General features: G+C 44.1%; 2 protein-coding genes across 10 annotated transcripts in view; one reads left to right on the top strand and one right to left on the bottom strand.

Moving 5' to 3' along the window:
- The first annotated feature begins 1,835 nt into the window (after positions 1 to 1,835).
- On the top strand, positions 1,836 to 51,728 carry PIK3CD (phosphatidylinositol-4,5-bisphosphate 3-kinase catalytic subunit delta). Of its 8 annotated transcripts, none has more exons than XM_074609423.1 (24): positions 1,880 to 1,954; positions 31,472 to 31,545; positions 31,908 to 32,071; positions 33,552 to 33,780; positions 34,212 to 34,441; positions 35,297 to 35,476; positions 36,133 to 36,282; positions 36,589 to 36,678; positions 37,935 to 38,156; positions 41,267 to 41,363; positions 41,760 to 41,890; positions 42,807 to 42,866; positions 43,050 to 43,217; positions 44,010 to 44,131; positions 44,296 to 44,439; positions 45,161 to 45,260; positions 46,056 to 46,234; positions 46,430 to 46,539; positions 47,167 to 47,245; positions 47,485 to 47,652; positions 48,411 to 48,534; positions 50,150 to 50,295; positions 50,543 to 50,675; positions 51,262 to 51,728. In XM_074609423.1, exons 3-24 carry the CDS (start codon positions 31,931 to 31,933, stop codon positions 51,397 to 51,399), a joined length of 3,141 nt encoding a protein of 1,046 aa, XP_074465524.1. In that variant the 5' UTR covers positions 1,880 to 1,954; positions 31,472 to 31,545; positions 31,908 to 31,930; the 3' UTR covers positions 51,400 to 51,728. The 8 variants fall into 8 exon arrangements, 7 of the variants coding, with proteins under 7 accessions (XP_074465526.1, XP_074465524.1, XP_074465527.1 ...); XR_012590128.1 differs by lacking the exon at positions 1,880 to 1,954 and adding an exon at positions 23,423 to 23,503 and having other exon boundaries at positions 47,514 to 47,652; positions 51,262 to 51,727; XM_074609421.1 differs by lacking the exon at positions 1,880 to 1,954 and adding an exon at positions 23,424 to 23,503.
- A 4,489-nt stretch (positions 51,729 to 56,217) lies between these two features.
- CLSTN1 (calsyntenin 1) overlaps positions 56,218 to 70,562 on the bottom strand; it is a 40,388-nt gene continuing 26,043 nt past the window's right edge. For both annotated transcript variants that reach the window (XM_074609428.1, XM_074609429.1), the window contains 10 exons: positions 69,127 to 69,289; positions 66,912 to 66,962; positions 64,978 to 65,135; positions 64,170 to 64,318; positions 63,458 to 63,684; positions 62,875 to 63,045; positions 62,146 to 62,291; positions 60,512 to 60,647; positions 59,593 to 59,777; positions 56,218 to 58,895 (listed from right to left, as the gene is read on the bottom strand). In XM_074609428.1, the coding sequence (XP_074465529.1) occupies positions 58,701 to 58,895; positions 59,593 to 59,777; positions 60,512 to 60,647; positions 62,146 to 62,291; positions 62,875 to 63,045; positions 63,458 to 63,684; positions 64,170 to 64,318; positions 64,978 to 65,135; positions 66,912 to 66,962; positions 69,127 to 69,289 (1,581 nt within the window). In that variant the 3' untranslated portion in view covers positions 56,218 to 58,700. The remainder of the gene's footprint in view (positions 58,896 to 59,592; positions 59,778 to 60,511; positions 60,648 to 62,145; positions 62,292 to 62,874; positions 63,046 to 63,457; positions 63,685 to 64,169; positions 64,319 to 64,977; positions 65,136 to 66,911; positions 66,963 to 69,126; positions 69,290 to 70,562) is intronic.

The following is a 70,562-nucleotide window of genomic DNA, read 5'->3' on the forward strand; positions in this document are numbered from 1 at the left end:
GGCGAAGTTCTTAAGTCCCTGCTGTGGTTTAGAGCATTTGTGAACAATACATGGATATGAAACTACAGCGGCTGAATTTTGGGTATTAAGTTTGACCTCTGCACTCCCATTAATTCCACTGTGCCCAGAATTATGAAAATAGGAAGAGTTTCTGAAAGTCTGACTTTGTGTGTGCTTCTCACAGGTCGTTTTATCAGCTCAGCACCATACACAGTTTTTTGAATCTGATGATGTTTCGGCTGGTATTTGTCTTTTCCATAAAACAGACCTTCCTCTTTGGAGTTTGAAAGAGTAATAACTGTTTTCTTCTAAAGGGCTCCCGTTTTATTCTAAAATAATGGAGGTGTGCATACGAAGAACAAATATATCTGTTTTCTTGGATAATCATTTTGGTTCAAATAGAATTGCTTCAGGGCATGGTATAGCTGGTGTTAATATGAGGAGACCTAATATTTCTTCTTTTGATGTTTCTTTTTCCTATTCCATTGTAGGAAATGTGTAAAGAGTGAAAAGGTCCACAGTCACACATGACATTTATTGTGCACTCATGCATTAACTAATTGTTTGCCCAGGTATTAAATAATTGTTTCCTTATGCATAAACTAACTTTGCCTTCATGCATGAACCAGTTGTGTTCTTGCGCCTGAATTTTTAGCTCGTGCACGGACTCATTATGCCATCAGGCATAAACTAATTGCTTGTGTGTAAGCTAATTGTGCCATCCTGCTTTCAGAGTATGGTGTAGCCAGTGTTGGTGAGATGGACCTGGACTCTGATAATATCCTCTTTCTACTCTGTTGCGTATATAACTTGTGAAGAGTGAAAGTGTCTGCTTTTGTGTGTGTTTGTGTTTTCATATATGGATCTCCAGAGCTAGAAGCAGAAGGGAATCAAGTCTTGGGAGACTTGCTCGGGGTTTTCTCTGTGGCCTTAGCTGTGGTGCCACGGGGACAGGCACCCTCGCTCATGGGCTCCATCACACCCCATCCCCACGATTTTCTCATTTGCTGTTCCCCAGGTAAAGCTCCAGTGCGTGGGGTCTCCTTAGAAACCCTGTGGTGGCCTGTGGCCCTGCGTGCCAGGTGGCCCCAGTGCCAGCAAAACAGTCTTGACTCAGGGAATTTTTCCTTAATTTAATTTATTGCTGGTTAGTACAACTCTGGTCACGAATTTAGGTACTGGGGAAAAAAACCGACACATAAACCATACACTTAAGGAAATGCCTTTCCTCCCCTTTCCCCAGGCTCAGTTTAAGCAAACACCTATACTTTTTCCTAGGCCCATCTTCCCTTGTTTTGGCCAGGATTTGTGCTCAATCCATCCCAGTTCCTCTGGGGAGGTGACAAGTGGCACCAGAGGTTGGTTATGTGCACAAGGGTTTCTGTATGCTGCTCTTGGGGCTTCTGGCTGGTTTTCTGCCACCTGTGGGCTCTCACCAGGGTGTCTGTGTCCCAGTCTGGGTCATCTTAATTGTGCTAATTATGCCCTCCTGTGTGAATGCAGTAAAGGCCGCAATTTATGCCCAGTGCAGGCTGCAAAGCCAGGCCCCATGATGGGCCTTTTTGAGAAGGCTTCTCTGGGGTTCTTTATGTGGAAAACCCTTTCTTGGAGAGGGGCAGCAGCCGCTCCAGTTTCTGAAGGGCCAATTAATAATTTTCCTGAGGTAACCTGACGTTGTTACCCAAAGGTGTGGGGCCGGCTTGGGGGGGGTGCAGCCCCCTCCCCTCAGCCTGCCCGGGAGTACCTGCAGCTGCAGCTCATCTCTGCTAACGAGGGCCAGAAGCTTCTCTGCAGGCGCTGCCGGCCTTGGGGAGCCACTGGGGGCCTGAGGGGCTCTCCCTGCCCTGGGGTGTCCATGGCTGCCCACCAGCTCGTGGCTTCTGCAGGGTGCGTACCTTTTGTGTGGAAACCAAACCTTTTTGGAGCAAAGCTGCCTGGCAGGGGATGGGCTGAGGTAAGTGACAGGAATTCCTTGCTTCTATAATGGCCTATTTTATGACCAGGCTCCCTCACACAGGGCTGCGTGAGGGGAGCTCTCTGCCTTCTCTGTTTTGTGTGCGATTCCCACCAAATCCATGGGTAAAGTTGCTTTTACGTGCTCTTGAGTAAAGATCGCTCCTGCCCCCTGTTATTCCCTTTGAAAATAAGAGATTATAAAGAGTGTATAAAGTGAGTTTTATAGGCCAAATAAAAAAATAGTCCGGGTGGTTTTCTGTGGAGCTGTGTGCCTGTGGCTCATAAGGCACGTGGTAGCATTGGCTTTGCATGGTTTGGAGTGAGGTATTTGTTACTAATTTCTGCTTAGTGTGTGTCGTGGTAGCAGCTACAGGCTTCAGCCCTGGGCCAGGACTGAGCTGAGATGGGCAGAACGAAAAGATGGTTTATATTTACAACCTTTTACAGCAACTTACAACTAAGCAACACCTCACTGCAGGCATTGTCCAGCTCAGGTAATCCTGCATGTAGTAAGACATAGACATGGCATACTCAGACGTGGACTTTATTGTTGGTATTTGTGGGTTTTTTTGGTTGTTGTTGTTATTTCCTGTTTTAATTTTCAGATGACTGTGTGACTCTATTGTCTGAGGCGTCCATTCTCACACGAGACATGAGGGAGGAGCACAGTGGAAATTATTAGCTACATCAAAACTAACTAGTGAATTTGTGATACTCTCAAGATTTTTGAGTATCAAGCATTGAAGAGTGTTTCAGTTTGGACTTCTACAGTTGTACTTAAATTTGGGAACAACTACTTTATTTTTAATCCCCTGTCTTTGCTGACTTAGTAGCCGGAAGTTCTTTTGTGTGTCTGAAATCCTTCAAAGACTGTTTTATCGTTCATCTTTGCGTGTGTTTCTCTGAGTAAATAAATGATCTTCACAATTAACTTTGGCTTTTAAAGGTATTGGAGGAGGGAGGTGTTCTCTGGGTTCGGGGGTGAGGTATTTTTGGTTTGGTTGGTTGGTTTGGTTTTTTTGTTAGTCTTCAGGATTTCCTGAAGCAGTTCTAGATTTTAACTTTTCTGGATATATTTCAATTATAATTGTAGTTTACCAACAGACTTCTGTGTAACGATCTTCACAGCTACAGCATTCAGGCCCCTGGCACTTCTGACCAAAGAATGTTTGCTGTCTAGAAAAGGAAACTGTGGTTGGTACATGAGCGTATGTTTTATTCAACAACTGCAGTAGAGACATTAGAAATGACATTTCAAGCTTTATATAATTACATAGACATAGTAAGAGCTCTGGTTGTATGTTAGTTTTCTGAAGAGCAGGAAATAGATATAGATGTCGCTAAATCCTGAAAGATAATAATGTGTATGAGAAACTGGACTTCCAAGTCCTAAGATAAACTTTCTTCCCTGATCTTTGAGCACCACTTCCTGTTGAAAAGACTGATTTCTTCGAATTCAGTGGCAAAGGTCTGAAGGGATAGTGGCAGTGCAGGGGTAGAGCTACTCGAAGATTGATTGTATCTGCGAGGCTCTGGTTCCCCAGTAGCTCTGCTGTGGGACCATGAGACAGGCAAAACTGAATTCTGTGGTGTGCTGGTGCCTTTGTGCAATGGATGAAACATTGTATGTGAGGCGTGAAATGCTGAATGTCTTGTAGGCAGTAGAGGCTGTGAAACAGAATACAGTCTATCAGGCAAAGCCTAAGAAAGTTGTCTCAAGTTTCTAGTTAAATCTTATTTTAAGGTGAAGGTTGTGAACAAATGGGCTCAGGAGTTCTGTGCATCAGGAAATAGCAATAATGTTGTCAAATTATACAAGGTAATTATAGATGCAGGAATTTTATGTCAGCTCTTGATTTTCATCTTGCTTAAAAAATAAGCAGGTGTATCAAGCTTTTTAGGACACATGGAAGAGTAAAGAGTTTTGTCTTCTCTCTCCAGTGGGTTCATGTGTCGTGATGGCCCTTTATTACTTTTAGCAGCCTCTTAAAATTGGTTAAGTGATTTATTTTCCAGCACTGTATTGGTTTCACAGCTTTTCCATTTGCGATTGCCACTAGGTGGTGCGTTTGTGCCGGCATACCAACGTCAGGGATCGTTATTAATGAGGCTGAAATGGGTCTTTAGTAAAAGATCTCTGCATCTCCGTCCCCTCTGGAAAATGAAACAATAAATACACATTAGAGCAATGTCAAAGGGAGATTCTAAAAGTCTGCAATTGGGGATGGGAATATGAGTCATTTTCACCGCCATTTTCACCTGCAGTGGTTTCTCCTGCTCACCCCCTCCCAGCAGCATCCCCCATCACGCTGGGCTCGATTAATTTTTCTAAGGATGATGGAGCCTCTGGGAAGGTCCAATCGCATGTAGGTGGAATTTATTGTATTCCTTGTAAGAATGGTAGGAAGGCACATGGCTGAGCTGTCTGTGGTCCAAGTATTTGGATTGCAGACCACATTGTAAGGGACCTTGTTCTTCCTCTCATGCTCCTTATCGCACCCGCTTTGTCCTTTTTTTGAGCAGGTTTGGATAACGACCCACAGTCCCAATAGCAAATAGTTAGGTCTCTTACACGGGTATGTTGATGTGAATGGCACAGAAGAGTTATTAATCTGTTCTATCTGTCTGCCTTCTCCAGAGGCTCCTTCAATTGTCAGCAGAGATAGTCTCTTCCAAAGAATGATTCAGAGCATTTAGATGAGGGCCCTGCTCAGAATCACTGCTTGTAGGAGCATCCCTCTTCATCAGCTATTTAAAAAGACAAAACAGAAAACCTAAGAGCCTGGGAAGGCTATCTGGCCAGCTCTGCCAGCCAGGGAAGTGCTGGGAATCCCCCTCCATCTCATTCAGGAGCTCTCACACCCCCCTGCTCCCCGCCTTACTTCTGTGGCTGGAACAGAAAACGGCAGTGTTGGCTGCATTTAAACCAGGGGGATTGTTCGTGGTTTGCATGGCTTTTTTAGCAGCTCAGAAGTACTGGGGCCTCTCCTGTGTTTTACATCCCTCTAAGAGCAGAGGGTCTTATTGGTAAGCCTCTTTCTCATGGGTTTGTGACTGTGTTTAGAAAACTTGACCGATGCTTATTTTTCTTCAAGTTACAGCCTTCGGTCAACATTCTTATAGGTTTTATAAATAAACCACAGCACAGCATATCCCTCTGCAAGCAGTACAGAGGCTTTGAAAATGACTGAGGAAATGCTGCATTCCCCTTTCCCACCAGTAGATATCAGACTGTTTAATTCTTTTCCATTGTGTTGCCTCACATCTGTCCTCATTCCTTCCCCTTTTGGTTTTAGTAATTAAAAAATTTGGTTTGTTTGTTATTAACAGTAGAAAAGAAGGACAGTTCACCTGTGCACAGTGGTGAATTAGTACAGAAATAAAAGACTTTTGATTGACAAAATCCAAGCTAAGTACACTGTGGGGAAATGCCATGCTGATGTATTAACATGTCTTGAGCTGATACTGGGATGTGCTAGGTCATTTTGTGGCTTCATATTGTGAACTGTTGTCCACCACGCCTCAGGTCGTGCATGCTTATCCCACCTGCATTCACTTTAAATGTTGAGCCCTGGTCTCCAGAAGCAGTAGCCAAGCTACGTTTTGTGTTTGGCTTTTTCCCTTGCTTTCAACATCACCAGGATTCCTGTGACATTGCTTCTTTTCCTTCTGTTTTATCCGGTTAGTTGGCTGATGTAAAAATAGATATGGTTACATGCAGAGATGAAGTTGGAAATACTTTATATGAAATGGAAGCCAGAGTGCATGCTTGCTTGGTGTTTCTGTCCCCTACTAGTGTTTTTGCCCCTAACTGTTGTTTCCTCATCTCCACCCTTTTAATCTCTCAGGCTTATGTAGAAGACTGAAAAGATAAGAGTGTGAGCAATGAAATCTCCTGCAAAATAGAAACCTTTCTATCAGAAGCTGCCAATAGAGGGTGAGTTGGGAGAGCTGCAAATGCTGAGAGCTGTAGACAAGCTGATCCAGTGTCCCTCTTCAATAGATAGACGTGATTCAAAATCCTTATTCCTTGAAGAAGTTATATACGGGTGTAAAAATGGTGCTAAGAGCTGTTTGTATGCAGCAGGTCATAGATAAAGCTCAAATAGTCTGTAGAATGGTCCTCAGTAGATATTTGAAGCTGCAAATCTGAACTCTTGGGGATGAGGCGATTACATACTTTTCCTTGAAGTTTAGAGTGTAAAATGAATGCAGAGCTGCCTCTGGAGTGGCGTCTGTTTTGACCTGTTCCTTTTACAACTTCAGAGTAGGATTTAGTCTTCTGTTAATTCCCAAAGCTAGTCTGGCTTTAGGACTTTTCCTATGCGCAAGGGACCAAGAATACCCTATCCAAGCTACAAAGACAGCAATGCTTTAAAGAGCAAGCTAATAGCTGTGAGTGGCCTAGTGCAGAGGCTGCAAAAGGTGTCCCTTTTGGCAAGGGGCAACAACTCAGTCTTGCATCTCCCTTCAAAAATCCCTCCTTGGCCTTCAAGAATTGCAGCAAAATTTGTTGAACTTCTTGAACCTAGTGTGCTCAAAGTAGTGGCTGACAGTGGTGGTGGAAAGGCCAGCTGCCTTAGCACAGGATAAGTAACGTGGGAGAAGAGAAGGGGAAGCAAGGAGCAATCCCAATTCCCAGTGAGAGTGAGAAGAAGGGAGGTCTGAGAGGGAGATGTATGGGAAATGATGCTTCATGCGTTGTCAGAGGGAGGTAAGGCAGAGCTCCCATTCCCCCAGATGCTCTGGGTGTGTTGCACCCTCTCCCATCTGTTCTCCCCTCCCCAGAGTCCCTTGGTCATTATTCTCTGTATTGGAGGGCAGTTAGTTGCTGGTTGCAGTCCATTTGGCATCTCTCCGAGCGTGGCCAGGAGGCTGCAGATCCCACGTAGATCTGGAAGAGGTCCTCAGCCTGCCTTTCCTCTGCAGCATTTCCAGAGCCTGGCTGGAAGACACAGGGCTGTTGCAAGGTCAGAGGTCGCACACAGCCATCCCTGTCAGCACAGCCTCCTAAAGATGAGAGCTCTTTGCCCTCAGTTCTGCCTTTTCTGCCACACAGGAGTGGGTAGCATGTGCTAGGACTCATGCTGATAGTGAAGCGTAGCAGGCACTCCAGGAATCTCTGACACCTGTGGGTTTAATCTGGCTCTCTTAATATCAGCTGCACTCCTACCTCTCCCTCCAAGACCAGCAGAGTCTAGTGAGACGTGTTTCCCTTCATGCTGCTGGATTTCCCCTCCCTCAGTGTCTCTCTGGCCATGCAACTCCGTAACCAGTTTCCCGTCAAGAGCAAGTACAGTGTTTCTCACCCAGAATGTGGCCTGTGGTAAGGGGGTGGGAAGGGAAGAGGGGGGTGGGGTGCGTTTTGGGGGAGCTGTTGCTGCTGCAGTTTCGTGCCTCAATCTGTATTCTCTCTCTTCTCTGCATGGCTTCCTGTTTTTTCACACCACTGCTCTTTGAAACAACAAGCTGCAAGCAGCAAGGAGGACAGGGGGTGGAGGTTGGTAGGATGGAAGAAGCCTCTGGTGATGCTTGCAGAAGGTCTGGGTGCAGGCTCTGGAAAAGGCACTACGTGCCTAGGTGTTCCCCTGGGTGTGATCCTGCCATTGTGCACCACAGAAGAAGTGGCTCTCTGAGGAGGTGGTGCTGGTGTACGCGTGCATTTTGCAGAAATGCGTTGCTTGATGCTGCGCGATTGCAGAAGAGCCATCCAGTTGTCTTCCTCAGCTGCTCTTGAATGGACAAAACTAGAATTTGCCCTATACTTTGGCATTTTGTGATAATCAGCATCAGAATAATGCTGAAAGGCGAACCACCACTGCTGATTCCTGCAGAATTTGGGATTTTATGCTTTAAAAAAACCACCATGCAGTCCAGGTTTGCTTAGTGTGTGAAAGGAGCGAGCATCTAGTTTGGAGTGCCATGGTTATGAGTTGCCCTGCCTTTCCCTGACCTTGGGCAGCTGGCGGCATAAACAGAGCCTGGGCAATGGTGAACGGCTCAGAGCAGTGATTCCCAAACTGTGAGCCAGACAGCAATTGCTAACCGTTTGCAAAGAAATGAAAATTCTTGAGAACTTTGACTTCTGTTTTTCAGATGCCTGACAGCATTCGCAGAAAACAAAGAAGTTGCATTAGGAATTCTGCTGTCAGCGTAATCCCTGTATTTACTGCTATGTTTTTCCTTTCTGTTTTGAGAGGAGGAAATGTTCTGTTTGATCATCAGTAGAAGGCAAAATGTGAAGAAAGCTGTTTCTAGGATATCATCAGGATGAAGGAGCTGCACCATGAGGTGTCCTGCTTGAGTTAAACCTGTAGCGGAGTCCTCTCCCAAACAGGACCTGTTAACAATGTTATTTGAAAACCTTTTTTTTCCAGTCTCCCACAGATTTAACACGAGTGAGTCTCTAATTAAATCCATAATTCATCTTCAGTAGATTGATAATGTGTAGGGTTGAGGGAGCTGCTCTACCATATGGGACCTGTATTATGTTCACTTCAGCATCTGATCTGTGCTCTTGTTCAATACCAGGTGCTTTGGAAAGAGGCACGAGGAGTCCTGTACTCTAGTCAGTGTGATTGTTGCAGAATGGGAGATCATCTTTAATTTGATATAACTGTGTTGCTGCTTTGCTTCTCTAGAAGCAAAAATTTTTGAGGAATGAAGCTAGATGGCTACAGATAACTTTGGTTCAAGTCATGAGACAAATGGGTGTTTCTGAGATGTTATTTTTAGGGGTGACATCAGAGCCTTGGTTTGCTAACATGTTGCTAAGTGACTTCAAAAGCTGCTCCTCTGGATGATAGTTGCTGGGTCCAGAGAAAGGTAAATAGAGGATTAGGTTGCAAAGTCTTGTTCTGGCAATGGTTCCTCTCCGCAGGAGGCGGATGGGCAGCCAACTGAGCACAGCTGCTTGTGGAGTTTCTTGCTTGCCAGACGAGGCTGTAGGAAGGAGATGAAAAATGGGAAAGATTGCATTAATTATTGAGCCTTGTAAAAATAATTAGCAAGACAACAGCAGGCAAATGGGCAGGGAGGAGGAGAAAAACAGCTGCCAAAGCATGGAAAGATAGGACTTCACTGGAGATAGAAAAGGAAGGGGAACTGGGTAAGGCGCCCCTTTAATCAGTGGCTGGGAGAGATGAAAAATTAATGTAGGAGCTTTGCATGCATAAATAGAGCAAGGCAAGGAGGGAGGGGACATCCCCTCGTTTCAGTTGCCCACTCTTGGCTTCCACCAAAGGCTCCGGCAGATTAAATGGCCTTTTCATGGTGCTTCAACAGATGTTATCAGTGGGTACCAGGTATGACCAGTGATATAAGGAGAGGTAAAAACACCTTGTGCAAATGTTTGTTGAGAAGGATTGTCTGGCTTTTCCATCTATGAATTGGTACCAGGACTGTAAAGGAACTGGCCAGAATGCTGGTTAGTCCAGGTTCCCAAATGACAGGAACAGGCTTCCATCAGGATTCAGTTTTCTCCTTCATTTTACTGTTCCCTCCAGAACCACCAGCAAGCGTATGAATGATTTTTGCACTGTAATGCTGTGGTCTCTGATTTGTGGGCAGAGCTGTCTACTGTGACACAAGGATGTAGTTAGTAAGATTTAACAGAGTCTCTATTGTGTGCTGAATGGAACTTTGTCAGTGGTGATTTCATGGTGATGCCCATTCATGTCTTTCAGATCAATTCATAGAGTCATTATCCTCCTGGATTTGTTTCCCATGACAAGTCTTCCAGGCACCTTGGTCTAGAATTTAGCAGATGCTCTCTCCTCCTGGAGAGCTGCATCTGACTGGTCTCTCACCTGGCTCTCCACAATTTCTTGCAGAGAGCTTTTTCTATATTACCCAAGCAGATTTTTTTTTTTTGTAAACTTGCGTGATGCGTGCAGATAGCATAAAAGCTGCAAATATCTTGTACATTAAAGGAAACAGCCTGTCAGTTGGCAGTTCCCAGTCCTCCCAAAACGTTGATCTTCACTTAAGGCAACCAGCTGAAAAGGGGAGGAGAGCACTGCGGGGAGAAGCCCCATTGCAGCCAGGGGACTTCTGAGCACTTGCAATCTGTAGAGCTGCTGATGTGCTCCCTTCCTTCACGGAGAGTCAACTACACATATGTAGTAGAGGGTGATTCACTCACCCCTGATAAGATCTAACAGATATCTTAACTGAAGTAAATAAACAAGTACCAGCATAAACTTAATGACTGTCTAATGACTGTCTTTACTAGAGCTCAGTTGCCTGTCTGTAATGGAAAGTTTCAGGGAAACTTTGGGGAAATTTGCACACGTGCAATCAGAGCTGCTGACTCCTCATTCACAGCAGAGAAAAACATTGTTTTCAGAATCAGTTATGCTGCTTGCTTTTTTTTTTTTTTTCTAATGGCCTCTTCCTCTATTTTTTGCAACAGAAGTATTGTGTCTGGTTTCAATTTTTTGCTATAAGACTGATCCCAGGGGAGTAAGGGGGAGTGCTGCTGTACAATTCACACTCAGTGATCTTCTGGTGCTGCCAGCATGGAGGAAGACCACTTTCCCCTGAACCCCGATGATGGGATCACCGTTTACTGGGCTTATTCAGTCTTTGCTAATTCACATGTGGGCAGAACTGCCAGGACATGTGTTTACCCATGCCAGCTTGTAGCTACAAGGTTTCCAAAGTACAGCCAAGGTAGCAGGCCCAATGATGAGCTGGAAATGCTGATCATCAAGAAGGTGATAAAAAAAATTAATCAAGGTTTGATCATCCCACAGCTGGTCATTTTGTTATCTAAAGTGCCTGAAGGGGAAAAATTTGCTCTGTGAGCTCTTTTTCCTGTGCAAGTTTGTCAGGTGTCCTCATCTTTTTTTTTTTTGCAACGTAGCAGGATTTCATACGCTATTTATAGCAGGATTTCACATGCTATTTTTTGTCATTTGTAAATGGAGTAGACATTCATCTGCCTTCCCTCTGGTCAGATGGACCTCACAAAAGAGGCTCAGAAAGAGGAGGAGGAAAAAATGCTGTGATGCTCTGTTTTGAGCAATTCCCAGTGACAAGTAATCTGTTGCCAACAAACACGCTGTGGTGTCCCTTATTGGAGATAAGGGAAGACAAAGGTTCAGTAAAGACAGGAACCATGGGGGACAAGAGCTCAGCCATTCTGGTAAATGAGATCAGATTCACATACTTGCGCATCTTTCCTCTTGACAAAATACATTTCAGTTCTTTCTGGGCTTTTGCTGGTTCTGATTCAGCAGTGAAAAAAAGATCAGGTGTGGGTTTTGAGGAGTTGATTGGCTTGGGTTTTGTCATTTGCTAATCTGAGGGAGCTACTCCAATCGTCGAGTTTGCTGTGCGGGTGTTTGTGTGACCACAGGGAAAAGACTGTCTGTTGTTTCAAGAACAGAAAGCAGTGCTAGCCTCTGTTCCCCCGCTGCTGCACATGACCTCCCAACACAAGCAGAGTGCCCCCGAGTAAGCAGCAGCAATCAATAAAGCATTGAAGGAAGAGAAGAACGCTAAATAAATAATGTGCATGGAGGAATAGTCAGGGCATGACCTGTTAGGGCTGAATGGTGTGTAAGTGGGTGCTGTGTGGCTCGGGGTGTAATGGCACGACATTAAAAGCCCATATGGCATCATCAGGAGCTCTGTGTTTTCAGAGGGCATTTGTCTGGCTCCAGGGTGGGAGCTAGTAAAAGAGACAAGTGTGACAGTCTGGGAAATGGCACAGAAAGAGAAATGCTTCTGTAAAAGGAGAAGTCTGAGGAGGAGGAAGGATGTATTTTTACTGTCAGAGGGCTTGTGAATTTCGTTTCGTTTTGCCACCAAAGGAATCACATGTGTAGTAGCTAGGTATATTTTTGTTGGGGGCTTTTAGGGGTGTGGAGGAAATGTCTTTAAAGGCCCCTTTTCTTTGTGAACTTTTCTTTAGAGAGTTGAGCAAGCCTCTTTGGCTCCCCAGAGTGTGTCCCAAAGGAACCTGACGGGTGAGCAGGTGGGTGGTGTGTGGTCACCAGAGAAGCAGATGGGAAACGCTGCCATTAGGGGTTCACTAGCCATGTGTCTGCAGGCGGCTGGTTAACCTGTTGGACATGTGACTGGCGAGCCACACATTTGGCAAGCAGATAATCACAGGCATTGTCAGTCATGTTTGCCCAAGACATTTGCTGATACAGTTTGCAATTTTGCAGGCTATGTGCATCCACACTGTGGTGATGATGGTGGGATGGCCCGCTTGCAAAGTATGGCAGGCTTCATGCTACAGGCAGTTCAGTCCCTGTAAGCTCTTTGGAGGGTATTGAAGCCAGTGCTTCCCTGCAAAACATCTACCTCAAGACCTGGCATCTCTGACCTCTCGAAGCAAAGCAAGTTTCCCGCTGTTCCCCATCGCGAGAGAGCTGCTCTTTGGCTGAGAAAATAAGTTTGAAATGGGATGGTAAAGAGACACTATTTGCTGACACTAACGTAAATTGAATAGTTCCCGTTTCTGGTTTCTTGTTGCTAATTCTTTCAAAACTTTTCTTTCTAGAAGTAAGGTTTTATGGTCAGGTCATTGGAAACAAACTAGATCCCCTCTTGTGGTATTCTAGCAAATGGCTGTGTTTGGTCTATGTTTTCAAGTGGTTTCTACGTTTCTTTGTATCTCCAATGGGAACTCCAGACCATTTCATTCTCAAAGTCACGCAAATCAGCGTGGCTTGGCAGTGTGCTTTGGCAATATTACTGTCCTGTACGTAATAGCACGTACCTATGAAGCTGGTGCTTATTTATGTATTGAAAGAGGTTGCACAGATTTCACTAAATTTTTACGTTAAATTTCCAAGCCTAATTCTGAAAGCATTGCTTTGCCAAAGTTGTGCGTGAATTCAGTGGCACAATCCATCTCCTTTTTGACCATGGTGTGCCCCTGGTTTCTTCCTGTAGGCGTCTGAGCATCATGCCTCTTGCTGCCCGGGAGCTCTGCTGACTGTGTGTGTCTGTTACTGGCCTCTCCTTCCCCCCGTCATTTTCTCATTTTATCCAGGAGACTTTGCTCTCTGTCTTTCTACCCGCGGCCTTTAGAAAAAGAGTAAATTGAAAATCTGGCTCCTGGCTGTAGCTAATTTACACCAGTCACTCAAAACACTAAACAGAAACTGAGCAGGAGGAAGGAAATGAGAGGTTGAGGTTTTTTCTGTTGCAGGTAACAAGGAAATAAAATAGGAAATTCAACGCAAAGTTGTCATCTTGATGAACCCCTACCAGCACCAAAGGCTGCAGGTGTTTATGGCTGCTTTTGTTTGTTTAATTATTCCTCTTAGTGTCAGGGTAAGGCTGGACTTAAGGTCTTCATGATGGTGCAGAACAGGCTTACAGCAGAGACAATTTAGAAAAGGGAGTCTGGATAAGACTGAAATTTTTTGTGTTTAAAAGAGATGGGGGATGAGTTACTGCGTGCTTGTCATGCTAATACAGAAGCTGGCTATTGAGGACCTAGTGGAAATAAAGTTGTGTCACATTCAGTCTCAGATCTTTACAATTTTCCAGCCAAGTGACTGAGCAGTTGTACACGCAAGGGTGTGTAAGCTGGGGTAATTTGTGTTAATTGCTGTCCTTCTGTTAAAATGGAAAGATCGCTTAGGTGAAGCCTCAGCTACAGCATTACTCAGGTCTTTAAAACATAGAAATATGAAAATAGACTGCAAACTCTTCTATAAGCAATTAAGACTGCACATGGAAACTGCCATAATTCAATAATAATTAATGTTTACCAATACGGACAGTTTTACTATCTGTTTAGGAGCAGATGACTTATTTAATGTGCTAGACTCGGCTAAAGCACCAGTTAAATGAGTGGAACTTTATGGAAAGCTTATACTATGAAAATAATAGGAAAAAGATATTCCATTTTTTTTCTCTGTTGGGCTATCCCAAAATGTTGCTTCTACGAATAAGGATGAAGGAGATTTTTAAACCCCTTTTTAGGGTCCAAGAGCCCCAGGGCTCTGGAATGTCCATTGTGAGGACAGTCAGCACGGTGGTTTGTATGCTGGCTTTGCGCGGGGCAGATCTGGGAGCAGATTTGCTGCTCTGGTCCAGACCCCGTGTACCCCTGTGTTGGAGAGTTGCTTGGTCTTCCTGGGCTTTAATTTGCCAATCAAGGAGGAAAAAACCAGCACTGAACTATGAGGAAAAAATGTAGAAGAGTGTAAAATTCCATTGAACGAGCTACCCAGGTCTCTTAGAGAAAGAAAATGTTACTGCGACTCTGTTTTTCACCAACCCAAGTTAATAATACTGGTCTCAGCATCATTGGGTAGCAGATCTGTGAGTATCATACAAATCAGTTTGGTACAGTGTCAGTTGTTGTAATTTGCAAATCACATTGCAAATGCTGATCTCTGAAGTGATCCAATACTAAATGTTGCTGTTCCTGCTGTCCCGAAAGGGAAATTGAGGCAGCGAGTTTGTAGCATGGCCAGTGCCGTGGCAGGGTAAGACCTGCACAAATCCTTTGAGGCAGCAAATTTAACTGCTTGAGGTGTGAGGGGAGACCCAACCTTACTCAAATCCTGGCTGCTGCCACATTTTACATGAAGATATAGTAATAGTAAACAATGAAGCTTTTTATTTTGTTTTGAGGCACACTCACCCTTGTAGCACATAGTGTAAGTGCTTAACATAGTTAATACTTGCTCAGTCCAGTTTCCCAGTCCTAGTTCTGTTTAGGCTGGCTGGAATGTTTGCTTCTGTGGAATACATCTTCTTTTCTTTGTAAGTATTTTTAAAGACTTAATGAAAACAAACATTATCTATTTCTGGACCAAAATTTGAGGACAAAAATTTTGCACTTTCCTGCTACCGAAAAGAGTTTGTTTTTCCTTCAACACTGTTCCCAGGGTAAAAGTTGTAGTTTTACCTCCAGCTATGTAAATGATTCTTCATCGGTATGTGTCAAGTGGAAAGTCCCCTGTTCACAAATGGAAATTTTACTCTGGTAACAGTAAAAGTAATAATTTTCTTTCAGCCAAACCATCTCTCATTTTAGAAAAAAAGAAAAAAAAAAAAAATCCCTTCACATTCCTTTTCTCCTTGTTGTCATTGATGACTCATGCAGTGGCGTTCGCTACTTATTTCTGACCCTTAAATGATTTTTCAGGTGGCTGCTAAAAAATTCTTAAAGCATTTGTCACTGGCATCTGCCTCATTTTGTAACATGATAACATATATTGTTTTTTATACAGAGAGTGTATTTATTTGGGTTCCGAATGTTGCTTAGTTTGGAATACACACTTTAAACATCAAATGAAATGAAACAAACAAAAACCACCCAAATATAACAAACTCATGAGTTTGTGCAAAATATTTAGTGCAGGCAGGCACCTGCATCTGTCTGTCTTCAGTGTGCAGACAGCCACCCACACAAAAGTTTGCAAGATCCGGTCTTACTGGAAACAATTAATACAGACCCCCAAAATTCCCAACCTGGATGAAGGACTTTTTTTTTTTTTTAGTGCTGAGATCTAGTTTTATATTTTTTGAGAACCCAATGCTCATGTGAACTTAAAGTGTACTTCTGAGGGTGGGAAAACTGGGTGCTGCTTTTCTTCTGGTAGCAAAGAAAAGGATCCAGAATCCCCTAACAGTAATTTCAAGATTAAATAACGTGGTTTAGTTAAATAGGCGGTTACAACTCATAATGGAAACCTATGGTTTTATAGATCATTCACTTTCTGCAAAAAGAAGTACTCCCAAGAAATGGTATCGCAAAAAAATGAGAGGAAATTGTTTGTCCCTCCTGAAGAACCAATAGTCAGAAAAGGGATGTAGCTTCTGTCCATTTGTATTTGTCATTCTTTGTTTTTGTATCAAAAAACCACCTTCAACAGAAGTGGGTTTTTGAGAGGCAGTGGGGAAGTGCTGTGTGTATGTATGCAATTGTATTTTGAAGTGATGAAGAAGTAAACAATATTCTGTGTTGAAACACTGATGCTTTGAACTTCTGTGGCACCACCAGTTAAAGCCCTCAAATGACTTGTACAAACAGCAAAGCCTCATAAAATGCCCTGTGAAACACGGAAGTAATATTCTCTGTATTCCGCACACAGAGAAACAGGTGAAACGACTTATTAAAGGCCACGGCATCAGATCCAGTATGAGGAGTAAAACCTGAGTACCTTACTCCAGGTCCTGTCCTTGAAAGCATGAAGTTTTGGGTTTTCAGAGCAGCGTGTGTAATTTTGGTGGGGGATTTTGTTGGCATTGGTTTAGTTTTGTGTTTTTTCCCCAAACCGTTTTGTCTTACGTTTTTGCAATCAGCAACTCAAACTGTATCCCTGACATAGCAGTAGCTTCACGTATCTTGCAGAACTGGGTCAGTAGCATCTCCTCCCATCTACCATTTGACTAATACCTTCCACTCTGTTCTCTGGGATGGTGTGCTGCTTGCAACACTAACAATTAAGAGAACTTGCTTTTTCCTTAACGCAATACTTTGGCAAGGGCAGGGGTTGTAACTTTGAAATTCTGATGAAGAAATAACTGAGGAGGTATCAAACGAAGGCTCCTGGTTCATTTTGATAACCTCCTAAGGAGAACTGCCTCCAGGGATTTTTCTGCTTTAGAAGTCCTGTGATGTTGCTGATGATCAAGATAGGAATCTCAGCTGCTTGCTGCAGCTAACTCAGGTCAGTTCTTGTTGCTTATTTTTCCTCTGCAGACATTTATGGGGAAATCATGAAGGAATGCATTGTTCTCAAGTCTACGATATCCTTCATTTAAATGTGTAGTCACACAAATAAAACAGCATTTTTTTATCTGGGCAAGGACACCAAAGTACACGGTTCTGGCCTTCAGCAAGAGAGCTGAGTATCTTTGCCATCATTCTCCCTTCTCTCTGTCGTCCAGGGTCCCAGGCTTGACGCTATTTCAGAGGCTCCTTGAACCAACAGGCTGCTCAGGTCCTTGAATCCCTCCCCCTAATAATTCACCATCAGCTCCTATACAGTTCATAGAAAGATTTCACTTAATGAGTTTTTTGTTTGAATGCATGTCCACCAAACGAAGAGAAAAATGTGCTGAGGCTTTGTCACGGTTTTCTTCTCTGAAATATCTCTTGTGACAATATCAACAAGCAAACTGTGGCCTTGTTCTTGAAAGAAAAACAATTTGTGTTGTAACCACTGTGCACTCAGCTGTCCCAGAGTCCAGGCTACGAAATAACTGCTGCATTTTTCTTCAGAGAAATATCCTCCTTCTGGGAAGGTTGCTTGAGCATAGATGAAGAATAGGAGAAAAAACAATGCTGAAACAGATGCTGGTTAAGGATGTGTGCTTCGGGATGTGACAAGTTGGCAGGGCGAGGCTGTGGTCAGCCCAGGGCAGCAGAGAGCTGGATGCTTGGTGTCCCTGTACCTGTGGTCCTCCCAGGGTAATGCAGCCCATACTGGGTAAAGCTGGTAAATATGCCTTTGACCCTTTGGGTTTTCTTCCCCTAAATATTCTTGCCTGGTGTTTGTCCCCTGCCTTGCCCTTTGCAGGGGACATGCCATTTTTGTGGGACTTGAGCTGGGAGAAAGTGGAACCTGAGGTGTGTGATAGTGACCTCTTGAGAGAGGTGGTAGTTTTAGTCTTCATTTTAAGAAGGTGTTGTGGTGAATTTCTCCTCTCAGTCTTATTCAACACAGCCTCTTACTACTTTCTGTTCTCTCCTGAGACCCGTGTCAGGGGCTACTGCTCTGCAATCCTTGCACCACTGGCTGCAGCAAATCCGTATTTCCTGACTGCCCTTCTCTGCCTGGGGAGATTCTGTTTGTGCCCTCGCAGCCTTCTTCCTTGCCCTTCCTCAGCCCTGTCAGGAGCCCGCCTTATCATAGGAACTGTGGGATCACCTTCCTTGCAGATCTTTCCTGGATGGTCATTGTCCATCATCTCTTTACATTTCCACCAGTCACGGGCCCCAATGCACTTGCTGTCCTTTGCCCAGTCACCTCCCAACCTGCTGGAATTATTCTGGACCTAACTGGATTTTCGAGTCACCATTTCAATGGAAGTCACCATTTCAATGGAAGTCACCATTTCCCCAACGGAATTCTGGGCTGCATAGGGAAGAGCGTGTCCAGCAGGTCAAGGGAGGTCATTCTCCCCCTCTACTCTGCACTGGTGAGGCCACAACTGGAATACCATGTCCAGTTCTGGGCTCCCCAGTTCAAGAGAGACAGGGAACTACTGGAGAGAGTCCAGCATAGAGCAACAAAGATGATTGAGGGATCTACCTTATGAGGAAAGGCTGAGAGAGCTGGGACTCTTTAGCCTGGAGAAGAGAAGGCTGAGGGGAGACCTTATTAATGTCTGCAAGTATCTAAAGGGTGGGTTTAAGGAGGATGGAGCCATATTCTTTTCAGTGGTTCCCAGTAACAGGACGAGGGGTAACGGGCACAAGCTGGAACATAGGAAGTTTCGATCAAATATGAGAAAAAATGTCTTTACGGTGAGGGTGACAGAGCACTGGAACAGGCTGCCCAGGGAGGGTGTGGAGTCCCCTTCTCTGGAGACTTTCAAGATCCGCCTGGATGCAGTCCTGAGTAATGTGCTCTGGGCAATCCTGCTTTAGCAGGGGAGTTGGGCTAGACGATCTCTAGATGTTCCTTGCAGCTCTGAAAAAATTCCATTATTTCCTCCACATTTCTTCTTCTTCTTCTCGTCACTGAATATATAGATGTTCTAAGTTTACATTACACTAAAAAACAATTCCTTTTTTGAGGACTCCAGAGATGTAACCTGATTTTTCTACCAGCCCCCTATGTAACTTCTGGCCAATTCATTTCTGTGCCTTGGTTTTCTTGTGTGTCAAGGAGGAAAAGCTTGGGTATGCAGATTTTACAGTACATACTATTTAAGTTTTTTAAGCAGTACAAATGAAAGTGTATATGTTCTGAATATATTAACATTTATTATTTATTAGTAGTAGTGCTATATTCCTATCAAACAGGAATTTATGTCAAGTTAGGTTGGTGCTGTTGCACTCCCAGTGCTAGATCAGGGCTTGGTTTCCCTGGCATGAGTGTTTGCTTTGATAATACTTCTGGCTAGTTGAGCAGTTTGTGCATGTTATCTCCAATGCCCTACCATACCGCTGACTGCTGTATGAATAATCATGTGGGGCTTGACATTAAAATTGTGAATTCATATCTGAATTTCCCTGACAAAGTTTAGGAGGTTTTGGATCTGCAGTTGGTTTAGATTAGTCAACGCTTTCCTCGGAGCACTAGCACTGATTTTCAAAGTGATGAAGGTCTAGTCTTCCCTTTTACGTTGTGTTCTACTTGAATAAGCATTCGTAAAATACAGCAGTATTAAGGTCGTTGTAATTGATAAGGCTGTGGCAGCTCTGGCTATTTGAAGATGGAGAGGTGGAAAGTTCAAAATATGAAAATGAATGTGTACAGCAGTTGGAGGCTGTAAGGTGCAGTTAAAATCCTTTGTATAGTTTATCCTAATATCCTGACTTCGCTTCAGTGTGCACATTGCTTGCTTGCAAGAGAGCCTAGATGCCCCAAATATATATATGTGTTTAAAAACATCCCAATAAAGAATGAAAATCCTGTAGCTGTGCAGCATTATGCTGTAGCATGGAGATCCTTCGTTTAAGATGCAAAAAAGAAACAGTGATCTTCAAATCTTGAAGTACTGTTGGGTTTGGGCATGGCCATTTCTCAGGGAAGGGTGTACCCTGGGGCTGTACTTGCAGAGATGAGCTCTGCTGCTCACCTCCGCAATAGATGCTGTGGATCAGTGCTGTACGCTTCATGCGGCTGGGATCCTATTTCAGATCTTGTTGCCAAAAAACCCTCTTTTGACTTTTAAATAAGAGCGAGTTACCAGCCGTATTTGCAGACCAACTGCATAGCTGAAGCAAAAACGCGGTTTCCCGCCTGTTGGGTAGTGTTAACCACATGGAGCAAATAGTTTCAGCTCTCCTAAAACTGCTCTGGCTTCCTGTTTGCTTTGTGGTGCAATTAGATGCGGTGAGTTTGGGGGTGGTTTTTTGTTTGTTTGTTTTTGTTTACCCCATACCCCAGTAAGTGGAGGATGAGAGAGGGCAGCTTCTAGCCTTGTCTGTAGAAGTGGCGAATACAGCTTCACAAATGTTACTATTTACTAAAATTGCCAACATCTATTTGGCTTGGGACCTAGGAGGGCAGGCATGATGTTTTTCTCTCCAGGTGCCCCACTGGCAGTTGAAAGTGTTCTTGCCAGGCAGTCCTGTAAATACCAAGGCACTGTGGTTACATTACTTGCTTGTTGTCATCCTCTTCCTCTTTCTCCCCTGTTCCTTTTTCCTCCAAAAGCTGACTAGCCATCTTATCTAGGCTATGAACATTGGCCAAATTTCTCATGCAGCAAACTGGTGTAGAGAAGGGAAGGGAGTTGGCTGGCTGCTGTACGGCCAGTGTTTCCAACCACATCCATTGTGTAAAGGGATGCCAAGGCGTTAAGGAGATGTGCAACAATGGTGCACCGGGAGCAGCGAAGAGAGGAAACTACCTGAAAAAAAATGTGAGGATAAATGCCAAGAGGTGGAGCTATGAAAGACTGATAAGTAAGACTACAGGTTCAAAATAATCTTTGTTGAAGAAAAGGGGCATAAAAGGAAGGTATTCGTGTGAGTAGTCATTGTAACTGAGGTATAGCGTAAAGATGAAAAGAAAATCGCATTTTAGATTTGGCTTTGGTAAATATATAATAGACAGCAGCCCTTTACGCTAGCCAAGCACTGCAGGATGTTTATCCCCATCTGCAGGGAGTTTCTCCTCTCTCCTGTGAGCTCTGGGCACTCCTCGTCCTGCAAAAACTTGTACCCTTAGCCAGCACTGTGTGACGCAGAATGCCTGAAAAGTCGTCATCCCCTTTCTCCTGTCTATTTGTCTTTCTGCTGTCTACAGTTGACTTTCAGTTGCTTTTTCCCTTCCCTACAGTTTCTGTTGTCCAATTTCTCACAGGCCATGTGGGCAAATGTCCTATAAGTGTTTGGTACAGTCCTATATGTGAAATTTGGAGATGATGAATAGAAAAGCTGTTGAAAAGGAAAAAAAAAAAAAGCAGAACAGAAACCAGAATTCCTGTAAACAGTCTGTTAAAAATATCTTCAACACATGTCAGGGCCGATGATTTAAAATAGACAGTTCTGAGCTTTAAAAGGTCACATTAAGACGTGATAGTAGATTCAAATAGAGTTGAAGAACGAATGTTTCAGCAGTCACATTTTGTACTGATGGTAAGATATCCATGTTGCCAACTAATAATGTTCAGGGAAAAAAATGAGTCAGATTGCAAGAATAATGAGCTTTTCTTGGATTATAACATGGAAGAAAAGGAATTTATACCTTAATCACATGCCTCCAGCAGTAGAAGCTTTAGGAAAAATGGTGATTCTGGGAGTCATAAAATTGCAGGAGCAGTCGGGGCAACGCACTAACCATGTCCTATACCAAGATTGTTTGTTTCCATGTGTGGGAGTGAAATAATGAAAAGCACAAATCCAGGTTCATAGTCTCTTATTATTCGTGACCCAAAGTGTAGTGGGCACTTCTCAAGTGCAAGAGGAGATAGGTGAAAAGAGAGATTTTTTCAAATGAGCAAATGGTCTTTGGATATCTAATTGCTGCTGAAAATTTAATGAGACTGAGGAGAGTGATTGTCTTTGAACACTGGGAACATTTCTTATCCCCATCTGCTGCTTCTTTGGAACCACTAATTTCCTGTGACGAGTCAGAGCGATGCTCTGTGCAAAAGAGTGGTAGGAGCCTCACAGAGTGTCTGAGAAGTGGCTGGCCCTTGGGATACCTTGGGGCGCTGGTGGGATGATGGGCCCTGGCACAACGGTTTGGTGCCTGGGTGGGTTTCCCTCTGCAACAGGTTGGGGGAGGAAAAAAAAACCAGGCAGATAGCCTGTGTGTCCCAGGTACCCACTATGTAAAGGTGTCTTTGTTCCTCTCTCCCCATCGTGAGCAGGTGTGAGTGAAACACCAGGCGTGTTACAACCCATTGCTACCCCAGTCCTACTGCGGGCATCTCGCCTGCCTTGGAGGCATTTCTTCTTGTCCCCAGAGTCACTTGACTCTCCTTTGGGATCTGGGGTCCTCCCCATCCTTAAGGCACAAGAGTTTTCCAGATGGAGAAAGGACAATTGTGTGACTGAGGTTGTCGAAGGAGCCCTTGCCAGGAAAGGAGCGAATCCCAAACGATTTTAAATCTCCTATGTGAGTAGTTTTGCACATACACGTGGATTTAGGGCCTACCTTCAGCATTGTCTCCTATAGTTTGTCCTTCAACTCTGGCAGTAATGGGGCTGTCATCTGGTGTTACCAACGGTGTGTCCCTGCTGCACACACCATGTCAGCTGCCTGAGGACGGTGGCAGCTGTGTAACGCTTCGGACGTTTTCTGTGCTTGGCTGCCAGGACTGATTTCTCCTGGGGGCGTTGCATGCCCTGTTGTGTGTCTTCTTGTGCACGAGGCTGCACCAACCAGTGCTCCACGGATTACTGGTGTGCAACACACAGCTGGGGTGACCTGTGTGTGACAGAGGGGGACTGCTGGGCAGTGATGGATTACCTGGGGCACAGTGACATCCCTGCTGCAGCGTTACTGGTGCATGACGCACAACCGCAGCTGTAGTTACTGGGGCCCAGTGCAGAAGGACTGGTGCAGGACCAGTGGTGCGCGATGCACAGCTGGTGCCCAGTGCGGGATAAGTGGTGTGCAGAGTGGTATGGTTTGAAGAATCCACAACAACTTATTGTCATTTAGACAATTATTCTATCACTGGAATGACCCACACACACCTGGGAAGTGGAATCAGGAAAAAACAAGGAAATCCAAGGGTTGAAATATAAACAGATTTAATAGAATAAGACAAAATAAATAACATTAATAATACTAAAGAACCAATATTGGTCAGATACCAATATAAAATACACGAGGGTCATACTCGGCCCATTCCCCCAGCAGAAGCTGTGCACTCCCAGCAGGGACAGCCCGTGTGCGACACTGCGAGAGCTGTGGCTTTGGGAGGAAGCGAAGGGCGAAGGGCTCTGGCACCGGAGCAAGGAGTTCTCGGGATCACAGCCATCATATAAAGAGAGAGAACTTCTCAGCAAACTTTCTAAATTATACTGAATGTGAAGTTCAGGGTATGAAATAACCCTGTTGGCAGCTTGGGTCAAGTGCTCCTCCTTGTCCCTGCACCTGGAGAGCTCAAAAACACTGAGACCTTGAAACCCGCACACCAGAGCTGGCTATACAATAAATATTTTCACCAATTCAGACACTAGAGCCTCCTAAAAGTGCTGTTTTCCCAAGCAGTAGGAGAGACTCTCGGTAAAATCACTGAGATGAATTACCCCCGAGCCAGGACGCCGGGTTACCGGTGGGCCGCGCGCTGGGCGGGGCGTGCGGCACTTTGCAGACGGTGCCCGACGCCCGGGCCGCGGGCGGCCCCTTTGCAGACGGTGCCTGGGCGGGGCCGGGCCGGCAGCGCGGGAGCCCAGTGCGGCCGCCGCCGCGGGCCGGCACCGCAGGTGAGACACCGGGAACGGCGCCGGGACCGGGGGAACGGCGCTGGGGGAGCATCAGCGGGGCCCCGCCGGAGGGGCGAGCGCCTGCCCCTCCCGCTGCCGAGGGGTGGGGGTTCGCGCTGCGTCTGGTCTCCGCGCCGTTTGCGGCAAATCCGAATCGCTCCTCGGGCTCCTCTAACAAACTGTATTTATGAAAATGGGGTGTTTTAGGAGTCGGTAATCGGCGGGCAGGAGGTGGGTTTTTGTGGGGTCAGGCCTGGACGCCGTGCCCCCCCGCAGGAGATGTGCTGTGCTCCTCCCGGTCTGCGAGGCGGGCGGATGGCAGCCGTCCTTGTTTGGCCAGGAATTGGGTGGCACCCACTCGTGTCACCTGCGGACCGACTCCGCGGGGTGCTGGGGGGTTCTTGTCCTGCTGCAGTATCTCCCTGGTCCTTACCCGCAAGGTTTGGTACCTTGTCGCTGCGATTAAGAGTCACCCAGAGGTTGGCAAACACTTGGCAACATCTGGCCATCCTTTGGTGTCCGAGCTGTGCTGCTGAGGTTAGTCACCAACAGTGGTGTGTGTCTACTAGGGGTTGGCGTCTGATTGTGTGTTTTGGCAGGGCATGAGGAAGTCTTCCAAGAGCTTTTAACACCTAAGCACAGCGTGTTGTACGTGCTCGAGGTGGGAACCTGAAAGTAAAGAAAGTTGAATGTAGTGGTGGAGGGTCATTAGAAATGTATGGCTTATTTTTTTGTTTTCATCAGCAAGATGTGTTTGAATTTCTGGTATTGCCCACTCGTGGGAGCAGTTGAAAAAGACTAATTTCAGCAACCTTTTAGTTTATCACAACTTCCTCCAACTCCTAGGTTGTGCCCGTATTAGCAGTAACAACCGGAGCAGAAAGATCCCAAACCACCTTGCCAGCATTTAAGAATTGCGACATCCTCTGTGTGTGATATACTTGTGTATGAGAAAACTGAAACACAGAGGAGTTAGCTGTTTGAAGTCATGCATCAAACAATTGTGAGAGTTAGGAATGGAACTTTGCAAGTTGTCAGTTTTCAAGCTCTTGCTTTGACCACTAAATACAGTTTCCCACTAGATGTTTCCTCAGACAGCACTAAGGAACTTGCCTAAAAGGCTGCTTGAAAGTTTCCACCAGAGCAAGGTTCTCAGGTCCTCCCATCAGATGCTTTTCTTACTCCCTGATGTTTCCTCTGCCTCTCTCTAATGATACTGTTTTACTTCCAGAATGAGGTATGGCGTTACATTTCCATTTCTCTTTAATTGCTTTACCTGAGTGTCGCTTTTCCTCCCTCTGGCTATTACTTGTGGTTGGATGTAAGGTCCTGCTGAGCTTGAATGATGGTATATCACTCTGATGCTCTTTCTCTAGCTGCTCTGGAGCTGGGAGCCCCACAGAACTGCAGCCTGGTTTTATCGCCACGTTTACGTTCTGCTTTCCTATCTGTTTCCTTGCTGACAACCCCTTTCATCATCAGCCCTGCACACAAACAAGGTTAGCTCCAGTTCAGATTGCATTAGTGTAGTTCTGCTTCCCATTACTTTTCTCTGTTTTACGGGGGTGTGCATGTGTAAGGCGGGGCTTTGAGCAATGTAAATGCTCAAAGTGAAGGAGCCTTTATTTCATCAAGGGAAGGGCACAAGCCAAGGGATGCTTTGGATCCAGTGGTTGTTCAAAGCTTGATCCTTGTAGTCTCCACATAGCTACAACGCTTCCTTGAAAGGTGGAAAAATCCATTGTTCTCTGCTAACATTTTGATGTGTGGAAGGTGCTGATTTTGGTACATAAATGCTGGTTTATATCAGCCCCTCTGGTCAAGAAGGGGATGCTCTGTAGTGTTTTAGAGGCCTGAAAAGTTAGGAGTGTGCATTTTCATCCCTTGCCCAGTCATTCTGGGCAGATTCCATTGTATGTCTACCTTGAACTAATGGTTTGTGTAAGCAGTAAAGTAAAGCAAGTAAAGGTGATTAATTAGGTGCTTAGAAATCTCTAATAAAAGGCGTTATCGAACCAATGTAACTATGTGTCCACTATGTAAGGTTGGATGAACAAACTACTGTTGAAAAAATGAATGAATGGGTGCAGGGAATTGTGTGGCAGGATATATGAGATCAATGTACAAAACAGAATCTGATAAGACGCAAAAACCTTTATTTGATTTTTACATTTGGTAGATGTAGAAGTCTTATTACGGTAAACTAAATGAAGGAGATTAGAATATTCTAAACTAGGGTTTGAAATGAACCCTGAAGATACAAAAGCGTTGATTTTAGGGGTTGTTCAGTACTTGAATGCCTCTCCACACCTTTTCATGGGTCCTGGTTTTTTCCTACGTAGTTTGTGGTCCAAATCTTACACTGGTGTATATGTGTGGAAGGAGGAACGAGAGAGAATTAGAGCTGTGGTGCAACTCAGGTCTATACTGAAGGTGCAACACTGTCAGGAACTGAAAGAGAGCAGTGATGACCTAACAGCACAGTTGGGACACCGACCTGTGTTTTACAGGAAGCTTAATGGAAGTTGTAAAGGAAACACTTTTGTTGACACAAGAGCAAAATCTATCCTATTAATTCCACATGCAAAATGAATGGTATTAGCAACCATCAAGAAGGTAGTAAAGCCATTCTGCTGGCACAAAAGGCTGCTGCTAGGTGGATGTCCAGGCTTGGAGTCACTCTTGGTGTCAGTCTGCAGGGGGTGGCTGTGAGTTCTCGGTCCAGCTTGCTGTGGATCCTGTAGGTTGGCTTGAGCATCGAGTTTGATCTGATGCATTGGAAGTCCATGCTCAGCTGGGACGGATGGGGCACAGCAGACACTTGCACGTCTGCGGGGTCCGTGCTCAGCTGGGACGGATGGGGCACAGCAGACACTCGCACCTCTGCGGGCCGGCAGTCCCTGAGGCTGTTTGTAGCACCTCTCACCAGCATGTGTTCATTTTTAGATGAATAAAGAGCCAGGTTGTCAGTACTTGTCAGCAGGCAGAGCTGCAGAGGCCATTCTTACTATGAGCTTCTGTTGGCTGCCTCCACATCACGGGACTGGAGCCTGAATCAGGATTTTTTACGTTACGCCGCAAGGGAAGCAGATACAGCATATTTTTCTGTGTGATTAAGTTAAGGGGCTGGCACCTGGTTGTGAGTATCCAGCTAGCCCTGCAAGGGGGGAGTAGCCCTACAAAACTCCCACGTACAGTCACAGTTTGATTTGCTTCCGTGTCTCTGGAGGCAGGCTTACCTGCTGCGGGAGTTTTCCCAGTCTGTTCCTGGAGGGGAATTTGTGGGTTAATTTCACAGTCTGTCAATGCTCAAATGACTCGTGTACAGTGGACCTGTTTTATTTACTCCGTGACCCCCACCAAAAAAGCAAGCCCAAGGTTAAAACACCTCCAGAACACTCACTGAAGTGGGTCTGCGCCTGTGAAAGCTTGGGGTTGGTTCAAACCTGCCAAGTGTATTGATTGTGTGGTAAAGACATGTCAAACGTGTGTACATAAAAATTCCCGTGGTGTCCTCCCCCAGCTAGGCTGATGCCTGCAACGAAAGTGACTTCCTGCTGTCTCCCACGCAGCACGCATCACCTGTGAGCTCTGCGCCACTCGTTTCTTATGAACTTGAAAGGTATTTTTGTAGTCCTGGGGTTTAGTAATTTTGTAATCTGTTTGTGGGCGTTAGAGCTTCCGTGTCTGTCTAACGCTGCAGCCTCACAGAGGTTTGTGGAACACTACTCCATGTGTGATCTTGCTAGCTTGCTGCTTTTTTTTTTCTCTTTCCCCCTCTCAATAGCAGTTGTATGTTGTAAACACCAGAGCTGCGGTTGATAAACTGCATCAGAGGAGATTTGTGTTAGTGTGTTTTGTGTTGACTGCTGGGCTTGTTAAATACTGAGTGGGTAATTTCCAATGTGTCTGTTACACTCTGCATAAATTTGCCTTTATGTGCAACTATGTATTCCTCAGGGTGTGTGAACTCAAAACATATGCTCCCTCCTATTACCGATGTTGTGCCTACATTCATTATATGGCGTCCAGTAACACTGGGGTTTTATGTTCTGTCCTGGCAGGCTGGTGCATGGACTAGTCCCATGTGCATATCAGCTTTGCCTTGGTCATCTCTGCTCTTTGGGGAGAAATATGTGTTTATTGCCCTCACACTAATTAATGTAAGGGGAAACCTTACAGAAGTCAAAGCAGTCTGCAGCTTTCCTGCAGAATAATGAAAGGAGGCAAAGAGGGGAGAGGAAGTTGAGGATTTGCCTTCATCTGAAACCTGGGATTTTATCTCATGGTTATTTTTCTCCACCTCTCTTTCTGCCCAGTGATTAAGAGGGCATTGTAAAATGGGTTCGATGCCCATATGAGTCTCAGCAAGGAAGGGGTTAGTACCAATGGATGCGTCTTTCCTGACTGCTCCCCTAGGAAATGACTCCATGTCTCAAAATTACCGAGGGATTATGTTGTCCGCTACAGGGAGGTTTTGCAGCTGACTGGGCTGGTCTGAACCAGAGGCAGGGGTCAGTGTGGAGTGGGTCCCTGTTTATTTCATTCCTGGTTTCCTGAGAAAGTCTATCTTGCACAGATTTTTACTTTCCCTTTACAAAAATATTCTACAGAGAAGAAACACATGTGAAAAGGGGAGTACACTTGAATTCTCTGGGAATTGTGGGGAATAGCTTTGTGTTTGGACCCATGGAAATCTATTGTTGGGCTTGTGCTTGATGCTTTGGGACCTGCCTTGTGTGACAGCATGCTTTTCTCTTCCTCTTACGTGCTCTGAGAAGACCAAAGTGATGCTGAGCTCTGCAGTTCAAGAGCTTGTTTATCCGCAGGCTGATGAAGCAGCTGTGATGGCCCCATGCAGATGGTAGTCACAGCCCATGCCATATGCCAGACAGTCCACACGCTGCTTATCCCACTGCTGGGGTCTCCCGTTGGGTTGGGGCTGGTGGCTCCTCACATCTTCTTAGCAAGATCTGAGGTTCCCATCAAGCGTGCTTGCTGGTTCTGGGAAAAGACCTTCCATTACTGCCTCTCTGTGGTTCTTTCTTTGGGGCAGCTGGGGCCCTGCCCATCTTAGGAAACAACAGAATAATGTTTAGCCCGTGCAATACTCTTTCCTGGAGTCAGTACGCCTTCATGGCTTGTAGTCAGCCTTTACAGCACATGAGCTTGAGTGTCCTGCCCAAGCAAGTCCATATCATGGGGCAGTTTTTAGGCCAGGCTTGTGTACGAGCAGGGCCAGAGGAAAACTGCTGCCTGGGATGAATGACGTATTGGAGGCCCTGTGGTTTCCTCAAATATTCTATGCATACCTCTAGCTCGGGCTACATGAAGTTTGCAGAGCAATATACTTGACCTGCATGAGGGTCAGGTCTTTAGCTTGGGTGTACATGTCATTATGGCTTGTTTGCCTGGCTGGCCAGCCCTGAGGTCTGTCTCCCTTGGATGGTGTGTACGTACGTGCCAGCTGTAGACCAAGGGCTTTGTGTTCTGGCTCTCTGTTCTGCTCCTTAGCCCCTGGGGCGCCAGGCACCGCAGGCATCCCGTCCTGCTAAACTGTCTGGCAGAAGGCAGCAATGTGCCTGCCTTGCACTTGAAACAAGTGTTTGAGGGTTGTGGGAGATGTGGCTGGTGGGGGAGGAAGAAGTATTATAGGAAGATGTAGGTGGGGGAATGCGGAGGTACTCTAGCAAGATGTTTTGGGGTATATTGCAGTAGGAAGAGTGAGGACTGGAGGCGTCTTATGGTAGAGAGTAGGTAGCTACAGCACAGTGTTGATAAGCAGGAATCTTTGATAGCCTGTGTACCTGCTGGAGGTTGGTTCTGTGGGTTTGCATCCCACTAAAACACAAACTTACCTCTCACCCTTGCTTGCCCTAGCTTTGAGATATGCAAGTTGTACAGTAAACTAATTTCTGTCAAGTGTGGGTTGATTAACTTGAACCTCAGGCTACCAGACCTACAGGTCAGACCCTACTATAACATGGAATTTCTAACAATAATCTGTCTATCTACCAGGATGAAAGTCTGAGATGATGTTGGGGTTTTTGAAAATTGACAGCTGCAATGGGGAATTTTTAAAGACTGATGGAGTGAAAGATAACGAGTGTATCTCAAACAACCCCAGTAGCGTAAACCCTGACAAAAAGGAATGATGCTGCATTTGGCTGTTCACAAATAGCAAAATGACCCAGAGAAAAGGGAATTGTAATTACTCCCACTCATGAGGTTAAGATAGTGCAAGCAAGGTTACAGCCTGGAGAACTCTGTTCCGATTTCCCAAGGCAAAAGGGAAGATGAAAGTGGGGTGGTGCAGGAGTGTTAATCTGTGCAGAGCTTGCTTCATGTAAAAACTGTCACACTGGATCAGATTTAAGGTCCAACTAGTAGAGCATTCTGAATTTAGCAATGGGAAGGGGAGAGATGTCATAAATGAAGAGTTAGAGATCGTGCAAGTCCAGAGTTATTCTTCCTTTGGCGTATCCGCTCCAGGTTCTGTTGGAAAAATCCCTCCACATGGGGAGATAATCCATGAGTTTGGAAAGACAAGGTATTGAGCAACTTGAACTTGGCATTGTAGTGCTAATAACTTGGATAAGGTCATATCTGATGGGCTGTAGCATCAGGTAGAAATCCTCAGCAGAAGGAAGCAGTTCAGCCATTGTTATGTCTTCTGTCTCTGCTGGTCAGTAGAGTCCTGGTAGTTTGCTGCTTTTGTTGCCATTGGGAAAGGCTGAGGTAGCAGATATTCCAGAAACTTGCTGGCCTTAATGAGCAGAAGACGAGGCAAGCTTGTTTTCCTTTATTCAAACTTGTAAACCTTGCCTCCTCCCCTTTTTACTTCCCTCCCTCTTAAGGCACATGGGTGGTTTTGTGGTCTCTGTATCCGGTCTCTGTGTGATACAGCATGTACACTGAGGAAGCAGGACAGATAAAACATAGCTCATATTTCTGGGAATCCTTACCTCACTGCTGATGGGGAAGTGTTGTGCTCCCAGGCACTGCCAGATAAGATGCTGGGCTGCTTGTCACACTGAAGCATAGGCCTGGCTCACGAGAAGCTGCCAGCAGGACTTCAAGATTTGGGAGACCCCAATCTCCAGTAGCACGTTACTCAGTTTCTTTCTAAGTTTGTACTCTGTCTGACAGCTGCAAAGCCATATTTTAAGCTGTGAATGAGTAAATTTTACACTGGTTTCATGGGCTGAGGATAAGTGATACGGTTAGAATTGCTCAGGGCACGTGTAGGGCTGAATTTAGAATCAGCAAAGTGTTAGACTGGCAGGAGGCTGAAGCCTTGGTTTCCACAGCAGCTACGAGCCACGGCTGCGTGAGCACCCTCCGGGCTACACTACTGGCATGTTTCTCTGCTGTCCTGGTGGAAAAACTCTCTGGTAAGTGAGAGGGAATTTAGGTGAGCTGGTTTCTCTGCTGCGGTGGTTGAAGGGAGTTATCCATTTACCTGTCTCTTGCTAGGAGCTCCTGCTAACAGCTACAAGCTCCTCCTGCAGGTGGGGATGCCACACTCTGCTGCCTGTCGTCCGTGGAGGAAACTGGAGTTCTGTACTGCTGCAGTGTTTTGCTTCTGGCCAAATGGATGGAGCGGGGGAGTTTCTCTGACTTTGATGTTACATGTCTTTAAGAAAGAAACCCTACAATGGCCTTCTCCTGAATGCCTTTTGTTTTAGCTGTTCATGTGGGCACTTATGCTGTGTTTGAAAACAACACTTTGTACCTGATAGCGTTGAGATTCTTTTTCTCTTATTTGCCTTCTTTGGATGTACTGAGAATAAACTGAAAGTGAAAGGATGCAGATGGAATTAACAAACCCATTTTGATTGCCTCAGCCTTAAATTTCATTTTTCCTATACTTGTAGAGGGGGGATATACAGTAGAGTATTATTTGTTTGTGTGTAAAAGAATGCATGCATACTCAAAACTAGCAACACCTCTCTCTCCCTCCTGCAGACCGGAACTGAGCTCTGGAGAAACAAAGTGGAGGTTGGAGCATGTGGCCTGAGGATTGCCATGCAAAGCCAAGGGTAGGGACTCATTGTTGCCAGCTTCGTTGTAGATGAGCTACTGGGACAAGTGCCTGTGTTCTCAAGTGAAGATAATTCTTTAATTTCTTTGCCAAATACAGATGTAGATGTTAATCCCAGTCTAGAAGAGATTAAGAAAGGGTTGCATTGAAATAGAAGCAAACTCTAAATCAAGAATGCCTTTGTGTCTTAAAGGCACTGGACTGGAAATTTGACTAAGGTGTCTATTTTCCTGAGCTATAAGGATATGCTAACCTTCCTTTCTTTGGGTTCTTTTGCACGTTAATTTCTACAGAGCCCAGCACAGATCTGAGGAGATATTATATAGTCAACAGCAACAGACGTTTTTCCTTTTCTTGCAGGTGGTAGCCAAGAAGTGAGCAGGATGCCCCCAGGCATTTACTGCCCTATGGAATTCTGGTCCAAGGGGGAAAACCAAAACATCCAGGTGGACTTCCTGCTGCCCACAGGCATATACTTAAACCTCTCTGTGTCCTGCAATGCCAGCTTGGGCACCATCAAGCAGGTAACAGCCTCGTTCCACAGTCTTATCTGCAGTCTCCTGGAATGAGGAGTCTGTTCTTGGGGAGCACCTGGGGAAATGTGTTGGGTCTTAACTCAGTGCACGTTGGGTTTCTTCTGTGTTACTCTGAGACAGTTCCTTGTGACTCACTGTGAGAGCCCTTCCTTTGTGACAGCCTCTACAATCCACTAAACTCCACTGAGATTGCCAGCAACTGGGTGCTGGTGATGGTGCTTGGGCTCAGTTCTCTGGGTACTTGTCCATCCTTGGGGTAAGAATTAGAGTAATGATGGAGTGAGGGCAGATCTGCGTTGGCCACGCAGGGCTTGTGGGCTGTGTGGTCAATTACTGCTCGCCTGACTCAACTAGTCCCCACGCTGGGTTTTTCATTATGAAAGCTCTTGCGTATGCATAGGCAAGTAAGAAAACTCACCCCCAAATAGTCAAATACAAATGCTGGCTGATTCAAAGTATTCAGGATGCCAGCCCAGCCTTCTCTTGCCTCACAGAAACTGAATACTGAAAAATGGGACTGGTAATGATAGAGAAGACTTTTTTTTAGTGTTTCATTTGAGGAGTAAAATACTACAGTGAAACCACGTGTAAACAAAATGTAGTTGCTTCCTTGTTTCCCTGTGTGGGAAGCAGGACTAAGGGAGAGTGAAGGAAAACAGGGGAAAAGGTTTTCTCTGCGGCAGCAACCTGGCCTAGATGAGTCACAGATCACAAGGGACAGGAACACAGTGCCAGATAATTCTACATTTTCTCATGCTGCAATTTTCAGGTAAAAATACCCAAACCCAACCAAAAAGCCTGTAAGTAGAGCTGGTTGGTTCCTGCTGTGAAATTGCAGGTCTGTGTTTCACAGCCAGTAGGCAGGCTGGGTCAGAGCAGAGGCCCATCTGCTCCTGAGTTTTGTCTCCTATAGCAAGCGCTTAGGATGAGAGTGAAGAAATGCAATATGAACAGTCATGTGGAAGTGCCATCCACTGGGAGCCAAGGATCTCTGGGAACTGGGTAGTGTTGAGAAGACTTCAGAAAGTTCTTGGTTCCTGTCACAGATTTCATGTTACTGGGGGCAAGTTACTTAACCCAATTTGATTCCAGTGGCAGTAATACCTCTCTTTCACAAGGCAAGCAGTCGGCAGGTACTTAATGTGAGGAATTCAGGTAAGGGTTATTTAAATACTCAGGTTGAGGGATTTACTTTGCCTGAAACAAATGGTAAGCATGAAAAAGGGAAGTCAGTTAAAGACACTTGCAAATAAATCTACCCAGCAGTTCAGCATGAGTTGGAGCCACCAGAAGTGGCTGAAAAGCAGCCTGTGATTGCAGGCCTAGGAGTGCTGGGGGGAGGTTTGGCTGTGCATTCCCTTCGCTAAGGTGTGCATCTCGGGAGAGCGAGGTTGTGGGGCAGCGGTAAGAGGAAGACTAAGTTCTGGCAGCTCAGTGGTAGTTTCACCCTGCTGTTGGTCTGGCCTAGGTGGTGTGGAAGCATGCTCAGTATGAGCCGCTGTACCATATGCTCAGCGATCCCGAAGCCTATGTCTTCACGTGCATCAACCAGACAGCGGAACAGCAAGAGTTGGAGGATGAGCAACGGCGGCTTTGTGACATCCAGCCCTTCCTACCTGTACTGCGGCTCGTGGCTCGAGAAGGCGACAGAGTCAAGAAGGTGATTAACTCCCAGATCAGCCTGCTCATTGGAAAAGGTCAGTTCCCCCATTGTTGGTCTCGCCAGGAGGGTGGCAGCGGTGACAGGGCTGTGTAAGTGAAACGTGCTTCTGTCCCAGTCAGCCTGGCTGCGTGTGGAATAATGATGGAGCCCTGCTCATGCAGAAGATGGAATGAGCAAGTTCAAAATAAGCAAGATCCTCTGGTGGATCTGGTAAAGGAACAGTGTGTGTGCAGACCCAAAAAGGGCGATCTTTCCTGCTGGCAGAGGGCTACAGTAATTGAGTCAGTGCAATTGTACAAAGTAAATAAGCAATTACTATTAGCTTGACTGACTCTTCGCTTTTTGGACAAATATTAAGCATGTGTTTAGGAAGACTGTTTTCACAGACGCTTGATTATCAGAGGCTGATTTTCCCCTATTGGGTGCACATGCTTATTTTGTCTTCCTCTCTTACTCTCCACTTAGGTTTACATGAGTTCGACTCCGTGCAGGATCCAGAGGTGAATGATTTCCGCACCAAAATGTGCCAGTTCTGTGAGGAGAGAGCAGCAAAGCGGCAGCAGCTCACCTGGGCAGCTTGGATGGAGTATAACTTCCCCTTGCAGCTGGAGCCCATGGCCAAAGGCCTGGGGACTGGTCCTCTACATACCCCCACCAAGAACATTTTTGTCAACGTCAAGTTTCAGTCTGGCGGGGTAAAGCACAAACTTTTCTGTGACAATGTTTAACTGGTTTGTGCTTTCCCTTTGGGAACCTTTGGGCATTTGGAGACAGAATAATGTGTGCGTGGACAGTGTTTCTATGTGTTCAGTGTTCATCTTCATTCTCCAGATTCCTTTGCCTGTGGAGATGGCTGGGAGGGAGACTCTCAGCCTCCAGCCAAGGGAGCTGTTCCCCTTCCTGAACACGCGTTGGGTGTCCTGGTTAGCTGGTAGCTGAGGTTGCTGCATGCACATGTGGTGGAAAGCTTTTGGGGCTTGGGTAGGAGAGGAGCACAGAACACAATATGTGCCATGCCTTTTGAAGCCCCAGAGTCTGCTCAGCTCATGCTCAGCATACATTTGCAGGTGTCAGTCTGTGTTGCCCCTGGGGCCCTGTTCTTGCCTGCTACCCTTGGTTAATGTGATTTTTGCATGTTGTGCCTGGGCATGAAGCAGGAGCTCCCCCTCCCATGGAAGAAGGGCCTTCCAGAGCAGTGTGTGTGAGCATGGTGACCCTAGCCACCCTCTGCCTTGCTCGTGGAATGACAGTGGGAACGTTTTTTTTAATCACTAGCAACCACATGAACTGATGATTCTGCTTAAACTGGACTTGAAGTTCCTGATTTCCAGCCTTGCGCTTGCACTGCTGAAACGTGCTTCTGCCCATTTTGGCAAACATCCCTACTTATTTGCTAATGTGTTTGGGGGGTAATTCTGCCTTTCTGTCCTTCTCTTTATTGTCAGCAACAGGAATGTTGTTACATATCTGCTGAGCTACTGCTGCTCCTTGTGCTGATTTCAGCCCTTTGCTGGTGTTTGACAGTGTATGCTGTGTTGTTGCGATTGCAGGAGAGCTTCACTTTCCAGATCTCACCAAAGGAGTTCCCCATCACGTTAATGAGCTATGCTATCAAGAAGCAGGCTACTGTCTTCCGCCACGAGACTCTGGAAAACCCAGAGGACTACACCCTGCAGGTGAATGGGAAATGTGAATACCTCTATGGGAACTACCCCCTGTACCAGTTCCAGGTGAGCCTTTTGTCTTATTTTATCAATGAGCCTGTTCCCATATGGCCTCCTCCTGCTGGGAGGGTGGATTGAGATGTATTATCCTCCAGCAAGGAGGCAGTGCTGTTTACAGGAATGGAACACATCGATGGCAGGAGCTAGGTGCTACTTAGGGCAAGGGATACTTATAGCAACCGAACAGATCCTTACAGTTTTGGGGGCTAGCGAGCTAAACCCGTCCCTAGCTACTAAGTGCTGTGTAAATGCATTTAGAGATTATGGTTCTAGAAACATCTGTTTGCTTGCATGGTGGGCCGGGGGTTCTCTTTCTGAAAGGCGGGCAACTAATCCTGTATCCTGTATTCCTCTGGCAGGGCAAACTGCTGTTGGGAGTGCTGCATCCTTCTCAGTTTTTTCCCCTAATGTAGGTCATTTGAGTCAGTTTATGAAATGCCAGCTGTAAAAGGCACTTAATATTCTCAGTTTTGGCAACACGAGTCCAGTGAGTTGCAGGTTTATAAAGCAAGAGAAGATAAATTAAAACTGAATTTTCATTGTTGCTGTGTCCTTTCCTTACTCCTTCCCCCTGTTTCTGCTTCAGCCAGTTCTGCTTTGCTTGGCAACTCTTGCCTGCCTGGCTCTGTTTCATCCGTCCTGACTCTGTCCTCTCGTTGCAGTATATTCGCAGCTGCCTGCACCGAGGCCTGACGCCCCACCTGACCATGGTACACTCCTCCACAATCATTGCTATGAGAGATGAGCAAATCAACTGTATTGCCAGCCCCCCAAAGATGGCTGCTAAGCCCCCCCCACTCCCTAAGAAAAAGGTAAGAGGAGACAGTGACCCAGCGGGGTCACCCTCAACTTGTCCGTTGATGGAGGTGCTGCTCTTGCCTGGGAAGAGCAGCTGGTTCTCCCTGCCCCTCTCAGGACAGGTTCCTAGCTGGGATCTAAGAGCTGGGAATTTCCAGTCAGCCTTCCAGCCCCCTCCACAACTTCCCTGGTTGTCACAGACTTCATGCTGCCCACCAGCAATGAAATGCAAAAAGCACGTGATGAGAGAAGAGGTCTGGCACTGGCTTGAGAAGTCTTTGTTGCATCTATTTCTGATCAGAACCCTTTTCTCTTTCTAGCCAAACTATGGTTCTCTCTGGTCCTTGGAGCAGCCTTTCTACGTTGAGTTGGTGCAAGGCAGCAAAGTCAATGCAGATGAGAGAATGAAGGTAGGTACTGACTCAGTTTGGGGTTTTGGTTTTGTGTTTTGGCTTTCCCAGCAGCATCTGTCTTGTTTGTGTGGTGAGGAAAGCAGGGGCCAACAGCTCGATCTCACGTGATGCCCCATTATGCTTCATTCAGCCTTTGGGCAGTTTCTGCGCTGCGGCACAACAGGAAGGGGACAGGAACATTGCTAGCCGACAGCCCAGCGACGGAGCGATGTGTTCTTAGAAACGCTCCCCTGCAGCAGTTTCTGAGTAGCGAAGGGAGCTGCTGCCCGGTGGTGATATCACTCAACAGCGGTGTGGAGGGGCAGGGAAGTTGGCAAGATGCAGAGGAGGGGAAATTCGGCTCTGAGAAGAGAGACTGGTGGGAGAGGTGGTGACTGGTGAAGTTAAGACAGAAACGCCCTGGGGTTTGCAGGGTGTTTGCCACAAAGGAGGAGCAGGCAGATGATAAGGAGGGGAATGGCTGCCTTTTGGGAAAGGAAGGAAGCAGGGGCAAGAATATATCACATATACATGTGTTCTGCAGGGCAAGGCTTTATAAAGAAACAGGCAATGAAATAGTTATTTCTTCTGCCCAGTGCTCCACCATTTGCAGGGAGCATCTCCTGGGGAGGATGCCTGTTGTTCAGACTGGCCAGCAATACTCTAACAAGAGGAAAAGTTGGGGATGTGCTTGAAGTGCAGATCAGCTGTACAGCGATCTGGCAGGCTGCAAGAGCAGTGTGAATTTGCAGGCAAATGTGCCCCAGGAGACAGCTTGCCTTTGGCACTGCATTACAGGCCGGTTTTGGGGCTCGGCTGTTTGCCCATGCCCTTCTCCTGTGATGTGGATTTGCCTCCTCTTTGGCATAAGGCCTTGCCCAGCTCTTGGTGTCTGCCCTGCCTTTTCAGCGGGACAGGTTCCTGAGATTCTGCAGCATCTCGATGGGCAAGGTTTGGTGAGTGTTTATATTGCCTGGGTTTACAGGGTGAAAACTGTAATATTCTTACCAGTGGATTACCCAAGAATTTTGCAATGATTCAGCAGCTCTTACAAGTCCTCATGAAGTAAAAAGATAACGGTACCCTTACTGAAGTTGAGTAAATAGTAAGATTAAGGAACTTAATGTCTCATCGAATAAGGAAGGAGACAAGAGTGGGGCATCCTGTTGAGGGGACGGGATGCCCTGTCCCATTCCTCTTCTAATCATGTTTCTTCAGCAAACAGGTCAAGTCCTGGTGGATTCATGGTATTCTCTTATTTCTCCTTCCCTCAGCTGGTGGTGCAAGCAGGTCTCTTTCATGGCAATGAGATGCTGTGCAAGACAGTGTCCAGCTCTGAAGTGAATGTGTGCTCGGAGCCAGTGTGGAAGCAGAGGCTGGATTTTGATATCAACATCTGTGATCTTCCCCGTATGGCGCGGCTCTGCTTTGCCCTCTATGCTGTCATCGAGAAGGCAAAGAAGGCACGTTCCACCAAGAAGAAGTCCAAGAAAGCTGTAAGTAAAGGCAGTGTGGGACTGAGCCAGGCTTGCCAATGCCCTTTGCTTTCAGAAGAATACTTTATTAAAAAAAGAGCTTACAGAATGATGGCTAGTAACTTCTTCAACAGGAACAGGAAACTGAGGAGTGGCTGCCTGTAGGAAAGGTTGTTTAAATGTAATTACTTCTTCAGAAAGACCATTAAGAAACATACCGAGCATCTCAGTGCCCATAAAGAGGAATCGTTAGTGTCTCTGTTTTGCTGTTCTGCAACTTCCTTGTTTTGTAGTTGAGGTTAAGCCATCTTCTATATTGCATCTTCTTTCTAGTAAGGTCTTTCGTGCAAATCCCCCATGGAGCAAATTAGCAGCTAAGACGGGGGAAAAAAATGAGGAATGTAAACAGTGGTTACAGCAAAGCTTTAGGTGAGGTAAAATCAAAGTGCAGAATCTTCAGGGTTACTGTTCAGATGCTGCAAACTGCAGATAGAAAGTGTTAAATTACTTTGGAAGCTCTTGAGCTTCTGAATCAGAGATGTAGTGATATTTCTCACTTTTCTCACCTCTCTTCCAAAACTTCCACCCCATTAATAATTCAGTAACTAAGTGCACTCTGTAACTGAACTGCTGGTTTCCCAGCGTTGTAACTTAGGCATGATGCCTCTCGCTCTTTGCTTGTGAAGAGTTTTCTTTATGAGCAACAAATGTATTTGTTCCTCTGTGAATTATTGTTTCTGCAGCCATAAAAACTGCTGCCATGCTTTAAAAGAGAGGGTTAGTCGTGCCATCTTTACTAGAGTGCAGAGAAATGAGGGACTGAGAAATGTGATCACAGAAGATTTTAGTCTCAGTCCTGCTAGCTCCTTTTCACTGCTGGGGGGTCACAGAGCTTTGTCGTGTTGACATCAACAGGATTTCAGGGTTACACTGCATTACTATCTGGGGAGCAACAGGCAACCCACCAGTCCTGCTTGTGAGGACCAGTTTCTGGGTTGGAGACTTCAGACTGGAAAGATTTTGAGGCCAGGACCAGCATCAACCTTTTTATTGTTGGAGTTTTTTTTTTACTTAAGAATAGCAGAACCCCAGCTCTTGCTGGAGGCTTTTGTTGAACAGAATATCTGATTCATCCACAGGCTGCATTTTTGTGGTCATGCTGGAACAATTTTCAGTTTTTGAAGCAGTCGGAAAGAAATCTTGCAATGCTGATTGACAAAACAAAACCGGCCTGGTTAGCCAAGTTGTTAAGAGGACCTTGTTCTTAGGTACTGGGGAAAGGTGGATGTGTTCTGGTGAGCTCTTGATATAAAATCACAATATTTGCTGGAGCTGAGCTCTGCAGAAACGTATTTTTTCACATGGTCAACTGCAGCTCTGAGTAAGGTGCCCAGATCTGATTTGAAATGATTGGTAAGAGAAGATTACAGTCAGAGTGCGCCCTGATTTTTGCTTTTGATTAATAATCTTTTTGCTTGCTTTGCTTACAGTACTCGGAGGCTAATTACACGCATGTTGTTTGTCTGTGCAGCCTGTCCAGAACAGATAGGTGGGACTAAATCATTTACTACCACAAAAACAGGCGTGCTTGCAGACTCGCTGGTGTGAGTCAGAGGCTTAATGTCACCCAGAGGGCTGGCTTTCAGTGTTTCTGTAAGTCATGCAGGAGATATTTCTGTCCTTACAATGCTGAATCGTTGCTTTGCTGGACCTTATCCACCAAAAAAATCTTGCCTTGCGTTTTGGCAGGCTCTGTGCTGTGGTTTGATGTCATTTACTGTGTTAGAAAAGGTTATTGCTGCTGGTGGTGTTTTATTTGGCTTTTTCCTATGATCTAGAAGCTGATGTCTCAGATGGGATTTTACTGAAGATACTTAGACTAATCAAATCAACTCAAAGGTTTGCGAGAGGCCACTTGGAAGTGATTAATTTTGTCACGTTAGGGGAAAATGCTGACTTTGCTACCTCCACCAAGTCCTTTGGTGTACCCTTGGGGTAAGCCTTATACATTCTCTCGAATGTCTCAGTGGAAAAAGAAGGTGTCTCACTGTGGTTCCCTTTAAATATTACACTGTTTGTAGGTGCGCCTCACTAGAATTTTGCCTCGCAACTTCTTTGCAAGTTAGTTTCTGGGCTAGCGTGTGCTTAAGCCGTGGTGTTTTCTGAGCAGCTGAGCGAAATGCTGGTGTTGCTGAAACTGTTACATGAAGTAAACTGTTCCATTTGGGGAACCGGAGTGCAGGAAATCTTAGGTCACTTGTGGAAAATATGTCTGTCTGCTCTGGTGGCAGGGAACTAGGTTAGAGCAGGGAGACGGTTCTCTTTCTTGGCCGTGTCCCAGTCACTTTACTTGCTGGAGTCTCCCACCTCCATAATGAGACTGGCTTGTGTCCCTGGCTTGGGCTTGTGGGTTTTATTCTGGGGGATGTGGGAGGGGGGATTGGCAGTGTCAAGTTTGATTTCTGTAGATAGTGTTTATTATTGTACCAAGGAGCTAAGCTTTTTCTTTCCATTATCAGCTATATCTAGCATTCTTTGCCTAGTTTTCTGAAGTCATGCTAACTCTGTGTTCCCCATTTGAAATTAAGGTTCTTCTCCTTCCCCTCAAACTGTGACATATATGAAGTATATATGTTATAGCCCCTTCAAATATCATCAAGTGTAGAGTTGCAAGGCTTTATGGGAAACTTAGAGATTCTTCAGCTATGCAAAATATTGGGTGATGAAGTTTTAGACGTATTTATGAGGTGTGTTTGGTGCCGTTCAGCACTACAGAAAAAGACCCCAGGTTTTGGCAAATATCTGAATTTGATGTCATTTTGTACTCTGATCTTAGGAGAACTTGAAAGGTAAGCAGAGAGGCATGGCTACCTGGCTATTCTTTACAGCAGTTCTTTGGTGAGGGGGATGCCTACATACTCTCCAATGGGAAGTTACCTGCCTGCAGCATTCTGTGTGGCAATTTGCAGACTTGGAAAAGATCAGAATAATATATCTTCTTATTCCTGGCTATGGTGATGGATGGCTTGGCTTTGCATGGGGATCTCTCACTTTCTTGTTAGTTCCTCACTTCCCTTCGTCCAGCTTGTGCAGTTACAGCAGCCAAATGAGCTTCTCTCTTTGCTTTGCAGGACTGCCCGATCGCCTGGGTGAATGTCATGCTCTTTGACTATAAGGACCAGCTGAAAACAGGGGAGTGCTGCTTGCACATGTGGTCCTCCTTTCCAGGTATGGCAGAGATAGAGCTTACTGTATTGTTTCACGTCTTTAGTCTCCACCACAATGCTCTACACTCTGCATTGCTGTCCAGAAGGTTGCAGGAGTGGCCATAATAGTTCAGACTAGCAGATCCAGTACGATTACTGCTCTAGATTGTGATGGCATCTAGAGGCCTGCCAAGGTGAAGGCCTTGTTTTGCTTGGCATTGCACGTATGACACAAGAGGTTGCTGCTGTCCTAAAGATTCACGTATACTTTGCTTTTGAGAGGTCAGGAAGATGAGATGAGCTGCTAGGGCCAGGCAACATCCAGCGCCAGAGCTGGAAGTGGTCTGTGCTCTGCTTTCTGGACCAAAGCTTCAGAAGATTCAGAAGGGTTCATGGGTTTATGTACTTTGCTTTTCAGATGAGAAAGGGGAACTTCTGAACCCTATGGGCACAGTACAATGCAACCCCAACACGGAAAGTGCAGCAGCCTTGGTCATCTGCTTCCCCAGCGTTGCATCGCATCCTGTGTATTACCCGTCATTTGAGCAGGTAGGGGACATGGATGCTGTTTTGGGAGGCGCAGAAATTCCCTAGCTTTGCTGGTGCAGGAACATACAGTGTCACTGTCTCTTGGGCAGCTGTCAGCAGGGACCGGGTACAAGCAAACTTGATGAATAGACATTGTTAATTGAAAATTTGACTTTTTATCTTAACTAATGGACCTTTGAGTGAATACTTTTGCAAGCCGTGAATTACTGAGGTAAAGCTGCTCTCATAGATCAGCACTTGTTTAAAAAATGGGTTTAACTGAGCTGCTTTTAAACTGCAGGCAGCATTAGGCTCTATAGGAAGTAAGAGGAATAAAAGGGGAAATGAGTGAAAGCAGACAACTCCCTCCCTTTCAGCACAGAGTGATAACATGCCGTGTGGTATGGGGATTTTCCATCTGTCACTGCAACTGGCCCAACGCTTAAAATGGAAGAAGAAATGTGCCCATTACAGGAAAGAAAAGGAGATCTGCTCTGCCAGGGACATGTACACATGCTCCCCCATGATGCATGTTCTGTCTCAGAAGCTTTAACAGATTGTACCAATGTGCGTCATGGCTTGGGCAACACTATCTGCTTGGCAAACACATGCCAGTTCTAAGAATCTGGAATGGCTCATGTTAGCCTGGAGCTCAGTGACCCAGAGCCGCCTTCACGAACTGTATGGGGGAAAGGACTCCTCCCTTCTTTCTTGTTACTTCCAGGGAAGGGGCTCTACGGGCAGTTAGGTCACTCCTCTGAGCAGAGGGGTCCCGCTGAGTACAGTTACCTACACCTGGGCTGCGAGAGGTGGGGTTCCCTTCTCCAGAGGTGGCAAGTGACTGATCTCTAATGCAGCATAAATGCCTGAAGTGCTGGTCAGCTAGAAGTACAGAGGAAATGAGAAGCCTTTCTCAGACTCTTTATTTGTGTCCCAGCTGCTGGAGTTGGGGAGGAATGGAGAACAACCCCGCGCTGCACCAGAAGATCCTGAGGAGGTGAGTCTTCTGGCATTGGTTTTTCAGCTATGCGCAAGCCTGGTTTCATAGACCAAGTTATGTGTTTCCACCTTGCCCCCAACCAGCTTTTTCACCAAATTGGGTCATGCCCCAGTCCTACAGGGTCTCTCTGGGTTGAGACTGAGCCCTGTATATGCTCTTTCCTGTGATTCCCATGAGCAGAAGCTGCAACTGAAGGAGATACTGGAGCGGAGGAGCCACACTGAACTATATGAGCATGAGAAAGACCTGGTGTGGAAGATGAGATATGATATCCGTGACCAATACCCACAAGCTTTGGCAAAGCTGCTTATCATCACCAAGTGGAATAAGCATGAAGATGTTGCCCAGGTGAGGATGCTGGGGTTGGCAGCCGAGGCTCCATTTTTCATCCCTCTTTCGGTGCCTGCCTTCCTGCGTTGTGTTTGAGAGGCCAACTTAGCAGGGGATGTTTCGCAGTGCAGGTGGGTTTGGCATCGCGGAAGCTGAGGAAGATTTTCTGTTCTCAACCAGTTGCCACAAACGTATGCTGAGTGGTACCCAGCTGAGTTGGGGTTTGGCTCTCTGCACTGTCCCCAGACGCATTACTGACCAACCAAGGTCTTGCTTATTCCCTCTAGAAACTGGAGGCAAGAAAAAAGTCTGTTTAATTTATGGCAGAAATAGGATCTGGATTGGATGTTCTTAACTGACAATGAGAGACCAGCACAGGCTACCTCAGGGGGTCCGTGAATCTCTTTCACTGACAACATCAGACATCAGTTAGGGATGTCTGTGCTGCTCATCCCTCCTTACTTCAAGAGCTTTGACAGGATCGTCTAAAGGTCCCTTGCTAGTCTACGTTACTATGCTGCAGAAATGGTCTTTTCCCAAAGAGCTTATTTCACTAATTGTGGTCCAGCAAATAGTAATCCTGCCGTGGCCTTGGATGGCTCCTCCTGTCAGCCTTCCTAGAAAGGTTAGACGGATGGGTTTTGGCCTGGTCTCTGCAAACTTGCACTGAGGCGTCTATAAATAATGACTAAGATATAGAGTGTTTGCCCCCCACAAAGGAGCTGGTCTTCCATCAGTAGAATTTTAGATTTATATCCCTTGCCATAAAAACCTTGTTCCTTTTTTTGCTATTTTTTTTTCCCCTTACAGATGATTTCCCTGCTTCAGACCTGGCCGGAGTTGCCTGTCCTGAATGCCTTGGAACTGCTGGATTTTAGCTTTCCCGACCGTTATGTTGGTTCCTTTGCTATCAACTCATTAAAGAAGCTGACGTAAGTGTTATCCACAAGGGATATGCAGAGCCCCTTTCTATTTATGTTTAGGGCTGCTGAGGGGGACTGTGAACAAGGCTGACAGTCTTGTCTTTACAGTTTTTGCAAGTACACTTGTTTTGCAGTAAAGATAAGGTTGTCTTATTTTTCCTTTCTGTCCACAGAGATCACGAATTGTTCCGGTACCTGCTACAGCTTGTCCAGGTGCTCAAGTACGAATCCTACTTAGACTGTGAATTAACTAAGTTCCTGCTGGACAGGGCATTATCCAACCGCAAGATCGGCCACTTCCTCTTCTGGCATCTGAGGTAACAAGCAAAACGTTTTGGGCTTTTTCTCAGTAATCAAGTGAAACCAGCATTTACTGGTTTCCTCATTGCTCTGTGAAGTGAGACAGCGAGCGTGTCTGTACGTATAGATGCCAGGGTATTTATTTAAAGGCTGTTGGCTGTCCTTTAGCTAGTGTCTTTTCATCAAAGCATTGCTGGGATTTCCTTGCTGTGATTCCCAAAACCCAGGAACTGCTGCCTTTTACCTGGGAGACTAAATAAGGGTTTTTCCAGGAGGATACAAAATCTTTGTTTGTTTGTTAATTTTTTTTCCTCTTGTAGTGGTGGTGGTGTTTGGATTAAGTTCTGCTTTCAGAATTTTTTTTTTAATATATAAATATATATATACACACACACACGCATACCTATAAGTTGAAATTTACTTTGGACGTCCGTGGCCACCTGCCAGTTCTGAGCCATAGGCTCTGAGCTGTCCTTGCTCCTTAAGTAATGTTCTCAAAGGAGTGGTTAGCAAGTCAGTCATCCAGAAAGATGTCTCATTGCTTCAAGCAATGGTTTTTCTACATCACCTTCTGGGGTGGCTGCGTATTTTTTTTCCCCTCCCTAGTACATAGAAAGAACCTAAACAGCAGCTGATATTCTGCACCCTCCTCCCCCCCCTCCTTGTGGTGTCACAAGTGGGAGAATTAGTCACTCTCCGCAGTGAGTCAGAATTGCTTTAACTTCCCTTCTCCCCTAGGTCAGAGATGCATGTTCCTGCAGTTGCCTTGAGGTTTGGCCTGATCCTGGAAGCGTACTGCAGAGGCAGCACCCACCATATGAAAGTTTTGATGAAACAGGTAAAAACTGCTTTTAGCCTTAAGGCTGACTTCCCTCTTGCTTGGAGCTGGGTCTCAGCTGTTAGCTTTTCCAACTTAATGTTATCAGCAATAGAAAAAAAAAAAGCAATACAAAAACCCCCCTACTTATATTGGTTTTGGCATATCTTATAAAGAGCCTGGAGTTCCCCATTATGTGACTTATCTCTTGCTCGCCTGCACATGTCCCAAACTACACTATGTGTCTAGAACGGTTTGAAGTGTTCAAAGGCCACTGCTGTTGGTAGGAGTTGAATGAGTTACCATTTAGCAGGAGCTGATCACAATTGGCTGGCTGCTTCAGAGCAGCGTGCTCTTTCCTTCAGTTGCCGTGTGGAGGTAATCCTGCTCTGTTACCTGTCAAGGATCACTGTACCTAATTGAGAAGTGAGGAACTCACTCATGTATACGTGAAGTCTTATCTAAGATGTGCCCACAACCAGCACTGCTTCTATTTTTCAGACTGAGTGGTGCTTTAGCATAACCAGAACTCCCCAAAACCATTGAAGGGCGGGGGCTATACATCTCATATGTTTTTGACCTTTCTAGTCATTGCACCTCACTTCTTCCTTTATGCTTGATAAAGTGCGTTTTTTCCTGATATTTGGGACTGCAGCTTAAGCAGATACTACTGTATTTGTTTTGTTGCAATGTAAGTTGAAGAGAAGATAAGAGATACAACCACGGTTTACGTTTCATAGTAGATTTTAATAGTTTTTAAACTTTCTCCAGGAATTTCCTGTTTGTTAACCCTGTCCCCTCCCCGCCTTTTTTCAGGGAGAAGCACTCAACAAGATGAAAGCTCTGAATGACTTTGTTAAAGTGAGTTCTCAGAAGACCACCAAGCCTCAAACCAAGGAGATGATGCACGTGTGCATGAAGCAGGAAACGTATCGCGAAGCACTTTCCCACCTCCAGTCCCCCCTGAACCCCAACATTATCCTCGCTGAAGTCTGGTAAGGAAGATCACTGCATCTCTTAATTTGCGCCGCTGGCTTTGTCCAGCGGTAGAGCCAGGCTACCCTAAGGTCCTCTTTCCTCGTGGAAGTCACCAGTCTGTTAGCATTTATGGACGCTGTTGAATTTGCAGCTTAGATGGCCAGTTTTTTAATAGATGGAAAGTCTGACGGTAATATTTTTGTTTCCTCCAGTGTGGATCAATGCACCTTTATGGACTCCAAAATGAAACCTTTATGGATTGTGTTTAACAATGAAGAGACAGGTGGAGGTGGAGTGGGTATTATTTTTAAAAATGGAGATGGTAAGTCTTTGAACAATGTGTCTTCATAAGCATAAATAGACTCAAATATTTATTATGGTGAGTGGGTCTAAATAGGGACCATTAAGATGTTGTGTAAACAAGGACCATCAACTTATTTGAGTTTTTTGACAGTAATCTGGAGATAGAATAAATTCTCCTCTTTGTTTTACTTGCCACCCTCTTCATTAAGATTTTAGCACAGTAGTAGCTGGATACCCCTTGCACAGTAAAAAGGAACCTGATGTGAGGTCTGAAAGAACTACATAGTCCAAGCTTTGGAGGGTTGGAGCGGCTGCTGCTCGCTGTCATGTCCAGACAAACGTTTTCTAAAGTGCTACATGGGCTGCTGTGGGAAGAGCTTTGGCAAAGTCAAGTAGCGTCTACCTCCATCAGCATAATCACGTCTGAGTTAAGATATCTAGTGTGGTGGCTTTACACTACTACTGCACCAGTACACCCTGCTCTGTGCTGATGTTCTTTATTAGCTAGACCTAGCGAGTGACAAACATGGCCAAGGCCCTCTCACAGCCTGCTTCAGGGGCAGAACTCGCACCGCTTGCAAGAGCTCAAGAGGAGGGGAGAATGGGAGGTACTTATGACCCTTTTTTCCTTTGTAACGCTGCACAGATCTTCGTCAGGACATGCTGACTCTGCAGATGATCCAGTTGATGGACATCCTGTGGAAGCAGGAGGGCCTGGACCTGAGGTGAGTAATGTGCGCGCAGTTGTCCTGCAACGATAAAGCATGTATGGTGAGGCCACTTGTCTGCAAGCTTATTTTATCCCTGACAGGTCTGTCTAGTATTCCGTGAGCAGCTAGTCGGGATGTGTGGTACTGAGGGGTAGAAATGCAGAGTAGATAGGGCAGACAAGGGAAAGTTTAAAAGTCAACACGACCCAGTTCTGGGTGAGATTACAGTGGAAGGGTTTCTTTCATCTCTGCAGGATGACCCCTTATGGCTGCCTCTCCACAGGAGACAAGACTGGACTGATAGAAGTAGTCATGCATTCAGACACCATTGCCAACATCCAGCTGAACAAGAGCAACATGGTGGCCACTGCAGCCTTCAACAAGGATGCACTGCTGAACTGGCTGAAATCCAAGAACCCAGGGTGAGTGGGCTTACCTTGTACTCTGTGCCGCTTTACTGCTTCCCTCCAGACAGAGGCATTTCTTCTGCTCTGATCAATTTTTTTCCTTCAGTTGTGCATGTTTCCATGCTGTCTCACAATATCTATGGCTGCTTGGCCCACTGGAAGGCATCATGTGGATCTGTATGGGTGCTGAGCTGAAATGGAGGTGTCTGGGTTACTATTTGCAAGCTTTTTTGATCTTTCATAGCTTAAGGTAGCACCGTCCAAACATTGATCTTCCCCTCGGGTCCTGTTACCTTCTCCAGAGATAGATAGTCGGTGTGGTGGCAGCTGGAAAAGGGGCAGAAGGGGTAATGCCAAAATTGGGAGGCGAAAAAAGAAAGCATCAGAAAGGTGGTGTAGCTTGGGGTTTTACCAGATACAGACAGCAGCAGGACACCAGTGCTTCTCTGATGTAGCAGGGCACCAACAGGAACCATTCTAGGTGCCCACTTTGTCTTTTGGATCTGTGGAGATCTAGAAATGAGTCAATTTAATTGACACTATACAATTTTCGTTGAGATTGTGGACACAACCACATCCGGACCTCTCCAATTCCAGATAGCTGTTTTTGCAGCTAGTTTTTGTGAAGCCTGGACGGGAGTACTGCCTCTGGAGAGCACTACAGAAATTCAAACGTGATCCTCTTACCTTCTCCTGCAGGGTATAGAAACAACTTTCCCAGTGATGAGGTTCAAAGTAAAATTCTCTTTCAATCTTTTTCTTACCCTCTTTAGTGACGCATTAGAACAAGCTATAGAGGAGTTCACTCTTTCCTGCGCTGGGTACTGCGTGGCAACGTACGTGCTGGGGATAGGTGACCGGCACAGTGACAACATCATGATCCGGGAAACTGGCCAGGTATGGGGACTCACGCTGCTGTTGAAGTACTGGAAGAGGGGCACGAATGCTACTTAGCAATGGACAGATACATCCCAGTGCAATCCCTCTGCTAAGGAATGTACCTCACCTCCCAGCCGAGAGGCAGACTGGACAAATATTCTCAATAGCTTCTATCACTGAGAGGGTAAATACAGTTTTATAACTTGAATTACAATTCCGTAAACATCACTGCCGTCAGCTGCGGCTGTTAATACTCACTTCGAAATTACAGTGGAGCAATTCATACTGCTCAGACCTAAAATTGTCTGCAGATGCAAACTCAAGCACTGTGCTTATCAGTCTGAAGACTTCCTTGGCTTCAGCAGTGTCACAAATCGCTTATAGCTCCTCCTAGAAAATTGTTGTGGTGTTTGGTTTGTGGGTTTGTTTTTTTTTTTAAAATGCATGCAAGTGGTCAGCATGGTTCTAATTTCACTCTGATACCTGTACTGATTCCTTTACTTCTCTATTCCACAAAAATAGCTACCAGAGTTTATGTCTTCTCGTACGCTGTTTGGAAGACAAAGGGCAAAACTAGGAAAAAGAAAATCCCTTTGGTAACAGGACACATACTTACTTAATTATATCAGTAATATTTGGGTAAAGGGAGAAGTTTGAACTATCTTTCTTGTTTAATTGTAATTCCACAAAGCCTTAAAATAACCCTGTGCTAGACAATGCAAGGTAAGTCCCCTGCAAGTCCAGTGAAGTCACCTAGTTGGTTAATATTTGAAAGAAATTGGTTGCTGGTGTTTTGAGACTCATCTCTCTCAGGTATGCACAACTACCTACCTGCGCTCTCTATGTAGCATCCCGCTCCTCTACGTCTTATGCCTGTAAATCAAGCAGCCATGGTCAAAGAAAGCTGGTAGTGCCTTTGTTTTGTGGTCACAGCAGGGACAGAGACACGGTGTCATTTGCTAACAAGACACCACCTTCCCTCCCTGGGCTGTGACGAGCAGCACAGCGCTTATATCTAGGACTGACTCTTCTCCCCATTAGAAAAAAAAGTGCTGGGCAGGGAGGGGGTTTAAAAAACTGTTTCTGCAGAGCGGAGGCCGCTCAGTTATTTGTCCACTTGGGGGAGCCGATGCCCGCGGTACAGCCCTGGGGTTTGTGTATCTGGGGTTCACAGCTGCTCTGCAGAATTGCCACAGCGGGCAAGGTTCTGCCTGGGCTCCTCCCCGTGGCTGCACCAGTGCTGCAACTTCAAAACAGGACATCTTCTTTCCCCACCTGCCTGGGACCGCAGATGCACTGGTGGGGGGGCCCATTCCACTGCAGTTCTCTGTCTGCTTCTACCAGTGACACACTAAGGCTTTACAGACAAAGATAAATTTCTTCAGATATACAAAGTATTGAAGGGGTAAGTAGCATTTCTGTCCTATCCAACATCTAATTACACTAGAGAGTATCTTGGCAAGTAAATATTGCCTGTTTTCCCAAAGAAGTGCCACGGAGAGGTCACTTTTCTCCTTCCCTAAATCCTATGGCCAGTATCTCTTGAGTACAGGAACTGTGAAGAGAACTCAACACTGATCACAATAAAATAGATACTACTCTGAAAATATTTTTTTTTCTTCCTTATTTTCAGCTGTTCCATATTGATTTTGGTCACTTTTTGGGAAACTTCAAGACTAAATTTGGTATTAATAGAGAACGGGTTCCGTTCATCTTAACCTACGACTTTGTGCATGTCATCCAGCAAGGAAAAACTAACAACAATGAGAAGTTTGAAAGGTAAGCATTAGCAGTTAAACTCAAGCTTTTTAAGCTCTGAATTTTCAGGAGTTATTTATTTCCCCCAATGATACGTAGCCTATAGATGTCTATAGGCACATAAATGATTATCTACTTGCTAGATCAAGTGAAAGAGCTTGGTAGGCATGAGTGCAGCCAGCAGGGTTAGACTAATACCTGGTCTTGCTTTATAAAATGGCATATCTTGTAGTCTTCATTCCCTTGCCTCATTTTCCTTTCTGAACAGATTCAGGGGTTACTGTGAAAAGGCCTATATGATCCTGAGGCGCCACGGTCTTCTCTTCCTGCACTTGTTTGCACTGATGAAAGCTGCTGGCCTGCCAGAACTCAGCTGCTCTAAAGACATTCAATATCTAAAGGTAAGAGAAGCAGAACACGGACATGGTTAAAACTGAATACCTGATCTTGTAGCTCAGCGAGGAGGAGCTCAGTGTCAATGGGCGCGTTCTTTGAAGCAAATGAGCTCAAAAATCATGAGTAGACATCCACTCTTCCTGTGCAGGGCATCAGAAATGCCAGGTTCTGGTGCTGAGGAAATAACTTCAGATTCTTCAGCACAAAGGCAGTAGGCACCGTGTGGAACCAGCTTGCAGGGACGGAGACAGAGCGCTTTGGTTGTGGATCATCTCCTGTTCCCAGTTGGTCTCTGAAATGACACCAGCCTGGCCCCAGCCAACTGAGGGACAGCAGCTTGGTACAAGAGCACTACAAACCCTGCTGCTGCCTTACTCCCAACATACGAGTAGGACACATATTTAGCAGAATGAAAAAACCTTGTGCAACTACCATTAACCTATTTAAAACAATTAATGGCTACTCATTTCCTATTTGGTGCTCCTTTCAATGGAGTAATTTCTTAGCGAGGAAACATCTTAGTAGTTGAGCAGTTAATTGTTCAGTTGCACTTTCAGTGAGGCTACACCGATTTCTGCCTCTTTCCTTCAGGATTCCCTAGCCCTTGGGAAGACAGATGAGGAGGCACTGAAGCACTTCAGACTGAAGTTCAATGAAGCCCTTCGAGAGAGCTGGAAAACCAAAGTGAACTGGCTGGCACACAACGTGTCCAAAGATAACAGACAGTAGAGCAACATCAGCTGCACACTCGCTCCAAGAGAATGTAAAATTCCTGCACTGAGTCCGGCAATTGCAGACAGGTTTCCAAAGACTTATTAATGTTGTCATGCTGAAGATCATGCACCCAGAGATCACACATTTCTGCACGACTGAAAAATCGTTGGACTGTCATCAGCCACATAATCATGTCTGCTAGAGATCTTTGGGGGACAAGGGAGAGACGTGAGGCAATAAAATTACTGCATAGAGCAAAGGTAGGTAGATGTACTGTATCCTTAAGAACTTGTAAAGCTTCAAATACATCTGCTAATGGAAGAGTTCAGGCAGTTGTAACATCCTTCCAGTGTGTTAATGGGCCTATTTCTGTTTTCTTGAAAATTTAGCTGAACACCGAGAACCTACTGTCCCAGTAGCTCTCATACTTTAGCCCATCTTCTATGTCCCCACCATTCCAGCTCAGTGGCATTAACTTCACCACACGATCGCTTCTCCTGCCCTGTTTCAGTGTGCACCAAGGTAGGTCAGCTTGAATCCCCGCTGAAGCTGACATGGACAAATTGCTTTACTCTGCATTGTGACAGGGTGAAACTATCCATGCTGTCGTACCACTTTCTCTCTGCTACAGAGGCCACAGGGTTCTTCTGAAACTGAACAGGAACCCATCTACTGCTGTCAAAAAACTGATGCCACAAGAACAGGGCTGGACTGGCCAACGGGTTAGGTATTTTTTTCCTTTGCTTTCCTAAGTCAGACTTTAGTTGAGCCTCAAGCAGTCCCTGGGTTTCTGCGCTTATACTGTTTTTAAGCCTCAGAACAGTAAGACTGCATTTTCAAAATTGGCATGTAGCAGTTGGTTGCTACCCATACCTCCTGTCGGGGTACACTGGAGGTAGTCTGCCACCTGGTTTCCCTGTAATACGTGCATCAGGGCACTGGCCTGTGCCTATGTAATCACTGGGATACAACACTGCAGTTCCAGTGTCAGCTGGGACAGACGGTACCGTTCCGTGCCTAAGTTACTCGGCCAGCCTTGCCTTCCCGTGCAAGGATAGAGGCGTGCCAGGGGAGTGGGCTTAACACTGAAACACACAACAGTAAGTTCCACCTCAACTCTGATCTGCTTATGAATTTATTCCGTTCCTTTCCCCACTCTTCCTCCTCTCAACCACGGTACGCGACTCTGTCTGTTATTAGAGCTGGTGTGTCTGGGGTGGGGAGGGGTTCAGCCAAAGAGCAACCTGTGGTCATCTGCTGTACCTAAATCAGGACAAACAGTCTACTCCAGCCGCCTCCTGCTCTGGCTGCTGCCTCCGACTCCTTCCCAAGTGGAATCTGTCCCATCTCCCACAAGGTGCTGTAATCAATCGTGTTTCTACTCATGTGTCATATTTTTGTCCCAAGCCTAGTGTCCTTACCTGGTGAGCCGTTCTGAGCACTGGTGTTGCACAGGCATAGGTGAACAGGAGCCACCACTACTGCTCGGTGCCCCCCGTGAGCGTAGCGAGGTGCATGGAGCAGGCTGCAGCCTTCGGGTCCCGCTGGAAAATAGGTGGAGTAGCTGGTTAGTACCTGCTTCCTTTAGCAGTTCCCTGGGTGCTTCCTTCCATCTCCCCTCGTCCTCTGCAACATCAGGTTCCTCGGGAGGTGCTGTCACTCCTGCCTTTTAAAGAAAAGCTTAGTCTAATTTTCAAGACACCCCTGAAGCTGAATCCTGTATTTGAGTTGCACATCCTTAACTAGGTTGTGCAATTTCCTTCTACTCACAGAACTGTTTAAAATTTAAACTCTTTTACTTACTCTTACTAATAGGTAAAAAAAAAATACAGGCATTTCAGATCCTGTTTCTTAAGTGACAAGAGACGCCTGTATTGTCATCCCACAATGGATTGCGCTCTCATGTAAATTCAGCTTTCATGTCTGGTTTAAAATTCCCACAAAACCAGCAAGTTTAGGACAGAGACTGAACTGGCCTGTTTATTCTTAGTAAATCTTCCCTGACATGGAATAAATTTGATTTGACAGCATTTTTGCATCCAGCACATAGGTACTTTAAAATTAAAATAATGCTACCCTATACTGGCTCTTTAAGTCCACTTTTTTTTTTAAGAGGACAAGTTCAAATATATTTGTTCTTCATCAGCTGAAGTTAACACCAAGTTAAACTGCCTTAAAAAAAAGTACCTTCTACCCGACGCAGAAAGGAGCAGTAGTAGGTAACAGGAGGTTTGGTCAGGGAATGGAATACGAAACACCGTTAGTAAACCCTTCCCTCCTTATCTTTACATACAAACAGATACAAGCAGATCCTGATTTACTGTTACACTGTTGTTAATTTAAATTCTGATTTAAAGTATTTACTGTTTCTTTTCATAAAAGATGTTATGCTCTGAAGTCTATTCTATACTGTTTTGTATATATTAATATAAAGCAGGTTGTATCTCATAGAAGCAGCTGTTCTGTAGAAAACAAATCATTTTAACTTCATAGAACCCTCGGAGAGCCCCTTTTTCTACCTTTCAGTGGCTGAAAAGCGGCCAGAACATTTCAAGACAGAATGACAAGTACCCTTCCGAGTGACCCCAATTATTTATTAATACATTCCTCTGTAACAGTTCTTAGAACTACTGCTGCTTCTAGAGAGCAGCCTGAAAGAAACTTCCTCTAGTCTTTGAGTGTCGTCATCTGAAAGACGAGCTCTCTGCAATAGACTAGAAATTACTTTCACTGATGTGGTTCCCCTGAGTCTAAAATATTACTTTTTTTCTTGAACTGAACGGCAGATAGCGGTCTGGAGTTTACAATTAATCTTAAAACAGTGAATCCATATTTGTAATTGTAAGTAAAGTATTATGAATATGCAATAATATTTTGAAACTGAACCAGTCAACAAGTTATGAGAGTAAACCATCGTATTTTTTTTTTAAGCCGTTTTAAGTATTATAGGGTGATTTTCCTTTCCTGTGCCAGATCATAGAGCCTCATGCTTCACAGGCTAAGGGGTGCTGGGTGTCATTTTGAATTAGGAATAGGAAGATGCCGGTATCTCTTATATCCAATTAAAAAAAAAATCCGTTACCGTGAGGATATGGACAAAGGCGAGTTTCCACAGGGTAGCAGATTCCCGCGTGGCAGCTGCTCTCCCACATCTGACCAGGAGCTGGTGCTTCCCCAGGAAGGTGCTGTTGCTCCACACGCCATCCCAGGACTGTGGGGCTTATTTCCTCCCCCCCCAGAAAAGCAGGTCACGCAACGCTTCTCCCCAGTTAACATGCAGGACTAACGCACGCAACCCATGTCTGGTAAGCACCTCATCTGTGCATCAAACCTTCGCATCACCTGCCCTCTAGGATGATGCTTTCACAAGGTTCCACCATTCTCCTCTAACAATTTGATGCCATCTTTTGTAATTCTTCAATTTTTTTTTTATTTTAAGAGCCAGGTTTGTGGCGACCAAGCATTCTGCACCCAAGCTGAATAGAATATAAATTGCCACAATCACGGAATAAAGTAAGGCTGGCAGGGATCCTCCTGAAATACTAAAAAGGAAATGCAAAAAGGAAAACAGAAGCCCAACACTCAAACAGTCGTTTTGATATTAGAAGAAAATACTGCAGGATTAAGAGCTCTCTGCACGCTAATCAGACAGCAAGAAAACAGTAGGGCACCCATCTCCATCTCTGCTCCCTCCGCAGGGAGAGGCAGGTGGGGGTGACCGCCTGTGTTCCCCCCCTTGGGGTGCTATGCCCAGACTCTGCTCGCAGAGTGCCCTGTGGCCACACAAATTTGCTCCATTTTAGAGAACAGATAAATATTGCTATTTCTTTCCTTAAAGAACCAATTTACAGAGCAAAAAGCATACAAAAGTATCAGGCCACGTGCAAGCTGAGCTGCACTGAAACTTTGTGTGCATTCTTGTGGAAGGGAAGAAACATACTCCAGTTCTGTACCTGTAAAAGCAATTCTGCTGCGTTGCCACAAACCCGTAACGCAGGCTCCTGCCCGCCGCAGCGCCACGAGACAGCCCTACCCAGCCCTTCCTTAGTCCCTCTGGGTACTTGGTTTCCAGGCTCCAGCAGTTCTTACCCTCAGCCGCTTTTCTGGTGGAGCTTCCAGAAGACTCAGGCCCTAGTACAGTTTTACAGAAGTACAAAGCAGCGGTGGCTTATGTCAGCTGTCCTTCAATTTTAGAAGTGCAATAAGACAAAGTTTTATCTGCGTAAACGGCAAGAACTGAACAATTCCAAACGCGTTTCTCAATCCAGCAGAGTTTTACAGAGAGGTTACTTAGCCTAGAAAATTGTCTTACCTACCAGAAATAAAAATATCAGCGAGTGAGTCAGCAAGTGGCCCTTCTTCCTTGTACTCCACTTCAATGAAACTCCGCTGGCTGTATCGGGTCAGCAAAGAGCCTCTGGCTCCAAATTCACAAAGCAGCAGCTCCTTCAAAGTGATACCCCTTTCTAGTTCTATTTATTTAGAGATGGTTCTGTGATTATTTTTGTTAACTCTGTACAAACTGATTGTGCTTATTCTGTTGCCTTTGAAAAAAGAAGTATTTTTTTAAGCAAAACCATGGTTCTGTAAGAAGAGAATGTTTACATGTTTAACGTTTCAGTTGATTTAGGTACATGTTTTGTAAGTCAAAAAATAAACCAAATGATTGATAAATCATACACACGTGTGCTGCTGAAGTCTTTCTATGCTTGAGGAATCAAAGAAAACAAAACAAAACAAAACTCTTCTACTGCCACCAGCAGAGGCCAATTACCACACAGTTAATGGAACTCGGTTCAACTTTGTTCCACTCAGTAAGAAATAAATGCAAACGACCTTTAGAACCAGAAATTTATTGTAGCTCATAGACTTTCCAAACTGACCTGTTACCAATATACACATCTGAAAAGTTATACCCATAGTGGCTACAAACTGCATCAGGACATTTACAACCTTTCAGGATTACCATTAAGCCATGATCAGTTTTGGTCTAAAATACAGCAGCTACAGCAACAGTATATGGAAGGATAAGTCTTCTACACATTAACACAGGACAACTGTCAGACATAAGTTAAAAGTTTCCCAGTTTACTTAAAACTAGCAGTTATATTACCACAGAAGTAGTCAAAACCATTTCCCCATTTTAGAAATCTAAAATTTTACATAAAAAAAAGCAACCCCCAAAACGGTAAGCTAGTTGTGTGGGTAACCTTCCCTGCTTCCAGCTCCATCTACTATTGTAAAAGGCACTCCGCAGTCAAGCGCTACCCCAGATAAAACCCACCGCTGGATCCCATTACACACATCACTAGGTGAGAATAGGTCTGCTCTGAAAATCAAGACTATGGAAACACTTGGATCGATGCTTATCTTTTCTCTCTTTTAATTATGACCCTTTGTGCCCCACCCTTTGGTTGCGTGTTGCTTACACTGTGCAACACGTCCCTGCTGTGAGCCGTGTGGCCTGTGCACCTACGATAGAGACAGACTTACAGACGAGAGCGAAAACCAGAGCTGTGCTTACCGTGCTGAGGAGGGAGTGGAGTCCTACTCTCCTGCTACAAGCAAAACAAGTGACTCTTTTTAATCCACCTCCAAATGTAAAAAAAAAAAAATAATCAAGTAAGCATACAGTCGTTATTCAAGGCTCTGCATAAGACCAAATAAAGTTAAATAAACGAGACCTGCCTTACCAAAAAACCAGCACTCTTCACCACGGGGTCATAACTAACTTCTCGTACCTTTCAGCTATTTCTTTAGAAAAGTCCTTTGCAATTCCAAGTTAGAACTTTGATCAGAAACAACCAAAATCATCTGGACTTGGAATAACAGTAACATGATTCCCAAGGTTTTCTGGTTGGCTAATTTATGCTATAGTTTTTCACCAGCAGGAAAACACAATTACTAAGTGTAAACAAAGGCTTAACACACCAACAGTCCAAGTTACTGTACAAGGGGCTACAGGGAACGAGCAGGAGTGTGTTTAAGAGAAATGAAATCAGCTATGCCCCAAACCCTCCCACTACCAAATTAGAAAAACTGAACAGCCCAAAAAAAAAAAAACAAAAAACCAACCACACCAAACCCCCCAAATCCCTCTCTCTGTAGACTGGGAGCCAAGGTGCACAGGTACGCGGGTCTCAGGCTTTCCAGCTTCACTTACCAACGTAACAACCAATCCACTACATGAATAACCTGCCCCGTCAGCAGCGTGAACAGACCATCATTGTACTCCAGGCAGCCTCACCGTAATTAATAGGAGCTGTGGCAACACACCACAGCAACAGCACACTCTCATTTGCCCACCATCTAAGTAGTGTTTTTTCCCCTAATAACTTAAAAAGCCCTTATGCCAAGACTTAATTGGGAGGAAAAAAAAAGAAAAAGAAAAAGAAAACCAAACAACTGTATTGCACAGGGCAGTCGAACCTCTGCAGACGTTCCTGAAGCCTTTACAATTTCTCACAAGCTTGTCTGTTCCCTCTGCAAAAATAAAGGAGATTAAAGAAAAGGAAAGAAAAATTAAAGGAAAACCAGAGCGGGGCATGAGCGAACATGGCAGTCAAGGCCAATGACACCGTATTACTGAAACATCTACACTAGAGAGCTGTGCCCGTGCTCCTGCTGCAGTAGTATGAGATTTGTAATATTTCATGCTGCATGATTTTTTTTACTTTAGCATGTTTTAAACCCCAATCCCTGTTTTCACTACCACAAATGACATAATTACATAATTCCAATATATTTACAAAATATTAAAAAGTCTGTTAATCTTCTACATATTAACCTCATTCTGCCACTTTACACATGCACTAATTTGGGGGAAAAAATTAAAAGAAATCGACAGGCTGAAATGAGCAGCTTTACCCTTTGTCAACAAGCAATCTTTGCATCTTTTAGAAAGAGAACAAGGAACAAAGCCAAGTTTGTTTCACCGAGCAAAAAAAAAAAAAAAAAAGACAGTTCAGAAATTCATGTGCAATGGCTACAGAACCGTAGAGTCACTTAGCTGAGATGACATGAAGAAAAAAAGTGCAAGGTGGTTCCTCACATAGCGTAAAAAATAAAATCCAGTCACTGAGGCATGGCTGAAGGAAGAGGTGCTACCTACGATTCTAGGAACAGCAGCAGGACCTAGCTGACATAACACAAACACGGGGATGTGTCGGGAGGGGTTGAATCTACTGGCCAGAATGATGGTTTTTTTGTTGGGTTTTTTTTTTTTTGTTAAACACCATGAATCCTTGGTAACAATGGAGTGTATTACAGTGGCGTCTTCTAGAGCAGAGACATAAAGACAAAGGGAACAGCTAGAATCAATAACTGAGGGTAGAGTCATCCCATTCCAGCTGTTGCTGTCTATTGACATTCTGTTGGTCCTCTTCCTGCTCTCCCTCCTCCTCCTCGCTGCTTTCAGACTCTGCACTAGTGATGTCATCTTCTTCTCCATCTTCGCTTTCTTCTTCCTCTTCCTCCTCTTCCTCTTCACTGCTGTGTTGATCCTCGTAAGTCTGTTAAGACAGAAATTAGCTGGTGATACCGTACTGGCCAAAATCCTTTTTGTTCTTTTGAATTCCGGCTCAAGGCACTATATTGAGAAAGAGCTACTAGATTCCTTGCTGGTTTTAGACATTCAGCAGTAATTAGGCAACCAGAAAAGAAAAAGAAAGTAGCACTCTTTAAAATAGCTTTGTAACATCGTTATCAATCCTAAACAAACTAATTCTGAAGTCCGATCCAGTACTTCAAATTCTACTGGAAAAGGATCTTGTGGTAAGGTCACGCAAATAGCATTAAGGTTGCACATCGTTCTTGTTCCTGATTTTCTAAAAATTCAGATGTCAACCACAGCAGAAGGAAACATCATAAACACAGATGTTTCTTATAATAATAAATAAATAAATAGTTTCTTACAACTTTGGAAAAAAGCAGACCATGGCTGAGGCAGCGAGCAGCATCACGCAGCGAGTGTCCAACAGCGAGCAGTTGGACACTGACCCGTAAAACCCAGTTATCCATCCTGAAGCCATAACCCACGCAAGATCCCAAACATTGCCGTTGGGATTTGTCACTTTGGCGCATTCATTAAAAATTCAGAGTTAATGTCTCGTCTCTATGTTCTGCGGTTGGTTTTGCTCTACTACTCTGTCTGTGTACAATCGTCCCCGTTGCAGCTGGAAAAGGGCACTGTGTTGTTAAGAGCTTTACCTCCATGGGGTTCACAGTGATGGTCAAAGCAGAGTCATCCCAGTCCATCTCATTTTCCTTTCCAGTGTCTTGGTCACGCATCGTTCTCTGATGTGCGGCGCGGATTCGGAACACTCCCAGAATAATCATAAAAACCAGGAAACTGACACAAACGACTATCACAACAGTGGCTGTACTTGGGACAACTGCAACAAGGAAGAAAAAAAGGAGCTTCCTAGATGATACTGATAACGATACTGATAACTAACTCTTATACAATGCTAATAACTACTCCTGTGTTCCCATCACCTGCAAGAGGGAAATGGCATTATACAAATATTACACGTAGCTACACAGAGGCAGTTTGTCTAAGGCCTGACTTAAAACGTCAGTTGGAGAATAAGAACTAAAATGTAATTCTGTAAGTATAATTACATCAGTTTGAAGGACTGACAACACATGGAAAGCAGATTCCACCACACACAGAATCTCCTTTCTAAAATGCCTGTGTTTCCTCCTCTCGCATCCTACACCCATGCTAAATTAATATAATTAAAACAGACAGGACAGATAACACGACTCATCAAGGCAATAAGGCTGCAGTTCTTCCCTCATGCCATTCAGAAGAAATGCTGCCCCAGTTCCTCACATCCTTTATCTAGGTCTTACAGTCCCCTCAAGACTAGCACATCTCCCATTTTCCAATGCACACAAGCCGACAGAAAGCTCTCCTGCTGGAGGAAAAGATATTTCGTAGATCTCTAGTAATCCACTCCTCCCTGCTTGGGCAACAGCAGAACAGGACCGAGTAGCTGCCTGTACTATTAGTCCAGCACACTGGTTTCAACTCTGGGGAAAAAGCTCTCTGTAGCAAGAAGCTTCCGTGACAGTTTAACACCAGAAAAGAGAGAGCTGAATTTCAGTGACTGAGAATTCCCACCTGAAAATGGATGAGGGTTAGCCAAGTTGTGGCCAGAGAGATCAACAAAGGTATGGTGCACTGGATGAACAAATTGTGGTTGCGCAGCTATATGATTAGCGTGTTCAACCGGGTTAGCTGTGTGGATAACATTCACCTAGGAACAAAAAGAAAATGTTAAACTCCAGAAATGCAACAATTTACTTCTGAAGAGATAAAAAGACAAACAAACAAAAAATAAAATAAATAAATAAATAAATAATCTATTTCCCAGAGCAGGCATCCAATTCTCCTTTCAACACAGCAATGGCTTGCCTCAGGGGACAATCAGCCCCATCAGTAGCTCCTCGCGAATTACGATTCCTTCTCACAGACCCCTTCATTTTTATAGCCCTCAAATCTGTTCTAGTTAGTCTGGCAAGTTTGTGTACAGAAACCAGTATTTCAGAATAAAACAGATAAAGCCTATTTATTTTCAAATTTGGTAGCCAGCCATTTTAATCTGAAATAACAGTATATACAAATATATATAACACATTCATTACATCTTCTTTATTTCCATCTTTTCTTATTCTGCTGTATATCTCCGGCTAACACCAAAGCAAAAAATCCATATTGTAGTGAAAGGGTTAAGAGAAAACTATTCTTTAAAGTTTAACCCAGACTTAGCAGAGCTGGCGTTTAGGTACAACTGCAAGCTCATCATTTGCACAGCATTTTTCTTGTTTCCTTGCCGAACAAGCAGAGCTAAAAATACCCCTCCTGTGGCGGGACACTGTGATACGGGTACCTGACCAGCTGCGCAACAGGAAGAGAGCATGTTTACTACCCAGCAAGGAAAGCATTTGCAGTTCAACTCAAGCTTACAGAATTTCCTCAGGAAATCAAACCACATTACTTAACACAGAAATCTCTATTCTGCAACACAGGAGGTTTCCCAACCCACCACAACTAGTGGTAAATACAATTAACTTCACCGTCATCCCTTTCATCAGCTCTAAAATACAGAAATTCAAGCTCGTAGCTGAAAGATGCAGTTACATGGTAGTTCCTCTCAATGTAAGTAACTTCATATTCCAGCACCTGAAATTTTAGTGCCCCTTATGTTATCTTCTGCTGTACTTCCATATATTTGATGTAAGTGTATTAACTCATAATTAACCTGTATTCTACTGGAGGAAATGCAATTTTAGCCTGTGTGTACTCTTACATAAGCCCTCGGTATCAGCAATTTAAGCATCACACAAGTAAAGCAGCAAAGGGCCCAGCAAATTCATCTGCAGAATCCTAGGAGTTATACATGAGGGCCGCTCAAGTCTACTCTTACTCTATATTCTAGTTTTTTGCTAAATTAATACACTGTCTTTCCAACTCAACCTTTTTGCCTTCCCACTTCCATTAGCCATACTATTTCTTCTACAACACAACAGTTTCACCTCTGTTAAGACAGCCTTTTTTGAAGCTGAAATGTAGGATTAAAAACACATTTATACATAAAACACAGGCTGAAATGCACATATTTACTAGTATTTATTTACAGGGCAAAACCCTACATCAGTAATTGATCAATTATCTATCACTTGAGGCAACAATTTCCATCCTCCTAACAATCCATACTCTACAACTTCTCAGCGTGATCAGATTAGCTGACATACCTCCACTTTAAACTCATTGCTGACATAGCGTCCATTAAGCTCAGAACAGACTAATTTGAACTTTCTGTCAAAGAGAGAAACAGTGTGCCAGTTTCTGTAGCGTATCAAATGCAAAACCTCTTCATAACTAGCCATAGTATCAACCCCTGTGGAGAGAAATAAACAGATAAAACATTTACTTTGCTAAAGACTGGTACAACATCATATACTTGACAAATATTACTCCCTTTCTTCAAGTAAGTTGTCTTGGCTGTCAGATTTTCAGTTGAAGAACGTAACACCACTGACACACAAATACGTGGCTCCACTGAAATTCTGTGGATTGATTTTGTGATAAAATCCTAGACCCTTTAAAGGGATTACAGGAGCCTTTCTTTTGAATACATTAACATATTCTGAATATAAAATAAAAAGGAAAGGTGCGTGCTCCTAGGCACTGGATCATCTGTGCAAGGAACAAGCCCTTTCTAGGGAAAGTGTACTTCATTTCCATAGTCCAGAGGTAACTTGCAATTTGGGACATGAAAGAACAGAAAGGAGGTTCTAGAATCATGTATTTTCTAGAACCGCAGCTTTCCGCAAAATAGTTGTTAACACCTCTGAGCTTGAAATTCTTGTCAAAAATGAAGTATCTGGAGTAAGGTGTTACAAACTATCTCTAGTACACTGTTCCCGCTATCACCGTCTTCAGACCCTTCCTACAAAAAGGGCAGAAGTAGTAACCCCTACCTGTGATTATCATGCCCAGGCTGGAACTACTCATCTCAATGCCTTTCTGCTGCAATCGCGTCATGTCAATCTCCAGGCTTTCTTGTTCCTGATTTAGTTCCTCTCCTAGCACTGTCACCTCACACGTATCCAGGTTATGCATGATCTCTTCAGATACCAAAGACTCTTGTACTAAAAAGCACGGAAAAAGCCAGAGGTAAGCAGAAACAAAGGTGAAGTAGACAAGAGCCCAGGAGCTATAAAATGTCACATGCGAACTCAACTCTTCCTCCAGAACAAATATTAAGATCTGGGCCTGAAGTAAAAAGAGCAAGTATTCATGAAATAATGATTAAAAAAAGAATACAAAATTGAAACAAGGGATATCGACATGAAGATAATGGCCTAACTACTATTTCAACTACTGTTGCTAGCCCAGAGCAGAGTACCTACACCTTCTCACAAGAGACATACATCTTCTCTTCCCCTACTAGATTCTGTATTAAAAGTGAAATCCTCGCCTCTTTGCAAGAGGAAGATCCTCCACTGTCATCTTTGAATGGGGTGAGGGTAACCAACAGTCCTAAGCAGAAAAGGATGTTACCTGTAGGATCTTCATCTCCATCTCCCTCTGGCTCCACCTCCCGTGTAATGGTGCTTATTATGCGAAGCTCAGGAAAGAGGGAAACACCCTCAGAACTCTCAAACTCTGAAGCAGAGCGGGCAAAATGGTTGATCCCACTGAGGCTGATTTTTGGTTCCTCTGGTTGCAAGACCATTACGTACCCCTCCACAGAAGGAATGGAGACGCAGGCCTCTTCATTGAAACATCTACAAGATACAGAAGCAGTTTTGCACAGTCAAGGAGGCTATCTGAGAGGAAGGCACAATTATGCAGAGTAATTGCTTTATAAATTTTTAAAAAGCTCTATCTGGGACCCAAGAGTCTTAGATAAATTCATCAACTGTGTTGGAAAGTAAGAATTCCCCACCAAGGGAGCAATCTTACAATTAATTTTTACTTACCGTTAACATCTGGCCCCATTTTCTATGCTCTAACAGCCGCAGATAACACCTTTAATGAAGCCTGTGATTACTGGAGACAGACAGCACACCCTTCACGGCATACCTTTGCAACAAGTTCCTCCCTATCTTATACACTCCTTACTACATTCTCAGGAAGAAAGTAAGAGTGCTGGTGTAGAAAACATTCTCCATATTCAAATGTGTGATAGTTACATACTAAGATACTGGAACATTGTTCCAGGCTTCAGCATCACCGTACAGACACGCATTATTTCACCACCAGCACATACTTGACAACACTGCTGATTTTAAGCCTCCGAATCCCAGGTGTTGGGAACTGGCGGGAATTCAGGTAGGAAATGTGCTGCATGGCCTTGTCAACTCTGTCGATATCATCCCCTTCTAAGGTCAGTGTTGACTGACTTGGGTTCATGTGGATCTGAAACAACACAGAAAAAAAATATAAGAGAATACTCAAACAGTAACATGATCAGGTAATTAAATCTGTAAGTTCAACACTGCTTAACCTGGTAAATGCTAGGATAATTACACCTGTATTCAAAGCAATAAGGCCGTTACTTACTAGCCTTGTAGTACACAGTCTTCCCTATTCACTTCCTTATTCCAGTCAAACATATTTAGTGCTTCATTCTTTAAGAAAAAATCTAGGCACTTGTCATAATTCTGATGTGAAGATTCTAGTAATACGGAAGAGACACAGCTAATATAGAGAAGAAATTTGTCTCCGTTCACGTAACCTTGCTATTAAAAAAAAGGCACACAAGTTAGTCTCTTTCTACTAAGCTGCTTGTTAAGAATCTCTATCTTTTATTAGACAACCTTGTATAGCTGGTAAAAGAGAGGCTCACAAACGTGGAACTTCTCTTCAAGATTAAAGAGAACACAGTTAACTTACATTCTTAAACTCCACTAAGACCATGTCTATAAAAGAAAGATTTCCTAGTTTTCATGTAATTTTAATGCACAATAGACTAGATGGTTTTATTTGGGACAGACCTACTAATTCTGACAGCCAAACTTGTAACTATTATCAGCAGAGCAATAGACATGCTCCCCTTTATTCACATGCAACTTTACCTTCACGCCTTTGCCAACACCATCAGCCATTTGCAAATCCAGTCCCTCTTTGCAAGTATACAGGCAATCTATCACTTTCTTGTTTTCCAGTTTACCAGAACGAATCATCAAACCTGCCAGATTGCCTCGGAAAAACTGCGCCATGTGGAGTTCACCACCTTTATAAAGGGAGGAAGGAAAAAATCTTTATATGTTTTGATTCTTTTCTTTTCTTTTTTTCTTTTATAAAACAACAAATATGCCTTCTGGTACCACAAAGTACTATATGCATGCGGGTTAGTTTTTATCCATTCTGGGCGTTAACCTTGTGATTATGTTCAAGCATAAAGAAAAAAATTAAACAGTTCACCATGCATATGGCCTTCAAAACAGGTGTGGCCATCTTGAACTGTGAAACCAAGGCTGATATTTCCGTAACAAACGTTTCAAAAGAAATCGCCCATACAGCGAGGTGGTGTTCTTCAGAAATGAAAGACAAAACCAGTGAGATGAACTACGAAACCTGAATCTTCATATTGAGGTAACGGCTCCCACTAGTCAGTTCTCTACAAAACAGGCAATGCCCGTCAGCATAAGAGGACAACAGCATCATTCCTCTAGATGCTAGTTATCTACATCTAAACCCATCATTACAGGCTCTCTTTACACTCAAAGGACAGGAAGAAACTTCACAAAGTGATTCAGCTCATTCTGAAAAAGGTCTCTAAGAGTTAACTGCTCCCCTCTAAAGGTGCCTTTGTCTCTGAATGGACACGAGGGAGCAGTTTAAACTCAGGTTTTAGATACAAATTTTTAGATATCTAAGTCTGATGAATTGCAACCCGACAAGCCCCTTGCTGCTTAGATTTTCTGAAGATGACATGATGATGATCACCTAGTCTATATCTTGCTAATCTATGGGGACCACAGAACATCGCCCAGAAATTTGTATTTCAAGGTCATCACTTACTAAGCTACCAGATTTTTAGAAATATGTCTAAGCTTGCTTTTAAGATTTTTACGTGATAAAAGATCCCTGCCGTAACTCCATAGAATTTTTAGTAGTGAACTGCCCTTTTACAAATTATATAATTTCCAGTTTAGATTTTTACAGCTCCAGCTTCTGGCCCCTGGATTCAGTTACATCCTTGCCAAATCTAAATGATTATGCACAGCTAGAAACCTCTTGTCAATTATACCTAGACCATTCCAGGAACTCTTAAACTTTACAGGAACAGTACTTATCTTAAATACACTTTTAGAAATACACACTAATTTTAAGTGTCTCTACTCAAGACACAAAATCCACTGAACTGTAACTAAATATTTCTAAGAAAAAAAACCACTTAGCCAACCTGAAATACCTGGTAGCCAAAGCCTTCATGCCCATTCACTGTAATTAGGACTTTATATCAAGTGAGCACACACTGTACTTTACAGGTCTGTCTTTGAGTTATATACAGGCAACCTGATCTAAATATCAAATCAGTCGTGAGTGAGGAGCAAAGCTACCTGACTTCCAGAGGTCCTTCCCAAACTACTGAATAATTCTATGATACACACACCCCCCTACAATACATATATATACATATATTTATATAGGATGAGGTGCATTTATGTTTTAACAAAACTGGATTAAAGAAATTATAGCTGATATTTTACATCAGCAACTTACTTTACACCACTTCACTGCAATCACAATGGTTGCAGATTTGTACATGGATGTGCATTTGGGTGCAACCAAAAAAAACCCCACCAAAAACCAAAAAGAAAGCAAAAAAAAATCAGCTGATGAAGCTCTGGAAATAGAAGCACAATGGAGAAACAAGCCTAGGAGAGGATTATGTGAAGGTCAATGGCCCAAATGCAATGCCTGCATTTCATGCTGTGTGTGAGATGAAGCAATGTCTTGGCTTAAAAATGAAATAAAACAGTAGGGAAAAAACTCCAGCAACCTGCAGAGGTCTCAGGCACAGTTTCATTGTCATTTTCATTTCCTGTATATTCTGTAGAAAAGCAAGACAGAGAATAGGACAACAGGGAAAGGACCAGGTAGTTACAATTTGGCAAACTCTCTTATCACAGAAAATACCCAGCAGCACTTCCCCAAAAAAGTCTGCTTATACTCGACCCAGCTTCTCAAGGATTGCGAGGTCTCTGAAACACTAATAGCTGCAATGCAGGGAAGAAGCATTACTATGTTGTTACAAGAACATAACATTCAAGACAAGACAACTTGAAGAGCCCCATACACAAGCTGCAGTAAAACCAGTCACACTGGAAAACACTTCAACCACAGCCAAACCCAACCTCACAAAAAAACAGTATTAGTAATGAGATACAGCTCGATTTGTTTTCTCCTCTTCCAGCTACTAAAAGGGACACTACGGTGAGATCCAGCCTATCTCAGCAGATCAGCAAAAGGTATTAAATGCTGATCAAAAGGAGCCATTACCAACACAGATTTTTTTATCGTAATAATACATCATATCTATTAAACAGTCAATTTATCAGATAGAAGCAGCCAGGGAGGGAAGCACCAAAAATGAAAAACAGCTTTTAATCTTTTAAAAGAAATGTTAAAAGAACTTTTTCAAAAGCATAAAATCTCTCTCTCCTTAGAGGTGAGCTGTACATATAACTTAGAGCAGCCCAATTTATTTTAAAATCTTGGTAAGACAAAGAGTGCTAACTTCACTCCTTTGGCATACTTTTTTCCCCTGTGTTCTAATTCCCTAAAAACCAGGCTTTTGGGGGAATTTTTAAAAGGTACTCCCTCAAGTTCTTGTACTCCAGACTTTTAATGCTCTTATTTCAGACTGTTGTCATTATAAAGAAAATTCACGTCAGAAGAAATCAAAGAATCATATATTGGTGCCAATATGAAAGCACAGGAGTTTTTAAACTAAATGTATATGCTTTTGTTAGGACGCAGAACATATATGAAAGCCACTACACAATCCATACACTTAGCTGGAACAGAGTTTCCAAGCTCCAGTTTCTTGAAAACCAGCCACTATAGATTCCCTTTGAGCTAGAAGAGATAGTTGGAAAGTCACAAACAGAATGAGATGAATTATGGAGAAAATAATTAATTGACTCAAAGGAAGCGACAACAGAATGAATTTAGTAGTGAAATAACATTAATAGTGAAAGATAGTGAACTTGTCACAAAACAGTATATTTGATGAGAGGCTATTTTGATAATTTAACCTTCAATCACACCACAAAGCCTTAAAATTCAAAGAGAAAGGAGACACTGAAGACAGAAGACTTAATTGATTAAATCGTCTCAAAGCTTTCCATTCATCATTCATTCACAAACTATTTCTATGCGTTATTGCAGACTGCTACTACAGTCTGTATTCTGAACTACAATAAAACACGAATGATTTAACACTGGTTTATCTGCAACCAAAAAGATCAGCTCTGTAACAGCTAGGATGTAATTTAATCAGCAAGCAAACATTTCAGTTCAGGACTGTGAAGCAAGACCGTTGTTACATCTTTGTAACACCTCTGGTCATCAGCCTCCATGTTCAGATGCATTCTCCTCCCTTTTCTCAAGCTTTGAAGAGTGGGTTTCAGAAGTATTAAAGCCCATGAATCAGCACTCTGCAACTTGCAGAATACTGTGTTTTAAGCCACAGTCTGCATACAATAAAGCAGATGCTTTCTATGTTTATTTTTATAAGCAGAAATGGTAAAATATCCAAGAGACAGCATCAATGCGTTGCTTAACTGAATTGTCTGCTGGTCATGCTTCCACTTACGAGAACACTTTTTCTATAATACGCTTTTCAATCTACTTGAAATTAAGTGTTCTGTTTAGTAATCTGAAGTATATGATGTACTTTTACAACTGTTACTAAAAATAAGCTATCTATATTCCCACAGTTACCAAAAAAGTTACTTTGATGGAATGCTGCTTAGTGAGTACCTTTGTGTTTTATACACACCTGTGGCCAACGAGCAAAAAAACTCTCACTGAAAAAATGACTAGAAGAGGAAATACGTGAAACTACCTAGAAGCCAAAATAATCTGCAAAGACAAAACAAGTTATCTTTCATGCACTAAAAAGATCTGCTATGTACTTCTAGGCTAACCACAAAGATTTCACTTAAAAAAAAAAAAGTTAATTAAAATTATCAACAATTGTAAATAGTTACCTTGCCAACATGCTCCAACTACAAGCTGTGTTTCTATCTTTGAAGGATGAAGCGGGTAATCTTCAGTCACTGGGAAAGGATCATACGAAACGCCGTCTACATAAAGAGTTACCGCAGGAAATTCAACACTGAGGACATAATGATGCCACTCTTTGTCACACACCTGGGTAAAGAAAGTTTTAAAAACACTACTTTAATTTTTTTTTAATTGCAGTTGAGTAACTGATCTGATGCACATTTTGCATATACATACATACAGACATACTGACAACCTATAAGCCTGTACAGACATACTTTATGTTTCATGCACAGCACCCATCTGAAAAAAGCAAACCAACTGTCAAATACTTACAAATAGTTTGTTTTCTTCTATTGCCAATATAGGAAGCTGCATGCATTTCCCTTCCTTTAATTTTTATAATATCTAATAACAGCATATTTAAATTTAAAAATACATATCTACATGCAAACACATTCTGAAATACTATTATAATACACTGCTTCACAAAGGAGCTGTATTTGCTGAGAGGGGCTGTTTAGAAAAAAAAGTGCCCATTTTGAATAGAAAAAAGTCTTCCACAACAGACTCGTTTATAGCAAAGCTGATTAGTTTTTGGAAGTAACAATCTTCCTATAAGGACATATATGGATATTTTACCATGGAAACTGTATATATTGCCCTGCACAGAAAACAGGATACAGTTAGCTATGTTAGAAAGTAACTCATTGTTTTGGTAACTGCTAAAACAGACCTGCAACGGCAACCTAAAGCAACTAACAAGTCTTTATAAATGTACAGATATACAGGGTTATTTTATCACTGATCCAAAGGGTTGGAGAAGCACACAAAATACTTAGTCCTTTCTGTTGCATTCTTAATGATCATAACATCATGAATTCATAGAAATAAGTTCTGTAGATCTTAGTAGGACCAAAGTAAAGATTAGTTATTACAGTCTTCACTTTCTGATCTAAAATAATTAAGAATACATGACTGAAAGAATACAACCAGACACTCCCCTCTGTAAATAGGAAGCAGAAACGACTTGCATCCCTCAGAGGCCTATTAACTCTATTTTTGCAGAGTAAAATCTAATTAAGAAGACAGATTTGTAGCTACTGCTTGCAATGTGTAAGAAATCACAAATTTTATTTCCATGTGAAAAAGGATTAAGAAGGTAAGTCCTTCTGTTATCCTATTAACACTGTGATCTGCAAAAATGTTGCATGCTTAGCAGTAGTTTAATGCTATAAACAAACCAGAATACTTAATTGTTTTTTCACACGTTACCTCATACTGTATTGAGTGAAGATAACTGGTATCACAGCTAAAAGACTGACACTGTATTTTCACATATAAATCTACATTTTACTACCTTTCAGGACAATGACTTTATTTCAGGAGTATCCCACTGGGTTTAATAAAACCACCAAAG

The sequence above is a fragment of the Larus michahellis genome, chromosome 16 (genome assembly GCF_964199755.1).
Source record: "Larus michahellis chromosome 16, bLarMic1.1, whole genome shotgun sequence".
Classification (NCBI taxonomy): Eukaryota; Metazoa; Chordata; class Aves; order Charadriiformes; family Laridae; genus Larus; species Larus michahellis.

What these genes read in the sequence shown, in the direction of transcription:
- PIK3CD (XM_074609425.1), top strand. Translation starts at nt 31,931, where the DNA reads ATGCCCCCAGGCATTTACTGCCCTATGGAATTCTGGTCCAAGGGGGAA. An exon ending in ATGCAGATGAGAGAATGAAG is followed by an intron (nt 36,679 to 37,934) that starts GTAGGTACTGAC and finishes TCCTTCCCTCAG; the next exon opens with CTGGTGGTGCAAGCAGGTCT. An exon ending in AAGACATTCAATATCTAAAG is followed by an intron (nt 50,676 to 51,261) that starts GTAAGAGAAGCA and finishes TCTTTCCTTCAG; the next exon opens with GATTCCCTAGCCCTTGGGAA.